We start from the raw sequence: 72,089 nt of genomic DNA, 5'->3' as shown, positions 1-72,089 counted from the left end.
TTTGTGCCAGAGCCGCGGTGAACCCTGACGGCCAGCCCCCCTCTCCCAATACTGGTGCCTGTCCGCTGGTGGGCCGAGCGAGCCCCCCTGTGGTGGAGGCAGCTCTAAGCTTTTTAATTTAAATTGTCTCTCTAATTTGAATGAATACACTTTAAATCCATTTACAAGGATCTATTGGAGGGCAAGTCACATGCCAGCAGCCGCGTAATTCCAGCTCCAGTAGCGTCCACTAAAGCTGCTGCAGTTAAAAAGCTTTTATAAGGATCGAGCTCGGTTGTCCACCGCAAGGCATCCTACTGCCAGTCCCAGCCCCTATGCCTTGGGGTGCCTCCTGATGCTCTTCACTGAGTATCCCGTGGTCCCGAAGCATTTCCTTTGAAAAAATTAAGTGTCCAAACTACAGGTGGTGTAGCTTGCTTAACAGCCGGGATAATCCGCTGACTAGCAGACACTGCTACTAGGCACAAAGTATTTCCTCGGCTAGATGCAGTTAAAAATTTGTAATTAGATACTCTCGTTGGATGCTGAGAAAGCATTCCATAGAGTCTCCTGGCACGCCATATATGATTCTCTTAAAAAGCTTGGCGTAGGGGTCTAGGGGACCCTTTTATAGCCAAGATCACTGCCCTGTATCACAATACGTCACCTAGGCTGAAGATAAATGGAACTGTAGCACCCTGAGGGCTCGGTTGCTACAGAGGTATTGCACCTCACCCAGAGGTGTGATATCTCACTCTCAGGTAAGGATGGAGTGTGGATCAGGACCCGACACCTACATGCATTACACCACATTGCCGTGGGGCAGGGCGACCAATATGCCTCTGAGATGGGCACGACAGTCCCTGTCCCTGGCTGGAGTGGGGGGAGGGAACACTGAGGAAGGGGAACCCTGTAGTGCAGGAGCAGGGAGGAAGCAGTTCCTGGGTGCATTGAGAAGGGAGTATAAAAGGTGGGCACCATCTTAGTTCAGTGCAGAGAAGTCTGAGCAGAAGTGGCAGGGAGCAGGGGCTCTGCATGAGTTCTGCTCCGGAGGCGGGCCTAGTAACAGAGGCCCAGGCCTGGAAGAGGGAGAAGGAAGGAAGAGGAGCGGAGAAGGCTCCAGGAACGAGGAATGAAGGGATCCCAGGGGTGCGGACGGGCGAGTCGCCACCGCACGCCCGAATCCACCTGCGTGGAGGGGTCAGGCCAAAGGGGGAGACCGGTCCCCGAAACTAGTGGAGGCAGGAAACGACCCTCAGCTAGAAACCGGAGGCTCTGACATTTTATGTGGCGCAGCCCCTCGCTACACCCGCTAGGAAGGCACCATATAGGGTCAGGGAAACTGGCGCCAAGTTTACCAAGAGGAGGCCCGAGGCAGCCAGACAGAAGGGTTGGTAAGAAAGGCCAGACAAAGGACACACAAAGGGGGTCCTGTGAAGCGCTCCAAAGTTATCTGGGAGTTGTCTGAGCCCCTCACCTGGTGAGCACAGTACGACGTGGGCAGCCATTACCTGCAGACATGGTCTGGATAATAAGAACTGTGAGTAAAGGCCCTGGACTGCATCACTGACTCCGTGTCATTACTGCTGCTGCCCTGCACCATCACCCCCATCCTCAGCATACACTGCCCTGAGGCTATACTCCTCCCGTGGGGAGTTATGCTACGCTCTGCTGCACCCACAACACCAGCCTCAGCGGTCTGCCCTGCAGCGGCGGTTCACTCTGACCGCAATCCACGGGTGGCGTAGTCGGACATTTAAACATCAAAACCACATAAATAGTTCCGCCACTGGTTTGACCACCCTGAGCCACGGAACCGGGTCGCCGCCACGAAGACTACAACCACCAGCATCCACCAAAAAGGGTCCGGCTCCGGGTGTCCCAAGGCCCAGGGGGTGCATCAGAACATTTTCATCACCTTTCACAATCACCAATGGGACAAGGCAGGGATGTCCTCTGTCCCCTCTCTTATACATCCTAGTGACGGAGCACCTGCTCTCATCAATTCGCCATAACCCCAATATTAGGTGGATTGAGGTGGGAGGCACCGAGTACAAGTGCTCTCTATTTGCTGATGATGTCCTAGTATATATCACTCAATCACATATATCCATCCATGCTGTTATGGCTGAAATAGATCACTTTGTTACATGGTCAAATTTTAAAATCAATGCAGCGAAGTCTGAGGCCCTCGATGTCTCCCTCCCCAAATCCATACAGGATTCCATCCAGTCCAACTTTCCCTTTGCCTGGCCCTCACAGGGTATCAAATACTTAGGAATTCCTATTCATAGAGACCTCTCCCATCTATGTTATCTTAATTTTGGGCCCTTTATTGAACAACTCCATACAGACCACGGTTGGCAAGTTAGAACTGTGAGATTCACTACGTGAACCACTGGTGTTTTGTGGAAAAGCACATGTACACTGTGTTCCAAATTATTATGCAAAAAGTGTTTAGGAGTGATAAGGGAAGAATTTGTTTGTTTGTCAGTTAAACTCATTGATGGTGATGTGTGTCAGGGCTCTTTATATCACTGTAAGCAATTGCAGACACCTGTGCTAATTAGTTTGGCAGGTGTGTCCAATGAAAGGCAAGACTACTTAAGAAGGCTGTCTCACATTATTAAGCAGCCTACATTTTCTGCCAAAATGGGAAAGAAAAAGGATGTGTCGGCTGCTGAGAAGCAACAAATTGTGGAGTGTTTAGGTCAAGGCATGACTACAATCAACATTGTGCGATGATCAGGATGAAGTGTCTTGGCAATCAAGAAGTATGTAGCTGATTCACAGTACACACGTGTGCGTCCTGATAAGGGCAAATTGAGGACTCTTTCCTACAGGCAATTACGTCAGGTTAAAAGAGCAGCGGCAAAAAAGCCTTGTCATAGCAGCAGACAAGTTTTTGAAGCTGCTGGTGCCTCCAACGTCCCCTGAACAACAAGATGCAGGGTCCTTCAGAGGTTTGCAGCTGTGCATACGCCATCCTGTCGACCTCCTCTATCCACTTCACACAAGCAGAAACGGCTCCAGTGGGCTAAATATTACATGAAGACTGATTTCAAAACTGTTTTGTTCAGGGATGAGTGCCGTGCAGCGCTCGATGGTCCAGATGGATGGAGTGGAGGATGGCTGGTTGATGGACACCCCACGCAAACACGGCTACAGCGCCAACAAGGAGGAGGTGGAGTAATGTTTTGGGCTGGAATCATGGGGAGAGAGATTGTCGGCCCCTTTAGGATCCCTGAAGGCGCTAAAGATGAACTCCATAATGTATGTGGATTTTCTCAAACAGCACTTCCTGCCATGGTTCAAGAAGAAGAACCGTGTATTTCACAGCAAGATCATTTTTTTGCATGATAATGCACCATCTCATGCTGCACATAAAACATCTGCATCTCTGGCTGATATGGGCGTAAAAGGGGACAAACTTATGGTGTGACCCCCATCCTCCCCTGACCTCTACCCCATTCAGAACCTCTGGAGCATCATCAAAAGGAGTGTCTATGATGGCGGGAGGCAGTTCACATCTAAGCAACACCTCTGGGAGGGTATTCTGTCCTCATGCAAAACAATTGAAGCAGAAACCATCCAAAACCTGACAAATTCAATGGACGAGAGAGTTCAGAAGCTCCTTTCGAACAAGGGGTCCTATGTGAAAATGTAACATCACCTAGAATAAAGTTTTGAGTTGAAAACTGTTTGATTTCAGTTTCTAATAACCTGCTAATGCTTATAATTTCAAAAATGACCATTTTTTTGGTCTTTATTAAAATGAAAAGGTTGATCGAAAAGTTTGGGGGATCTAAGAGTGTGGCAACCCAGTAGTCATGATTACTTCGAATTCTGACAATATGAGGGTCATGTTGCAGGTAGTGCAGCAAGAAGGCACTTATGTGTCTTGCGCATCTCGGAGCCCCAAAATTATTTTCCGGGCTAGATGCAGCTAAAAATTATTATTAATTTTAAATCTGGTGGAGCTTAGTATAGATGGCCTAATAGGATCAGTGCTGCACACTGCTACAAAGCCCAAATTATTTTCCAGCCAAGATACAGATAAACATGATTAGTAATTTTAAATCTGGTGGAGATTATTATAGATGGCCTAATAGAATCAGTGCTACACACTTCTACAAAGCCCAAATTATTTTCCAGCCAAGATACAGATAAACATGATTAGTAATTTGAAAGCTTAAAATGGTTGGTAGGGTGATTTTAACCAATCATCAAGCTTTCACTCTCACCAGGATGACACAGGGGTAGAAAGGTCGTTTCGGATCCATGATTTGTTCATCTTTATGAACGTGAGTCTGTCTACATTATCAGTGGAGAGCCGCGTGCGCTTATCTGTCAGCACACCACCAGCAGCGCTGAACACACGTTCAGACAGAACGCTGGCTCTGGGGCATGACAAGATCTCCAAGGCGTAAGTGGCTAGCTCCGGCCATTTATCCAGATTGGAAGCCCAAAAAGAGCAAGGGTCCAGTGACACAGTCATGGCTTCAATGTTTACTTGGAGATACTCCTGTACCATCGTCTCTAGGCGTTGACTATGTGTCAGACTTCTTGTCTCCTGTGGCCTTGCAAAGGATGGGCTAAAAAAGTGGTGAAATGATTCCGCAAAATTGATGTTACCAGCAGATACTGTGGTTCTGTTACGGTTTGAGTGCTGAACACTTGACAGTCCCACGGTTGGCAAGTTGGAACTGTGAGATTCACTACGTGCACCACTGGTGTTTTGTGGAAAAGCACATGTAAGATTCTGCAACAGTCTCTGCTGATACTCCTGCATGCGTGCATCCCTTTCTATGGCAGGAATAATTTCGGCAAATTTACTTTTGTACCGGGGATCTAACAGTGTGGCAACCCAGTAGTCAGGATTATTTCTAATTCTCACAATTCGAGGGTCATGTTGCAGGTAGTGCAGCAAGAAGGCACTCATGTGTGTTGCGCATCCAGGAGCACCAAGTCCCTGTTGTGTTGGTGGCGAGGTAACAATCATGCTTCCTTCCTCTGTCCTCTCCCCCCAACCTCGCACAACAGAAATGTGATCAAGGTCTCCCTCATCTGATGAGTCTTCCATCAGTTCGTCCTCCAATTCTTCCTGGGCTCCTGCACCTTCCTCACTAGTTTGGCTGCTACCATGCGCCCTTGTAAAACCATCTCCCCCACCCTCACATGCCTGCCGCCTTGGTGCTGCCGACCGTCTGGACCTTGCAGATGTTAGCCCTTCCGCATACAACTCCTCCTCCTCTACTTCCTCCACCTCCTCTTGTGCCACCACCTGACTCCGAATTCTGTTTAACATGTGCTCCAGCATGTAAATCACCGGAATAGTCATGCTGATAATGGCATCGTCAGCACTAAACATCTTCGTCGCCATTTCAAAACTGCAGAAGGGTGCATAGGTCCCTGATCTGAGACCACTCCTCCAGCGTGATTTGCCCCACCTCTGGATCTCGTTGGCCCAGGCTATACGTCAGAACGTATTGCACCAGGGCTTGTCAGTGTTGCCACAGTCGCTGCAACATGTGCAGAGTTGAATTCCACCGGGTAGGCACATCGCATTTTAGCCGGTGAAGTGGCAGGCCCAACGACTTCTGTAGAGATGTAAGTCACTGAGCTGCGGGATGCGAACGGCGGAAGTGAGCACACAGCGACCGTGCCCTCTGCAGAAGGCCATCTAGTCTGGGATAGTGGGCTAAAAATTGCTGGACAACCAGGTTCAACATGTGAGCCATACAAGGCACGTGTGTGACATTGCCCCGGCGAAGGGCCGCACCCAGGTTTGCAGCATTGTCGCACACGGCCTTCCCTGGTTTCAGGTCCAGTGGAGACAACCATTCATGAAATTGGTTCTCCAGAGCTGACCACAACTCCTCAGCTGTGTGACTCACATTTCCCCAACATTTCAAAGTAAAAACCGCCTGATGACGTTGAGCCCTACTGCCAGCATAGTAAGGAGGTGTGCAGGATCCCTTCTGCGCAGTTAGAAAGCTTGTGGCATGACCAGACAGGCTTTTGGTGCAGGTGGAAGACCGAGAGGAGGTTGAGGAGGCAGAAGCAGTGGAGGAACGTTGACATAAAGAGGATTGACGCACAACTCGTGGGGACGGCAAGACTTGGACAGCAGCCCCTTGTCCTGCTGTCACCATAGTTACCCAGTGCCCAGTCAGCGACATGTAACGCCCCTGTCCATGCCTACTCTTCCAAGTGTCTGTGGTGAAATGCACCCTGTCACACACAGAGTTTCTCAAAGAAGCGGTGATGTTGTGTGCGACATGCTGGTGGAGCGCAGGCACACCTTTCTTTGAGAAGTAGTGCCGACTGGGCATCTGGTACTGGGGCACTGCGACGGACATAAGGTCTCGAAAATCCTCTGTGTCCACCAGGCGGAAAGGCAGCATTTCTGTAGCCAAGAGCTACAGATGGTGAAATTCAACCTCTTAGCTTTCTCATGGCTAGGAGGAAATGGTCTTTTACTTGTCCACATCTGAGGGACCGAGGGCTGGCTATTGTGCTTAGACGGGGTTGATAAGGGTGTCCCCGGCAAACTGCCGGTCTGTGAGGAAGATGCAGGCGGACATGTTAGGGTGCCTTGATCCAAAGGTGGTGCTATCGATGTCGGACAGCGCTCAACACCAGCTGGTGTTACCACCTCCAAAGAAAATGATGACCTGCCAATCACGCTGGCTGTTGCGGGTAAAGAGGTGGCAGGTCTGCGCCCCAAAACAGGTGTGACTGCTGTCCCCCCAGTCACAGAGGATGAAGAGGCCGCGGATGCACAAGATATGGCAGACGGCGGTTGGCCCGGCCGGCTAGGCCGCATTGTAGCACACTGAGCTTCCCACTGCAACTTATGCTTCATGTCCATGTGCCGGTTCATGCATGAAGTACTCCAACTATGTATTTTTTGGCCTCTACTTAGCTTTTGCTGACAAATGTTACAGATAACACGAGTTGGGTCATCTTTATCGATCTGAAAAAATGCCCAGGCTATGCAAGGCTTAGCACCCATGCGACCTGAAGAGCCACCACGACTTGTGGTGAGAGGCAGAGTTGTGTTTGAGGATGCAGTTGTTGACGTGCTTCCAGTACTATGTCTCTGTCCAGGAAGGCGCAACCTGACCTCGTCATCACTAGCATCTTCCTCCACCTCCTCTGCTGACCTCATCTCTTGGCTGACTGTGGGTTGACAGTAAGTGGGATCTCCAACCTCATCATCATCACGCTGTGCGTTATCACACCTGTCGTCCTCAGAGCCAACCTGTTCCTGCCCTGACAAAAAACTAAAGTTGTCGCTCCAATCAGGTATTTGAGTCTCATCATCGTCTTCCTCATTGTCTCCACCAACAGGAGTTACAGTTTGGGAATGAGGGTCTACATTATGGTCAGAACCTTCTGCGTCTGGTCCTGGATCCGACTCATAAAGATTCTGGGCATCAGTGCAGATCATTTCCTCGTCTGGATTCACAGAAGCGCTGGAGTCGACCTCTGATTCCCAGGCTATAGTATGAGTAAACAGCTCTGCAGACTCAACCATCTGTTCTACCTCATACTCAGACAGGCAGCTGGAGATTTGGGAGCTGTGAGGAAGCAAGTGCGATTGGGGTGACACCTTTGAGGACTGGAGTATTTGTGATGTTGAAGTTGATGTGGAGGAGAGCCCACTTAAAGGAGCACTTGATATCCGTTGAAGCACCTGCTGTTTTTGTGCCTCATCTGGAATTTGTAGCGATTGGCGTGGCCGTAAGAAAGGGATCTTATCACATTGTCCGCTAAAAGAAGTAGACATTTTAGTTTGGCTGGAAGATGGTCTTTCTTCTGCAGATGTTACTGTTGCTTTAACATCTACCCCACGGACACAACCTTTTTTCCCCTTCCCAACACGCCTATTCCCCTTTCCACCAGCAGCAGGCCTTTTTCCACTCATTTTGGTGGTTAACTAATTCACAACTCTGGAGTTGTTTGCACAAAAAAACAATGGATGGGAACCGAGCAGAGCTGAGTGGCCAAACTGTGGTATTAGGCCAAAACTATTGGCTGGGTTAGATGGAGAAAACAATTATATTCGATTTGCAACCTGATGGAGGTCAGTATAGATGGACTAATAGAACAAGTCCCACACACAGCTAGAAGCCCAAATATTTTTTCAGAGGTAGATGCAGAAAAAAAATATATTCAGCTTGCAACCTGATGGAGGTCAGTATAGATGGACTAATAGAGAAAGTCCCACACACTGCTAGAAGGCCAAATATTTTTTCAGAGCTAGATGCAGACAAAAAATTATTTTGAATTTGCAACCTGATGGAGGTCAGTATAGGTGGACTAATAGAACAAGACCCACACACTGCTAGAAGGCCAAATATTTTTTCAGAGCTAGATGCAGAAAAAAATTATATTCAGTTTGCAACCTGATGGAGGTCAGTATAGATGGACTAATAGAACAAGTCCCACACACAGCTAGAAGCCCAAATATTTTTTCAGAGTTAGAAGAAGAAAAAAATTATATTCAGTTTGCAACCTGATGGAGGTCTGTATAGATGGATTAATAGAACAAGTCCCACACACAGCTAGAAGCCCAATATTTTTTCAGAGGTAGATGCAGATAAAAATTATTTTTAATTTGCAACCTGATGGAGGTCAGTATAGATGGACTAATAGAGAAAGTCCCACACACTGCTAGAAGGCCAAATATTTTTTCAGAGCTAGATGCAGATAAAAATTATTTTTAATTTGCAACCTGATGGAGGTCAGTATAGATGGACTAATAGAGAAAGTCCCACACATTGCTAGAAGGCCAAATATTTTTTCAGAGCTAGATGCAGAAAAAAATTATATTCAGTTTGCAACCTGATGGAGGTCAGTATAGATGGACTAATAGAACAAGTCCCACACACAGCTAGAAGCCCAAATATTTTTTCAGAGCTAGATGCAGATAAAAATTATTTTTAATTTGCAACCTGATGGAGGTCAGTATAGATGGACTAATAGAGAAAGTCCCACACACTGCTAGAAGGCCAAATATTTTTTCAGAGCTAGATGCAGATAAAAATTATTTTTAATTTGCAACCTGATGGAGGTCAGTATAGATGGACTAATAGAGAAAGTCCCACACACTGCTAGAAGGCCAAATATTTTTTCTGAGCTAGATGCAGAAAAAAATTATATTCAGTTTGCAACCTGATGGAGGTCAGTATAGATGGACTAATAGAACAAGTCCCACACACAGCTAGAAGCCCAAATATTTTTTCAGAGGTAGATGCAGATAAAAATTATTTTTAATTTGCAACCTGATGGAGGTCAGTATAGATGGACTAATAGAGAAAGTCCCATACACTGCTAGAAGGCCAAATATTTTTTCAGAGCTAGATGCAGATAAAAATTATTTTTAATTTGCAACCTGATGGAGGTCAGTATAGATGGACTAATAGAACAAGTCCCACACACTACTAGAAGGCCAAATATTTTTTCAGAGCTAGATGCAGAAAAAAATTATATTCAGTTTGCAACCTGATGGAGGTCAGTATAGATTGACTAATAGAGAAAGTCCCACACACTGCTAGAAGGCCAAATATTTTTTCAGAGCTAGATGCAGATAAAAATTATTTTTAATTTGCAACCTGATGGAGGTCAGTATAGATGGACTAATAGAGAAAGTCCCACACACTGCTAGAAGGCCAACTATTTTTTCAGAGCTAGATGCAGAAAAAAATTATATTCAGTTTGCAACCTGATGGAGGTCTGTATAGATGGATTAATAGAACAAGTCCCACACACAGCTAGAAGCCCAATATTTTTTCACAGGTAGATGCAGAAAAAAATTATATTCAGTTTGCAACCTGATGGAGGTCAGTATAGATGGACTAATAGAACAAGCCCCACACACAGCTAGAAGCCCAAATATTTTTTCAGAGCTAGATGCAGATAAAAATTATTTTTAATTTGCAACCTGATGGAGGTCAGTATAGATGGACTAATAGAGAAAGTCCCACACACTGCTAGAAGGCCAAATATTTTTTCAGAGCTAGATGCAGATAAAAATTATTTTTAATTTGCAACCTGATGGAGGTCAGTATAGATGGACTAATAGAGAAAGTCCCACACACTGCTAGAAGGCCAAATATTTTTTCAGAGCTAGATGCAGAAAAAAATTATATTCAGTTTGCAACCTGATGGAGGTCAGTATAGATGGACTAATAGAACAAGTCCCACACACAGCTAGAAGCCCAAATATTTTTTCAGAGGTAGATGCAGATAAAAATTATTTTTAATTTGCAACCTGATGGAGGTCAGTATAGATGGACTAATAGAGAAAGTCCCACACACTGCTAGAAGGCCAAATATTTTTTCAGATCTAGATGCAGATAAAAAGTATTTTTAATTTGCAACCTGATGGAGGTCAGTATAGATGGACTAATAGAGAAAGTCCCACACACTGCTAGAAGGCCAAATATTTTTTCAGAGCTAGATACAGAAAAAAATTATATTCAGTTTGCAACCTGATGGAGGTCAGTATAGATGGAGTAATAGAACAAGTCCCACACACAGCTAGAAGCCCAAATATTTTTTCAGAGGTAGATGCAGATAAAAATTATTTTTAATTTGCAACCTGATTTAAGGGTGTGGCATCCCCTTTGTTGAGCTGACTGGTATATATGTAGCTTACCACGGGCCTGGGTGGTCTGGAGTTGGGACCCGGTCCTATTTGTCTACCCTTTTATATGCATTACTTCAACTTTGATATACAGTAAGGTTTTTAAAATAGGCAGTATAGGTACCGTCCCAATTTAGGGTCACCTTGCCGCTGGTGGGACGGCTTGTATACTTTTTTTGATCAAAAATAGTTCACTAAGTACCCTATATTTATTATGCAACTTTGCTTTACATTTATATATAATGATGGTAGGGTATGAGATATATTTTTGTCTTTTGTCTTTTGTAGGTTTTGCTTCTTTTTGCTAGTGTGAACATGCTCCTATTTCTTGCATGTCTACCATCTTAGACCTCAGTTCACATTGCTTGGTTTTTTGTCTTGTTTGCATTCTGTGCAATTTAAGGGTGTGGCATCCCCTTTGTTGAGCTGACTGGTATATATGTAGCTTACCACGGGCCTGGGTGGTCTGGAGTTGGGACCCGGTCCTATTTGTCTACCCTTTTATATGCATTACTTCAACTTTGATATACAGTAAGGTTTTTAATATAGGCAGTATAGGTACCGTCCCAATTTAGGGTCACCTTGCCGCTGGTGGGACGGCTTGTATACTTTTTTTGATCAAAAATAGTTCACTAAGTACCCTATATTTATTATGCAACTTTGCTTTACATTTATATATAATGATGGTAGGGTATGAGATATATTTTTGTCTTTTGTCTTTTGTAGGTTACACTATATAGGAGTAGATAGAGAATTTTTTTCCGTCTTGCAGCGCTAGTGCACAGTGCTCTGCATCTGCACTGTTCACCGCTGTCTGCAAGGTCTGGTGTGTGAGTGCAGCTCACCCTGTAGTGTGTGCTTCAACCACGTCTGGTTGTAGTGCACTCAGTGTGTGTCACTGCCTCATACATTGTCCTTTTTTGCCAATTCATAATTTTTCCTGATATCTCCTATTAGTGTGGTGGTTCCATCCGTATTCAGCTAAATTGGTTCCAAAGACACTATATAGGAGTAGATAGAGAATTTTTTTTGGTCTTGCAGCGCTAGTGCACAGTGCTCTGCATCAGTACTGTTCACCGCTGTCTGCAAGGTCTGGTGTGTGAGTGCAGCTCACCCTGTAGTGTGTGCTTCAACCACATCTGGTTGTAGTGCACTCAGTGTGTGTCACTGCCTCATACATTGTCCTTTTTTGCCAATTCATAATTTTTCCTGATTTCTTCTATTAGTGTGGTGGTTCCATCCGTATTCAGCTAAATTGGTTCCAAACACACTATATAGGAGTAGTTAGAGGAGCCTTTCTGCAGCATTGGGCCCTGCAGCGCCAGCCAGATTAGTATTAGCCTATTTTTTGTAGCCTCATCTATTGCATTGTAGGTTACCTTCCTACATTGTAATAGCTACAAAAAGTTTGTGATACTATCGTTATTACATCTTTAGGCACATCCAGTGTCTTTTTGTGACAAAAAAAGCCTAAATAAAGTTCACCAAACACTCCACTTTACAGTTGTGTAGGCCACATTAGCTCATATTAAAGTCTAGTCCACACTTTATAAAATTAGTGTTTCTTATACCTGTTAGCAGCTGTTCAGGAATAAGCACACTAAGCCCTTAGTACTTTTCTGCCTATCTTTATCAGTCTACCAAGATGAAGAAGGCAGGGAGTAAGGCATGTGGTCGTGGGCGTGGGCGTGGGCGTGGAGTTTCTGCAGGGAGAGGATGTGAGGATTCTGTGCCTGCAGGGAGAGGACGTGGGGATTCTGTGCCTGCTGCGGGCACCAGTGACTCAGCATCCCCCAGTTTTACCAGGGAACAGTCCTTTATGCGCAGCTTTGTAGGAGCTAGCCGAACCCCACTGCTGCTGTCGGATGGATGGCAGCTAACGCATCGACTTCAATTAGTTCCAGATCCTCTCAGGTCCTGAGCACTGAAGAGCACCCATCTGTCTCTTCACCACCTGCCAAATTGCCCAGGCAGTCAGAGAGCCCTGGACAGGAGCCATCTCTACTTCTGTTCTCTGAATCGCTTGGCTTGGAAAGAGGGGGCCAGCCAAGCAGAATTCGAGAATTTGAAGAAGAGGTAGTATGCAGTGATGCGCAACCGTTTTGTCTCTCTGAATCTGAAGAGGCGGGTGGGCCAGTGCCTATGGTCAGCAGCACACCTCAGTGCGCATCTGATGATGAGACTCAGGTGCCACTTTCTGGTGCGTACTGTGCTGTCGAGACTACCCAGGAGAAGCAGTTGTTTGAAGAGGGTGGTGTAGATGATGAGGTCCTTGACCCATCATGGCGTGAGGGACAGGAAGGTGGTGAGAGCAGCTCTGAGGAAGAGATTCCCCGAACAGCCCAAAAAGGAGGGAGAGGGAGGGGGCAGACTTGGTTGCCTGTAGCCTCCACTTCGGCACCCATTAGGAGCATGGCTCTTCCAAAATCCAAAGCGGGCGCTCCCAAGACTTGCAGTGCCTGGTCCTTTTTTGACACAGTTGCAGATGACATTTGCTTTGTCAAATGCAAGCTGTGTAATCAGAAGGTGAAAAGAGGGAAAAGTGTCAGCAACCTCAATACCACAAATATGTGGAAACATGTGCGGACCAAGCACGTGGTGGAGTTACAAAAACACACTGAAGACCTAGGCCAACCTACAGCGCCACCTACCACCTCTTCAGCTCGTGTTGTAGCCTCTTCCTCCAGCTCACACACAGCTGGTTCGGCTTCCTCACAGGATAGCCATGGAAGAATCTCTGGCACTGTTGTACAGAGACACAGTGTAATTCCACCCACAGCACCACTTTTCCAGTCATCCTCACACTCCCAGGCCAGTCTACAGCCATCGTTAGCACAGGCATGGGAGAAAAGGCGCCCATACTCGGCAAACCACCCCCGAGCACAGGCCCTGAATGCTGGCATTGCTAAACTACTGGCCCTTGAAATGCTATCATTCAGGCTGGTGGAGACTGACACATTCCGTAACTTTATGGCATTGGCAGTCCCACAATACAACGTGCCCAGCCGCTTTTATTTCAGCAGGCAAGCCGTCCTTGCCCTGCAACATCATGTGGAGGGAAAAATTAAACATGCGCTACAAAACGCAGTCAGTAGCAAGGTCCACCTGACCACCGATGCGTGGACCAGTAAGCATGGACAGGGACAATACCTTTCCCTCACTGCCCATTGGGTAAATGTTGTGGAGCCGGGTACAAATCTTGAGAGTGGCGCTGTACGTGTTCTGCCAACTCCAAGGATTGCAGGAATCCAGTCTGTACACATTGACTCCTCCTCATACTCCAGTTCCTCTGAATCAGCGCTGCAGGAGCAGTCACGGTCTACCTCCACATCGACCCGTGAACGGTTACCTGTTATGGTGACCAATATGAGCACAGCCGTGGCCAAACGTCAACAGGCCGTATTAAAATTAATTTCTTTGGGGAATCGAAGCCACACAGCGCAGGAGCTCTGGAATGCCATCAAGCAGCAGAGCGACGTATGGTTTGTGCCAGCGAATCTCCAGCCAGGCATGGTAGTGTGTAACAATGGCCGAAATCTGGTGGCAGCTCTGGGCCTAGGGAACCTCACTCACATCCCATGTCTGGCACATGTGCTCAACTTGGTCGTGCAGAGTTTTTTGAGGGACTATCCGGATCTTGATGCACTGCTTCACAAGGTCCGCATAGAGTGCGCTCACTTGCGGCGTTCCAGCAATGCAAGATCACGCATTGCAGCTCTGCAGCGCCGATTACGTCTTCCGGAACATCGCATCATATGTGACCTACTCACCAGGTGGAATTCAACGTTACATATGTTGGAGAGGTTGTGTGAGCAGCAGGCAGCAGTAATGGAGTACCAGCTGCAGCAGGCGCAAACAAGTCGCAGTGCGCGCCGTTCACACTTCACCACCACTGAGTGGGCCTCTATGAAGGACATTTGCCACGTTTTGCGTGCCTTCAATTATTCCACGCGGATGGCGAGTGCAGATTATGCACTAGTCAGCATGACTATCCCCCTTATCTGCCTGCTTGAAAAAACACTGCAAGCACTAAGGGACGAGGTTTTGGAAGAGGTGGAGGATGAGGAGTCACAAATGCCATCTGCTTCTCTACAGTCTGCGCAACGTGGTTCCTCACAAAGGCCTAGGCAGGGGACACTTTGTGAGGAGGATGAGGAGGAGTCAATGGATGAGGAAGACATCTGTCCAGAGTAGGGAGGTACACAATGCTCTAGTAGTCAGTATCTAGAGCGAGGGTGGAGTGATGCAGAGCAGGCAGAGATCAGACCTCAAGCAGGGGACAGCGTTTCTTGGCCAGTTGGCAGTCTGCAGCACATGGTTGATTTCATGCTGCAGTGCCTGAGAAACGACCGCCGCATCGCCCACATTCTCAACACGGCTGATTATTGGGTGTCCACCCTCCTAGATCCTCGCTATCGGGACAACTTACAAAGCCTCATAACACCGTTGAACCAGAAGCGTAAAAAGCGGGAGTACCAAGACGCACTGGTGCATTCCATCATGTTCTCTATTCCAACCGAGAGCAGTGCTGCTAGTGCTTTACAAAGCAGCTCAGTGCGTCGAGGCAGTGGAGGAAGCTCTGCACAAAGAGGGAGCAGAAGCAGCGCCTCAGCACAAGGCAAGACCAGTATGGCCGAAATGTGGCAAAGTTTTGTGTCACCGCCCCCACAAATGTCTACACCATCACAGACGGCTCCAGTCAGCAGGAGGCAACGTTTCCGTCAGATGGTGACAGACTACATGTCTTGCCCTCTTAGTGTACTCCCAGACGGCTCTTCTCCCTTCAAGTTTTGGGTCTGTAAGCTGGATATATGGCCAGAGCTTAGTCAGTATGCATTGGAGGTGCTAGCTTGCCCTGCTGCTAGTGTATTATCGGAACGCGTCTTTAGTGCCGCAGGTGGTGTACTAACAGACAGTCGCTTGCGACTATCCTCCGATAACGTTGACCGGCTTACTTTTCTCAAAATGAACAAGGCCTGGATCTCTCATGAATTTGCCAGTCCTCTTCCAGAATAAATAATTGGTTGGCAACAGTATCCAGGTCTCCTGTTCTGTTCATGTTTCTACCACCTGAACTGTAATCCCTGAGCTCCAACACCGCCAGTTGGCGCTCGGAAGTGCCATCTGCACAGTCAACACTTGCTGCCGTGTTATTGGGGTTCAATAACGTCAGCTGTTCCCCGGCTGTGCGGACGGCAATTTCTCCTGCTCTGTCCACATTCTCACTACTACAGATTTTAAAGTTGCTCCAATTACACCTCTGGCTCCTCTGTTTTCAGCATTATCCCTGAGCTCCAACACCGCCAGTTGGTGCTCGGAAGTGCCGTCTGCACAGTCAACACTTGCTGCCGTGTTATTGGGGTTCAGTAACGTCAGCTGTTTCCCTGCTGTGCGGACGGCAATTTCTCCTGCTCTGTCCACATCCACTGTACTACTGATTTAAAACCTCCTCCAAATACACCTCTGGCTCCACTGTTTTCAGTATTATCCCTGAGCTCCAACACTGCCAGTTGGCGCTCGGAAGTGCCGTCTGCACAGTCAACACTTGCTGCCATGTTATTGGGGTTCGGTAACGTCAGCTGTTTCCCTGCTGTGCGGACGGCTATTTCTCCTGCTCTGTCCACATTCTCACTACTACAGATTTTAAAGTTGCTCCAATTACACCTCTTGCTCCTCTGTTTTCAGTATTATCCCTGAGCTCCAACACCGCCAGTTGGTGCTAGGAAGTGCCGTCTGCACAGTCAACACTTGCTGCCATGTTATTGGGGTTCAGTAACGTCAGCTGTTCCCCTGCTGTGCGGACGGCAATTTCTCCTGCTCTGTCCACATTCTCACTACTACAGATTTTAAAGTTTCTCCAATTACACCTCTGGCTCCTCTGTTTTCAGTATTATCCCTGAGCTCCAACACCGCCAGTTGGCGCTTGGAAGTGCCGTCTGCACAGTCAACACTTGCTGCCGTGTTATTGGGGTTCAGTAACGTCAGCTGTTCCCCTGCTGTGCGGACGGCAATTTCTCCTGCTCTGTCCACATCCACTGTACTACTGATTTAAAACCTCCTCCAAATACACCTCTGGCTCCTCTGTTTTCAGTATTATCCCTGAGCTCCAACACCGCCAGTTGGTGCTCGGAAGTGCCGTCTGCACAGTCAACACTTGCTGCCATGTTATTGGGGTTCGGTAACGTCAGCTGTTCCCCTGCTGTGCGGACGGCTATTTCTCCTGCTCTGTCCACATTCTCACTACTACAGATTTTAAAGTTGCTCCAATTACACCTCTGGCTCCTCTGTTTTCAGTATTATCCCTGAGCTCCAACACCGCCAGTTGGCGCTCGGAAGTGCCGTCTGCACAGTCAACACTTGCTGCCGTGTTATTGGGGTTCAGTAACGTCAGCTGTTCCCCTGCTGTGCGGACGGCAATTTCTCCTGCTCTGTCCACATCCACTGTACTACTGATTTAAAACCTCCTCCAAATACACCTCTGGCTCCTCTGTTTTCAGTATTATCCCTGAGCTCCAACACCGCCAGTTGGCGCTCGGAAGTGCCGTCTGCACAGTCAACACTTGCTGCCATGTTATTGGGGTTCGGTAACGTCAGCTGTTCCCCTGCTGTGCGGACGGCTATTTCTCCTGCTCTGTCCACATTCTCACTACTACAGATTTTAAAGTTGCTCCAATTACACCTCTGGCTCCTCTGTTTTCAGTATAATCCCTGAGCTCCAACACCGCCAGTTGGCGCTCGGAAGTGCCGTTGTAGCATCGGCGTCTCTGCCCCGTTCTAGGCAGAGACGCCGTCCCTCTCACCTCCCCGCTCCTGGCGCGGCGTCCTCCAGCGCTGCTCTCCCCGCTGCTTCCGGCGCGCGCTCCTTCCCTGGCAGTGTGCTTAGGGCGCGCGCGCTCCCCCTCTCTTAAAGGGACCGCGCGCGCCGTCCTAAGGAGTCCCCGGCCAATTGCCGGAGGACCTCCCATATAAAGGGCACCTCCTCCAAAATGGAGGTGCCCGAGCAATGTTGTTTGCACCTGTGTCTCACCTGTGCTTCAGCCCTCAGGTCCCGTTGCCAGTTACCTGCCAGATTCCTGCCAGCTTGCTGCCTTTGTCCTGCCTGATATCCAGTCACCTGCCTGCTAGCCTGAGGTCCGACGGTCTGCCTTCCAACTCCTGTCAATCTGTCTATGGACCAGCTTGCCCGCTCACCTGGGAGCGCACACCTGTTACCTGCCTGCTAGCCTACCTGGAGGCTCCGCCGTCACGTGCTGTGACCATCTGCCTTTCCAGAGACTCCTGCCCGCTCACCTGGGAGCGCACACCTGTTACCTGCCTGCTAGCCTACCCGGAGGCTCTGCCATCACAGGTCGTACCTACCCTTTACCCAGAGACTGCCCCGGTCACTTGCCGTAACTCCCTGCCCGTTCATCCAGAGACTGTCCCGGTCACCTGCTGTGACTGCCTGCCCATCATCCCTGATTGCCACCCGCTCCCTTACAAGGACCGCTCCCTTGTATAGTAGCTCAGAGGTTCCGCCTCCCAGACCTGTTACAGTTTGCTCGGGCCATGGAACCCGGTGGCACCCAAGCTCCCTCGCTCTCGGACCTGTGTCATGAACTGTCCCGCCAGAGGTCCCAACAGGAGTCCATCCTGGGTCACCTGCGGAATGTCAATTCTCGCCTGGACACTGACTGCTCCGCCAGCAACCTCCGCCAGCGCCATGATTCGCAATCCGACAGCTCCGCTGTCCACCAACACTATGGTATCCTACCCCGGACCCCGGCTTTCTGCACCTCCTCGCTTCGGAGGCGACTCCGCTCAGGCTCGGGGCTTCATAAATCAGTGCACCCTGCACTTTGAACTCCTGTCCCACCAGTTTAACTCCGACCGGGCCAAAATTGCCTTCATCATGTCCCATCTCACCGGAGAGGCTCTGGCCTGGCTAAATCCTCTATGGGAGAGAGGAGACCCCCTGGTGTCCAACTTGCCTGCCTTTCTCACGGCCTTCCGGAAAGTCTTCGACGAACCCGGACGGAAGACCTCATCCTCATCGTCACTGCTACGCCTCCGTCAGGGAAGCCTCACCGTGGGCCAATATGCCATACGGTTCCGTACCCTTGCCTCGGAGCTGGCCTGGGATAATGACACTCTGGTTTCAGTCTTCTGGGAGGGTCTGTCCGGCCGTATTAAAGATGAACTTGCCGGTCGGGACATTCCTACCACCCTCGATGACCTGATAGCTCTTGCCACCCGGATTGACCTGCGGTTCCAGGAGCGTGCCAAAGAGGTCACCCGTGAGAGGAGGTTTCCACGCCTAGCTCCTACTTTTCAGCAACCCGTCACTCCCTCCGTCTCTCCTGAGCCTATGCAGGTCGACCAGACCAAGATGGTCGGTTCTCGCCAAGAATCTCGCCGAGCCGAGGGAAGCTGTTTCTATTGTGGCAGTAAGAAGCACTTCATCCGTTCCTGCCCGGAAAAGCCGGGAAACGCCAGTGTCTAGGACCACTCGGAGAGGTCGTCCTAGACAAAAGTAAGTCCTCTCCGTCTCTGACCTTACCGGTCTCTATTGCTTGGGGAGAAAACCGTCTCTTCGAACTCGCCCATCTGGATTCTGGAGCTGCTGGAAACCTCATAGCCCAGTCTCTGGTAGAGAGATACCATATTCCCACCAAGTCCCTGGCGGAGCCATTGTCAGTTGCTTCCGTGGATGGAAGACTTCTCTCGGAGACCATCCTGCTCGTCACCGAACCTATAACCCTACAGGTGGGAATGCTGCACTCTGACGAGATCTCATTCCATGTGCTGTCCGGACTTTCTCACTCCTTGTTGCTAGGTCTACCTTGGCTCCAGACTCATGAACCCGTATTGAACTGGCGGTCCGGTGAAGTACTCCGATGGGGTCCTGACTGCCATAGGACCTGCCTGGTTCCGGTCCGTCCACTTCGCCCTCAGCCTACTCCAGCTAACTTACCTGGTCTCCCGGCTCCCTACTGGCCCTATGCGGACGTCTTCGGTAAGAAGGAAGCTGAGACGTTGCCACCCCATAGGCCATACGATTGCCCGATCGACCTGGTACCTGGCACCACTCCTCCCCGTGGGCGTATCTACCCGTTATCTGCAGCCGAGACCCGAGCCATGTCTGAGTACATTGAAGAGAATCTGGCTAGGGGATTTATCCGAAAATCTACCTCCCCGGCTGGAGCCGGATTCTTCTTTGTCAAAAAGAAAGACGGCTCGCTACGTCCCTGTATTGACTACAGAGGACTCAATCTCATTACGGTAAAAAACAAATATCCCCTGCCACTCATCTCCGAATTGTTTGACCGGCTCAAGGGCGCCAGGATCTTCTCCAAGCTGGATCTTCGAGGAGCGTATAATCTGGTCCGTATCCGTCAAGGAGACGAGTGGAAGACGGCATTCAATACCCGGGACGGTCACTACGAGTACCTTGTGATGCCCTTCAGTCTCTGTAATGCTCCCGCGGTCTTTCAGGAACTAGTCAATGACATCTTCCGTGACCTCCTGTACTCCTGCGTAGTGGTATACCTGGACGATATCTTGGTCTTCTCTCCGGATCTCCCCACACACAGGAGGGATGTTCGTCAGGTCCTGCTTAGGCTTCGGCAGAACCACCTTTACGCCAAATACGAGAAGTGCCTCTTCGATCAGACCTCCCTTCCGTTCTTGGGCTATGTCATCTCCCAAACAGGTCTGCAAATGGATCCCGAGAAGCTCTCTTCCGTTCTAAAATGGCCTCGTCCTGAAGGTTTGAAGGCGATACAGCGATTCCTGGGCTTTGCTAATTATTATCGTCTTTTCATCCCACACTTCTCGTCTCGGACTGCTCCCATATCTGCACTTACCCGTAAGGGGGCTAACCCCAGGATATGGTCGCCTGAAGCCGAGGAGGCCTTCCTTTCCCTAAAGAAAGCCTTCGCCTCTGCTCCCGTCCTGCACCGTCCGGACTGTAATAAACAATTCTACCTGGAGGTTGATGCTTCCTCCTCCGGTGCTCACCCAGAAGTCTTCTACCGGGAGAATGGTAACGTGCGGCTTCTTCTCCAAAATCTTCTCCTCGTCGGAGCGCAACTACTCCATTGGAGACCGGGAATTGCTAGCCATCAAATTGGCACTAAGAGAGTGGCGCTATCTGCTTGAAGGGGCTCTCTACCCGGTAATTATCTACACGGATCACAAAAACCTGGCATATCTCCAAAATGCCCAGAGGCTCAATCCTCGCCAGGCCCGGTGGTCGTTGTTTTTTGCCCGCTTCGACTTCACTCTTCATTTCCGTCCGGCGGACAAGAACGTCAAAGCTGATGCCTTGTCTCGGTCTTTCCTGTCCTCCGATCAAGAGGAGGAACCTACGCACATCATCGACTCCTCCAAGGTGATGAATGTGGCTCCCTTGGATCTAACTCGTCTTCCACCCGGTAAGACGTTCATAGCTGTGCCAGATCGGGAGAGGGTTCTTCGCTGGGGACATTCTTCTAAACTAGCTGGCCATGCTGGCCAAAAAAAGACCTTTCAACTTATTGCCCGGCATTACTGGTGGCCTACCCTACGTAAGGACGTGGTAGACTTCGTCGCAGCCTGTTCATCCTGTGCTCGTAACAAAGTTCCCCGACATCTACCTGCCGGCCATCTCCTGCCCCTTCCCGTACCTGCTGCTCCTTGGCAACACATCGCTATGGACTTTATCACCGACCTTCCAGTTTCTGCCGGTTGTACCGTCATTTGGGTTGTCGCTGACCGTTTTTCTAAGATGGCCCACTTCATTCCCCTGCCTGGTCTTCCGTCTGCACCCGAGTTGGCTAAAGACTTTATCCGCCACATCTTCCGTCTCCATGGTCTGCCCCTCCACATCGTGTCGGATCGTGGGGTTCAGTTCACCTCTCGTTTCTGGAGAGCCACTTGTAAGCTGCTGGACATTACCCTGGATTTCTCCTCCGCTTACCACCCTCAGTCCAATGGTCAAGTGGAGCGGATCAATCAGATCTTGTCCAGCTACCTCCGGCACTTCGTGGATGCTCACCACTCGGATTGGGTGGATCTTCTACCGTGGGCCGAGTTCTCTTATAACAACCATGAGAGCGAGTCCTCTTCCAAATCCCCGTTCTTTATAGTTGGTGGCCAACATCCCCGGATTCCACTTCCTGTCTCCGTTTCTGTGGACAACCCTGCTGCGGAGTCTCTTGTCAGCGAATTTTCTACTATTTGGGAGAGCACCAGGTCCGCTCTTCTTCTCTCCTCTGAGCGGATGAAGAGATATGCTGATAAGAGACGTCTGGATCCGCCCCAATTCCGTCCGGGAGACAAGGTTTGGCTCTCATCCAAACATGTGCGGCTCAAAATACCCTCCTACAAGTTGGGTCCTCGATTCATCGATCCCTTCGAAGTCCTCAAGGAATATTAACCCTGTGGCCTACAAAATAAAACTCCCGGCCACCCTACGGATCCCCAACTCCTTCCACGTATCTCTCCTCAAACCCGTTGTCTTTAACTCTTTTTCCAAAAATCCAGGTGCCCCTCCTGCTCCGGTTTCCGCTGATGACATCTTTGAGGTAGAGAGTATTCTGGCCTCCAAGAGGGTAAGAGGAAAAACCTTTTTTCTGGTAGATTGGAAGGGGTTTGGTCCTGAGGAGAGAACTTGGGAACCCAGGGAGAACATCAACGCCCCGCTTCTCCTTGAAAAATTTCTTTCTGGCTTAAAAAAGAGGGGGCCTAAAGGGGGGGGTACTGTAGCATCGGCGTCTCTGCCCCGTTCTAGGCAGAGACGCCGTCCCTCTCACCTCCCCGCTCCTGGCGCGGCGTCCTCCAGCGCTGCTCTCCCCGCTGCTTCCGGCGCGCGCTCCTTCCCCCGGCTCTCTTAAAGGGACCGCGCGCGCCGTCCTAAGGAGTCCCCGGCCAATTGCCGGAGGACCTCCCATATAAAGGGCACCTCCTCCAAAATGGAGGTGCCCGAGCAATGTTGTTTGCACCTGTGTCTCACCTGTGCTTCAGCCCTCAGGTCCCGTTGCCAGTTACCTGCCAGTTACCTGCCAGATTCCTGCCAGCTTGCTGCCTTTGTCCTGCCTGATATCCAGTCACCTGCCTGCTAGCCTGAGGTCCGACGGTCTGCCTTCCAACTCCTGTCAGTCTGTCTATGGACCAGCTTGCCCGCTCACCTGGGAGCGCACACCTGTTACCTGCCTGCTAGCCTACCTGGAGGCTCCGCCGTCACGTGCTGTGACCATCTGCCTTTCCAGAGACTCCTGCCCGCTCACCTGGAAGCGCACACCTGTTACCTGCCTGCTAGCCTACCCGGAGGCTCTGCCATCACAGGTCGTACCTACCCTTTACCCAGAGACTGCCCCGGTCACTTGCCATAACTCCCTGCCCGTTCATCCAGAGACTGCCCCGGTCACTTGCCGTAACTCCCTGCCCGTCCACTCAGAGACTGTCCCGGTCACCTGCTGTGACTGCCTGCACGTCATCCCTGATTGCCACCCGCTCCCTTACAAGGACCGCCCCCTTGTATAGTAGCTCAGAGGTTCCGCCTCCCAGCCGTCTGCACAGTCAACACTTGCTGCTATGTTATTGGGGTTCAGTAACGTCAGCTGTTCCCCTGCTGTGCGGATGGCAATTTCTCCTGCTCTGTCCACATTCTCACTACTACAGATTTTAAAGTTGCTCCAATTACACCTCTGGCTCCTCTGTTTTCAGTATTATCCCTGAGCTCCAACACCGCCAGTTGGCGCTTGGAAGTGCCGTCTGCACAGTCAACACTTGCTGCCGTGTTATTGGGGTTCAGTAACGTCAGCTGTTCCCCTTCTGTGCAGACGGCAATTTCTCCTGCTCTGTCCACATCCACTGTACTACTGATTTAAAACCTCCTCCAAATACACCTCTGGCTCCTCTGTTTTAAGTATTATCCCTGAGCTCCAACACCGCCAGTTGGCGCTCGGAAGTGCCATCTGCACAGTCAACACTTGCTGCCATGTTATTGGGGTTCGGTAACGTCAGCTGTTCCCCTGCTGTGCGGACGGCTATTTCTCCTGCTCTGTCCACATTCTCACTACTACAGATTTTAAAGTTGCTCCAATTACACCTCTGGCTCCTCTGTTTTCAGTATTATCCCTGAGTTCCAACACCGCCAGTTGGCACTCGGAAGTGCCGTCTGCACAGTCAACACTTGCTGCCGTGTTATTGGGGTTCAGTAACATCAGCTGTTCCCCTGCTGTGCGGACGGCAATTTCTCCTGCTCTGTCCACATCCACTGTACTACTGATTTAAAACCTCCTCCAAATACACCTCTGGCTCCACTGTTTTCAGTATTATCCCTGAGCTCCAACACCGCCAGTTGGCGCTCGGAAGTGCCGTCTGCACAGTCAACACTTGCTGCCATGTTATTGGGGTTCAGTAACGTCAGCTGTTCCCCTGCTGTGCGGACGGCAATTTCTCCTGCTCTGTCCACATTCTCACTACTACAGATTTTAAAGTTGCTCCAATTACACCTCTGGCTCCTCTGTTTTTAGTATTTACCCTGGGCTCCAATACCGCTAGTTGCTGCTCAGAAGTGCCGTCTGCACATTCAACGCTTGCTCCAGTGTTATTGGGGTTCAGTAACGTCAGCTGTTCCCCTGCTGTGTGTCCGGCAAATTCTCCTGCTTTGTCCACATCCACTGTACTACTGATTTAAAACTTGCTCCAATTACACCTCTGGCTCCACTCTGTTTTTAGTATTTACCCTGGTTTCCAGCACCGCCAGCTTGTTCTCGGTAGTTCCATTTGCTCTTGTACCTTCTACTACCCATCCGGGTTCCAGTACCGTCAGCTGGTTCTCGGCAGTGCCTTTGGATTAGGTGCCTCCTTCTCGGTATCCAAGTTCCACCAATGTCTGCTGGTTCTTGGTAGTGCTTTCTGGCACAGGTACCTCCTGCTTAGTAACCGAGTTCCAGTACCATCAGCTGGTCTTCGGCAGTTCCATTGGCTCTTGTACCTTCTGCTACCCATCCGGGTTCCAGTACCGTCAGCTGATCCTCGGTAGTTCCATTTGCTCTTGTACCTTCTACTACCCATCCGGGTTCCAGTACCGTCAGCTGGTTCTCGGCAGTGACTTTGGCACGGGTACTCCCTCCTGCCCAGCCTGGTTCCAGCACGCCAGCTGTTTCCGGGTAGTGTCAACGTCACTTTGCCTCCAATGCGTTGTCCTGTCGTGTTGCGGTCGGGTTAGCCGACTCTATGGTGCCTGCAGTTTAGGTGACTCCTATGTGGGCTGCGGGATCTGGCAATGAAAGCTGGTTCCATAGTGCCAATAGGACAAGCACCCCCTGTAGGACTGTGGGTTTTGGTAACTGCGGCCGGCTCGTGGCCTTGAACTTTTTTTTACATGGGTACCTTCTGCTACCCATCCAGGTTCCAGTACCGTCAGCTGGTTCTCGGCAGTGCCTTTGGATTAGGTGCCTCCTTCTCGGTATCCAAGTTCCACCAACGTCTGCTGGTCCTTGGTAGTGCTTTCTGGCACAGGTACCTCCTGCTTAGTAACCGAGTTCCAGTACCGTCAGCTGGTCTTCGGAAGTTCCATTGGCTCTTGTACCTTCTACTACCCATCCGGGTTCCAGTACCGTCAGCTGGTTCTCGGCAGTGTCTTTGGCATGGGTACTCCCTCCTGCCCAGCCTGGTTCCAGCACGCCAGCTGTTTCCGGGTAGTGTCAACGTCACTTTGCCTCCAATGCGTTGTCCTGTCGTGTTGCGGTCGGGTTAGCCGACTCTATGGTGCCTGCAGTTTAGGTGACTCCTATGTGGGCTGCGGGATCTGGCAATGAAGGCTGGTTCCATAGTGCCAATAGGACAAGCACCCCCTGTAGGACTGTGGGTTTTGGTAACTGCGGCCGGCTCGCGGCCTTGAACTTTTTTTTACATGGGTACCTTCTGCTACCCATCCGGGTTCCAGTACCGTCAGCTGGTTCTCGGCAGTGCCTTTGGATTAGGTGCCTCCTTCTCGGTATCCAAGTTCCACCAACGTCTGCTGGTCCTTGGTAGTGCTTTCTGGCACAGGTACCTCCTGCTTAGTAATCGAGTTCCAGTACCGTCAGCTGGTCTTCGGCAGTTCCATTGGCTCTTGTACCTTCTGCTACCCATCCGGGTTCCAGTACCGTCAGCTGGTCCTCGGTAGTTCCTCAGCTTTCTTGTACCTTCTGCTACATTTCCAAGTTCAAGCTTTTTGAAATGGTTCTTGGTAATCACTCTGGATCTCCCTGACGAGGACCCTGAAGACGAGGACCCTGAAGACCAACCCTAAGAAGACGAGGACCCCGAAGACGACGACCCTGAAGACGAGGACCCTGAAGACCACCCCGAAGAAGACGAGGACCCTGAAGACCACCCTGAAGAAGACGAGGACCCTGAAGACCACCCCGAAGAAGACGAGGACCCCGAAGACGAGGACCCAGAAGACCAACCCGAAGAAGACGAGGACCCCGAAGACGAGGACCCCCGAAGACGACGACCCTGAAGACCACCCCGAAGAAGACCAAGAAGATAACCCTGAAGAAGTTGACCAAGAGGACAAAGAAGAGAAGACAAGCACCAAGATACAGAAGAACAAGAGACAGAAAACCAAGAAGCAGAAATACAAGAAGCTGCAGAACAAAAAGCGGAAGAACATTAAGCATAAGACTAAAAATCAGAGCAAAAGATAATATCTAAATTATAAGCAGAAGATGACTAAGCAGTGTATGGGGGTGAGTCCGTTCCTCCTCGTGGTGCCCCTGGAAAAGACCTGCTGCTGCAGGCCAAACTGAACGCGGACAAATCCTGTTGTAAATCTTTTGTGACGGGCAGAACGAAAGGTGTAATGTCCAACCTTTTATAGCTAACAACTACAGGAATGCCTGTCACAAATAAGAATATGATGAAGAAGAAGAATATGAAGAAGTAGAATATGAAGAATGAAAAAAAAAGAATAATACGAAGAAGGTGAAGAAGAAGTGGATGAAAAAGATGCTGAGGATGATGAAGGAGAAAGTGTGGGAGAAGTAAAAAAGAAGGTGAAGAGCATGGAAGTAGTGAAACATAAATATCTGACAAAATATAAAAATACTTAACATAGTCAATATTTCCGTAACTCAGAACGTCTTAAAAAAAAATATTAATTCCTGCTATTCCATTTGATTGGGCTAAACCTCTATGCCTTTATTGTCTCCCCCACCTCCCCCAATACATTCTACATTATTCTTAGTTGTTTTCCTTCATGTAGAATTAACCTACAAGGAAAGAAAGGGTTTATTTTCATTCCGATATTTCTGTCCCATTGACTTGCATTGGTTTAAGGTATCGGAATCGGCGATATCCGATACTTTTTCGGTATCGGTCCGATCCAATCCGATCCGATATTTCCCGATATCGGAAGGTATCGCTCAACACTACTCTTCACCTATCCTTGCACATTCTGAGGCATCATCATCAGACACTTCTAAAAACTTGTCGCATCACATCGTTCAGCTGTCCCTACCCCAGGCCTTGGAACGAAAAAGAAAGTTCTCAACCACCCATCCACAGGCCCAAATGCTAAACGGGCACATTTCCAGAATGCTTGCAGTGGAAATGGTGCCATTTAGGCTTGTAGACATGGAGGATTTCTGCCGAATCATTGCGGCAGCTGTCCCTTGGTACTCGGTCCCCAGCTGCCACTATCTCTCCCGTTGTGGCATCCCCGCCTTGCACCAACACGTGTCCAGGAACATCACCCGTGCCCTTACCAACGCTGTTACTGGGATTGTACACTTAATGACCGACACATGGACAAGCACTTGTTGCCAGGGATGCTACATTTTCCTGATGGCACACTGGGTGAACATTGAGGAGGCTGGGGCTGAGCCCCTCCCTGGCACGGCACATGTGTTACCGATGCCGAGGATTGCTGGCCCTGCTTCTATCAAGGTGTCCTCCACCTCGTACAGCAGTTCCTGCACCCTCTCCTGCTCCTCCTCATCCTTAATCTCAATTTGTTTTCTCAGAGCATATCGTCCACATCAGCCGGAAGTTGGAAGCTCCTCCGCATTGCCTCAGCAAAGCCGCAACAGGCTCTGCTGAGGATAATTTGTCTAGGATACAAACCACACTCAGCGGCAGAGTTATTGAAAGGTATAACAGACCAGACAGATCTGTGTTTCTCGCCGCTGAACCTCCAAACAGGCATGGTCGTGTGTGATAATGGGCGTAACCTGGTGGCGGCTATGAAGCTTGGCAAGCTCACAAACATACCATGCTTGGCCAATGTGCTAAACTTGGTGGCTCAGTGGTTTCTGAAAACCTACCCATATTTACCAGAGCTTCTGGTCAAGGTACGCTGCGTCAGCGCCTATTTCCACAAGTCGGCTACAGCTGCTACCACTCTGGCAGTGCTGCAGAAGCACATGCAAGTGCCAGCTCACCGTCCAGTGTTCGCCATCACCACATGCTAGAACTCCACACTAGAGATGAGCGTTGTTCGACTCGAACTGTTCGCCAATCTCAAATTCGAGCTGTTTTGGGCGGTGTTCGAGCCGTTCGGCGAACACGAACGATTTGAGAAAAATTCGGCTGTTCGAGGTTATGTTCGATAACTGTTCGTGCACCAGAATCATAACTGGATTTTTTCTCAGTAATGATGAAAATTAATGTTAATACGCAGTTTGAGTGTACAGCGGGGCGGTGGGAGGGGCAGGGGATGGATCTCTGCAGGAATAATGAAGAGCTCCATTTTTTTTTCTCTTTCCCGCATTTACAGTGGGGAGGTGCAATCTGTCAGCCTATCAGCAGCGCACACACGGAGCGAAGTGCTTTTTTTCACACAAGCAAGGGCATGTGTCATTGGCAATGTATGTCACATGTCCTTGCCCTATAAGACCAAGCCATTTTCCCCGTCGCCACCATTTTCTCACTGCTGCAGCTGCGTGTTAGACGGCACCGCTGTTGCTGTGTGCGCTATACCTTGTTAATTTCATGCCAAGTTTCGCACAAATCTACAGATAGCTTGGGAGTAGGGAATAGTTGTGATTGCAGTCCTTTTAAGGACTAGGTTACAGCATTTCCGACGACTTTTATCAGGCAGGTCTGTGCTCTTAAATAGATAGGTTGTGGGAGTAAAGACTAATTGTAATTGCAGTCCTTTTCAGGACTAGGTTACATCAGTTCCTATCAGTTTTTGCCAGGCAGGTCTATGCCAGTGCTGTGCAAGTTTTTTTCACGGCATTTGGCTGAATCTAGCCAAGCTAATCCTTTTTGGCCTATTGCAGAGTGTGTTAGTCAGTGGAGTAGCCTATCTGTGTTGCAAGATATACCACCTGTGTATAGAATACCAATTTTTTTACTGCACCTAGTGAAGTAAAATCTTTTGGGCATAGCATCATTCTATTAGTCCATCTATACTGACCTCCATCAGGTTGCAAATTGAATATAATTTTTTTCTGCATCTAGCTCTGAAAAAATATTTGGGCTTCTAGCAGTGTGTGGGACTTGTTCTATTAGTCCATCTATACTGACCTCCATCAGATTGCAAACTGAATATAATTTTTTTCTGCATCTAGCTCTGAAAAAATATTTGGCCTTCTAGCAGTGTGTGGGACTTGTTTTATTAGTCCATCTATACTGACCTCCATCACGTTGCAAATTCAAAATAATTTTTTGTCTGCATCTAGCTCTGAAAAAATATTTGGCCTTCTAGCAGTGTGTGGGACTTTCTCTATTAGTCCATCTATACTGACCTCCATCAGGTGGCAAATTAAAAATAATTTTTATCTGCATCTAGCTCTGAAAAAATATTTGGCCTTCTAGCAGTGTGTGGGACTTTCTCTATTAGTCCATCTATACTGACCTCCATCAGGTTGCAAATTAAAAATAATTTTTTTCTGCATCTAGCTCTGAAAAAATATTTGGCCTTCTAGAAGTGTGTGGGACTTTCTCTATTAGTCCATCTGTACTGACCTCCATCAGGTTGCAAATTAAAAATAATTTTTTGTCTGCATCTAGCTCTGAAAAAATATTTGGCCTTCTCGGAGTGTGTGGGACTTGTTCTATTAGTCCATTATATGGACCTCCATCAGGTTGCAAACTGAATATATTTTTTTTCTGCATCTACCTCTGAAAAAATATTTGGGCTTCTAGCTGTGTGTGGGACTTGTTCTATTAGTCCATCTATACTGACCTCCATCAGGTTGCAAACTGAATATAATTTTTTCTGCATCTAGCTCTGAAAAAATATTTGGCCTTCTAGCAGTGTGTGGGACTTGTTCTATTAGTCCATCTATACTGACCTCCATCAGGTTGCAAACTGAATATAATTTTTTTCAGCATCTAGCTCTGAAAAAATATTTGGGCTTCTAGCTGTGTGTGGGACTTGTTCTATTAGTCCTTCTATACTGACGTCCATCAGGTTGCGAACTGAATACAATTTTTTTCTGCATCTACCTCTGAAAAAATATTTGGGCTTCTAGCTGTGTGTGGGACTTGTTCTATTAGTCCATCTATACTGACCTCCATCAGGTTGCAAATTGAATATAATTTTTTTCTGCATCTAACCCAGCCAATAGTTTTGGCCTAATACCACAGTTTGGCCACTCAGCTCTGCTCGGTTCCCATCCATTGTTTTTTTGTGCAAACAACTCCAGAGTTGTGAATTAGTTAACCACCAAAATGAGTGGAAAAAGGCCTGCTGCTGGTGGAAAGGGGAATAGGCACGTTGGGAAGGGGAAAAAAGGTTGTGTCCGTGGGGTAGGTGTTAAAGCAACAGTAACATCTGCAGAAGAAAGACCATCTTCCAGCCAAACTAAAATGTCTACTTCTTTTAGCGGACAATGTGATAAGATCCCTTTCTTACGGCCACGCCAATCGCTACAAATTCCAGATGAGGCACAAAAACAGCAGGTGCTTCAACGGATATCAAGTGTTCCTTTAAGTGGGCTCTCCTCCACATCAACTTCAACATCACAAATACTCCAGTCCTCAAAGGTGTCACCCCAATCGCACTTGCTTCCTCACAGCTCCCAAATCTCCAGCTGCCCGTCTGAGTATGAGGTAGAACAGATGGTTGAGTCTGCAGAGCTGTTTACTCATACTATAGTCTGGGAATCAGAGGTCGACTCCAGCGCTTCTGTGAATCCAGACGAGGAAATGATCTGCACTGATGCCCAGAATCTTTATGAGTCGGATCCAGGACCAGACGCAGAAGGTTCAGACCATAATCTAGACCCTCATTCCCAAACTGTAACTCCTGTTGGTGGAGACAATGAGGAAGACGATGATGAGACTCAAATACCTGATTGGAGCGACAACTTTAGTTTTTTGTCAGGGCAGGAACAGGTTGGCTCTGAGGACGACGGGTGTGATAACGCACAGGGTGATGATGATGAGGTTGGAGATCCCACTTACTGTCAACCCACAGTCAGCCAAGAGATGAGGTCAGCAGAGGAGGTGGAGGAGGATGCTAGTGACGACGAGGTCAGGTTGCGCCTTCCTGGACAGAGACGTAGTACTGGAAGCACGTCAACAACTGCATCCTCAAACACAACTCTGCCTCTCACCACAAGTCATGGTGGCTCTTCAGGTCGCATGGGTGCTAAGCCTTGCATAGCCTGGGCATTTTTTCAGATCGATAAAGATGACCCAACTCGTGTTATCTGTAACATTTGTCAGCAAAAGCTAAGTAGAGGCCAAAAAATACATAGTTTGAGTACTTCATGCATGAACCGGCACATGGACATGAAGCATAAGTTGCAGTGGAAAGCTCACTGTGCTACAATGCGGCCTAGCCGGCCGGGCCAACCAACGTCTGTCATATCTTGTGCATCCGTGGCCTCTTCATCCTCTGTGACTGGGGGGACAGCAGTCACACCTGTTTTGGGGCGCAGACCTGCCACCTCTTTACCCGCAACAGCCAGCGTGATTGGCAGGTCATCATTTTCTTTGGAGGTGGTAACACCAGCTGGTGTTGAGCGCTGTCCGACATCGATAGCACCACCTTTGGATCAAGGCAACCTAACATGTCCGCCTGCATCTTCCTCACAGACCGGCAGTTTGCCGGTGGCACCCTTATCAACCCCGTCTAAGCACAATAGCCAGCCCTCGGTCCCTCAGATGTGGACAAGTAAAAGACGATTTCCTCCTAGCCATGAGAAAGCTAAGAGGTTGAATTTCACCATCTGCAAGCTCTTGGCTACAGAAATGCTGCCTTTCCGCCTGGTGGACACAGAGGATTTTCCAGACCTTATGTCCGTCGCAGTGCCCCAGTACCAGATGCCCAGTCAGCACTACTTCTCAAAAAAAGGTGTGCCTGCGCTCCACCAGCATGTCGCACACAACATCACCGCTTCTTTGAGAAACTCTGTGTGTGACAGGGTGCATTTCACCACAGACACTTGGACGAGTAGGCATGGACAGGGGCATTACATGTCGCTGACTGGGCACTGGGTAACTATGGTGACAGCAGGACAAGGGGCTGCTGTCCAAGTCTTGCCGTCCCCGCGAGTTGTGCGTCAATCCTCTTTATCTCAAAGTTCCTCCACTGCTTCTGCCTCCTCAACCTCCTCTCGGTCCTCCACCAGCACCCAAAGCCTGTCTGGTCATGCCACAAGCTTTCTAACTGCGCAGAAGGGATCCTGCACACCTCCTTACTATGCTGGCAGTAGGGCTCAACGTCATCAGGCGGTTTTTACTTTGAAATGTTGGGGAAATGTGAGTCACACAGCTGAGGAGTTGTGGTCAGCTCTGGAGAACCAATTTCATGAATGGTTGTCTCCTCTGGACCTGAAACCAGGGAAGATTGTGTGCGACAATGCTGCAAACCTGGGTGCGGCCCTTCGCCGGGGCAATGTTACACACGTGCCTTGTTTGGCTCACGTGTTGAACCTGGTTGTCCAGCAATTTTTAGCCCACTATCCCGGACTAGATGGCCTTCTGCAGAGGGCACGGTCGCTGTGTGCTCACTTCCGTTCGCATCCCGCAGCTCAGCGACTTACATCTCTACAGAAGTCGTTGGGCATGCCACTTCACCGGCTAAAATGCGATGTGCCTACCCGGTGGAATTCAACTCTGCACATGTTGCAGCGACTGTGGCAGCACCGACAAGCCCTGGTGGAATACGTTCTGACGTATAGCCTCGGCCAACGAGATCCAGAGGTGGGGCAAATCACGCTGGAGGAGTGGTCTCAGATCAGGGACCTATGCACCCTTCTGCACAGTTTTGAAATGGCGACGAAGATGTTTAGTGCTGACGATGCCTTTATCAGCATGACTATTCCGGTGATTTACATGCTGGAGCACATGTTAAGCAGAATTCGGAGTCAGTTGTTGGCACAAGAGGAGGTGGAGGAAGTAGAGGAGGAGGAGTTGTATGCGGAAGGGCTAACATCTGCAAGGTCCAGACGGTCGGCAGCACCAAGGCGGCAGGCATGTGAGGGTGGGGGAGATGGTTTTACCAGGGCGCATGGTAGCAGCCAAACTAGTGAGGAAGGTGCAGGAGCCCAGGAAGAAGTGGAGGACGAACTAATGGAAGTCTCATCAGATGAGGGAGACCTTGATCACATTTCTGTTGTGCGAGGTTGGGGGTAGAGGACAGAGGAAGGAAGCCTGATTGTTACCTCGCCACCAACACAACAGGGACTTGGTGCTCCTGGATGCGCAACACACATGAGTGCCTTCTTGCTGCACTACCTGCAACATAACCCTCGAATTGTGAGAATTAGAAATAATCCTGACTACTGGGTTGCCACACTGTTAGATCCCCGGTACAAAAGTAAATTTGCAGTAATTATTCCTGCCATAGAAAGGGATGCACGCATGCAGGAGTATCAGCAGAGACTGTTGTAGAATCTTACATGTGCTTTTCCACAAAACACCAGTGGTGCACGTAGTGAATCTCACAGTTCCAACTTGCCAACCGTGGGACCGTCGAGTGTTCAGCACTCAAACCGTAACAGAACCACAGTATCTGCTGGTAACATCAATTTTGCGGAATCATTTCACCACTTTTTTAGCCCATCCTTTGCAAGGCCACAGGAGACAAGAAGTCTGACACATAGTCAACGCCTAGAGACGATGGTACAGGAGTATCTCCAAGTAAACATTGAAGCCATGACTGTGTCACTGGACCCTTGCTCTTTTTGGGCTTCCAATCTGGATAAATGGTCGGAGCTAGCCACTTACGCCTTGGCGATCTTGTCATGCCCCGCAGCCAGCGTTCTGTCTGAACGTGTGTTCAGCGCTGCTGGTGGTGTGCTGAGAGATAAGCGCACGCGGCTCTCCACTGTTAATGTAGACAGACTCACGTTCATAAAGATGAACAAATCATGGATCCGAAACGACTTTTCTACCCCTGTGTCATCCTGTGGAGAGTAAAAGCTTGATGATTGGTTAAAATCACCTCACCAACCGTTTTAAGCTTTCAAATTACTAATCATGTTTATCTGTATCTTGGCTGGAAAATAATTTGGGCTTTGTAGCAGTGTGCAGTACTGATTCTATTAGGCCATCTATACTAAGCTCCACCAGATTTAAAATTACTAATCATGTTTATCTGTACCTTGGCTGGTAAATAATTTGGGATTTGTAGCAGTGTGCAGCACTGATTCTATTAGGCCATCTATACTAAGCTCCACCAGATTTAAAATTAATAATAATTTTTAGCTGCATCTAGCCCGGAAAATAATTTTGGGGCTCCGAGATGCGCAAGACACATAAGTGCCTTCTTGCTGCACTACCTGCAACATGACCCTCATATTGTCAGAATTCGAAGTAATCCTGACTACTCGGTTGCCACACTCTTAGATCCCCCAAACTTTTCGATCAAACTTTTCATTTTAATAAAGACCAAAAAAATGGTCATTTTTGAAATTATAAGCATTAGCAGGTTATTAGAAACTGAAATCAAACAGTTTTCAACTCAAAACTTTATTCTAGGTGATGTTACATTTTCACATAGGACCCCTTGTTCGAAAGGAGCTTCTGAACTCTCTCGTCCATTGAATTTGTCAGGTTTTGGATGGTTTCTGCTTCAATTGTTTTGCATGAGGACAGAATACCCTCCCAGAGCTGTTGCTTAGATTTGAACTGCCTCCCGCCATCATAGACACTCCTTTTGATGATGCTCCAGAGGTTCTGAATGGGGTAGAGGTCAGGGGAGCATGGGGGTCACACCATAAGTTTGTCCCCTTTTATGCCCATATCAGCCAGAGATGCAGATGTTTTATGTGCAGCATGAGATGGTGCATTATCATGCATAAAAATGATCTTGCTGTGGAATACATGGTTCTTCTTCTTGAACCACGGCAGGAAGTGCTGTTTGAGAAACTCCACATACATTATGGAGTTCATCTTTACCCCTTCAGGGATCCTAAAGGGGCCGACAATCTCTCTCCCCATGATTCCAGCCCAAAACATTACTCCAACTCCTCCTTGTTGGCGCTGTAGCCGTGTTTGCGTGGGGTGTCCATCAACCAGCCATCCTCCACTCCATCCATCTGGACCATCGAGCGTTGCACGGCACTCATCCGTGAACAAAACAGTTTGGAAATCAGTCTTCATGTAATGTTTGGCCCACTGGAGCCGTTTCTGCTTGTGTGAAGTGGATAGAGGAGGTCGACAGGATGGCGTATGCACAGCTGCAAACCTCTGAAGGACCCTGCATCTTGTTGTTCGGGGGACGTTGGAGGCACCAGCAGCTTCAAAAACTTGTCTGCTGCTATGACAAGGCTTTTTTGCTGCTGCTCTTTTAACCTGACGTAATTGCCTGTAGGAAAGAGTCCTCAATTTGCCCTTATCAGCACGCACACGTGTGTACTGTGAATCAGCTACATACTTCTTGATTGCCAAGACACTTCATCCTGATCATCGCACAATGTTGATTGTAGTCATGACTTGACCTGAACACTCCACAATTTGTTGCTTCTCAGCAGCCGACGCATCCTTTTTCTTTCCCATTTTGGCAGAAAATGTAGGCTGCTTAATAATGTGGGACAGCCTTCTTAAGTAGTCTTGCCTTTCATTGGACACACCTGCCAAACTAATTAGCACAGGTGTCTGCAATTGCTTACAGTGATATAAAGAGCCCTGACACACATCACCATCAATGAGTTTAACTGACAAACAAACAAATTCTTCCCTTATCACTCCTAAACACTTTTTGCATAATAATTTGGAACACAGTGTACATGTGCTTTTCCACAAAACACCAGTGGTTCACGTAGTGAATCTTACAGTTCTAACTTGCCAACCGTGGTCTGTATGGAGTTGTTCAATAAAGGACCCAAAATTAAGATAACATAGATGGGAGAGGTCTCTATGAATAGGAATTCCTAAGTATTTGATACCCTGTGAGGGCCAGGCAAAGGGAAAGTTGGACTGGATGGAATCCTGTATGGATTTGGGGAGGGAGACATCGAGGGCCTCAGACTTTGCTGCATTGATTTTAAAATTTGACCATGTAACAAAGTGATCTATTTCAGCCATAACAGCATGGATGGATATATGTGATTGAGTGATATATACTAGGACATCATCAGCAAATAGAGAGCACTTGTACTCGGTGCCTCCCACCTCAATCCACCTAATATTGGGGTTGTGGCGAATTGATGAGAGCAGGTGCTCCGTCACTAGGATGTATAAGAGAGGGGACAGAGGACATCCCTGCCTTGTCCCATTGGTGATTGTGAAAGGTGATGAAAATGTTCTGATGCACCCCCTGGGCCTTGGGACACCCGGAGCCGGACCCTTTTTGGTGGATGCTGGTGGTTGTAGTCTCCGTGGCGGCGACCCGGTTCCGTGGCTCAGGGCGGTCAAACCAGTGGCGGAACTATTTATATGGTTTTGATGTTTAAATGTCCGACTACGCCACCCGTGGATTGCGGTCAGAGTGAACCGCCCCTGCAGGGTAGACCGCTGAGGCTGGTGTTGTGGGTGCAGCAGAGCATAGCAAAACTCCCCACGGGAAGATTTTAGCCTCAGGGCAGTGTATGCGGAGGATGGGGGTGATGGTGCAGTGCAGCAGCAGTAACGACACGGAGTCAGTGATGCAGTCCAGGGCCTTTACTCACCGTCCTTATTATCCAGACCACGTCTGCAGGTAACGGCTGCCCACGTCGTACTGTGCTCACCAGGTGAGGGGCTCAGACAACTCCCAGATAACTTTGGAGCGCTTCACAGGACCCCCTTTGTGTGTCCTTTGTCTGGCCTTTCTTACCAACCCTTCTGTTCGGCTGCCTCGGGCCTCCTCTTGGTAAACTTGGCGCCAGTTTCCTTGACCCTATGTGGTGCCTTCCTAGCGGGTGTAGCGAGGGGCTGCGCCACATAAAATGTCACAGCCTCCGGTTTCTAGCTGAGGGTCGTTTCCTGCCTCCATTAGTTTCGGGTAACCGGTCTTCCCCTTTGGCCTGACCCCTCCACGCAGGTGGATTCGGGCGTGCGGTGGCGACTCGCCCGTCCGCACCCCTGGGATCCCTTCGTTCCTCATTCCTGGAGCCTTCTCCGCTCCTCTTCCTTCCTTCTCCCTCTTTCAGGCCTGGGCCTCTGTTACTAGGCCTGCCTCCGGAGCAGAGCTCATGCAGAGCCCCTGCTCCCTGTCACTTCTGCTCAGACTTCTCTGCACTGAACTAAGATGGTGCCCACCTTTTATACTCCCTTCTCAATGCACCCAGGAACTGCTTCCTCCCTGCTCCTGCACTACAGGGTCCCCCTTCCTCAGTGTTCCCTCCCCCCACTCCAGCCAGGGACAGGGACTGTCGTGCCCATCTCAGGGGCATATTGGTCGCCCTGCCCCACGGCAATGTGGTGTAATGCATGCAGGTGTCGGGTCCTGATCCACACTCCATCCTTACCTGAGAGTGAGATATCACACCTCTGGGTGAGGTGCAATACCTCTGTAGCAACCGAGCCCTCAGGGTGCTACAGTTCCATTTATCTTCAGCCTAGGTGACGTATTGCGATACAGGGCCGTGATTTTGGCTATAAAAGGGTCCCCTAGACCCCTACCCCAAGCTTTTTAAGAGAATCATATATGGCATGCCAGGAGACTCTATGGAATGCTTTCTCAGCATCCAACGAGAATATCTAATTACAAATTTTTCACTGTATCTAGCCCAGGAAATACTTTGTGCCTAGTAGCAGTGTCTGCTAGTCAGCGGATTATCCCGGCTGTTAAGCAAGCTACACCACCTGTAGTTTGGACACTTAATTTTTTCAAAGGAAATGCTTCGGGACCACGGGATACTCAGTGAAGAGCATCAGGAGGCACCCCAAGGCATAGGGGCTGGGACTGGCAGTAGGATGCCTTGCGGTGGACAGCCGAGCTCGATCCTTATAAAAGCTTTTTAACTGCAGCAGCTTTAGTGGACGCTACTGGAGCTGGAATTACGCGGCTGCTGGCATGAGACTTGCCCTCCAATAGATCCTTGTAAATGGATTTAAAGTGTATTCATTCAAATTAGAGAGACAATTTAAATTAAAAAGCTTAGAGCTGCCTCCACCACAGGGGGGCTCGCTCGACCCACCAGCGGACAGTCACCAGTATTGGGAGAGGGGGGCTGGCCGTCAGGGTTCACCGCGGCTCTGGCACAAACCCGGCGACATGGAGGTGGCACGGGCAGGAGCGGACTGGCCGTGTCGCCTTCTCACTTTTTGGATTTTAGAAGGGCATGACATGCCTATATCTGTGTCCCCCCCTCCTTTTACTCCTCCACCTCTTTTCTTTTCGCATTACTATATGTACTTGTCACTTTTCCATGTGTTAGTTGTGTCTTCTGAGCAGTTTTTCAGCTTTTGGACACCTTTGAAGGTGCTTTATATGTGTTTCTATGTGTTTTTGTTTGCCTGCCATTGGTTTTAACGGTGTTCGAAGGTGTTCGACGAACAGTTCGACGAACAGTTCGGCGAACACACAGGTGTTCGACGAACCGAACCGAACTCGAACACTACGGGGGTGGCTCAACACTACTCCACACTGCACATGCTGGCAAGGCTTTGTGAGCAGCAGAGGCCAGTTGTTGAATACCAGCTCCAACATGCCCATCAGTATTCTGGGCTGCCTCCACACATAACAACTGGAGAGTGGGCATGAATGTCTGATATTTGTGCAGTTCTCTAAGACTTTGAGGACTCCACAAAGATGGTGAGCTACGTTGATGCCATAATTAGCGCAACAATCCCGCTTCTGTGCCTACTTAAACAGTCGCTGCTCACAATTGAAGCTGAAGCTTTGCATGCGTACCAGGTGGAGATGGAGGAAGACATGAGACAGGGAGATACTTTCTCCCTGTCTCATGTCTCTAAGCGCGGATTTGGTAAAAATGAGGAGGTGGAGGCTGAGGAGGGGAAGGAGGAACAGGAGCTGGTTGCTAGTGACGCGCCCCTGGGCCTGTGTCGCGCTGCGGTGCGCACGCGGGAGCTTACCCGGAGCCGGATCCGTGGAGGGTTGTAATCTCGTGGCGGTGACCCGGTCCGTGCCCAGGGAGTCAAACTAGACGGCAGTCTATTAGTAGTAAATAGTGGATCACTACGCCACCCGTTGAGTGCAGCCAGGAAGCTGCTGCTGCAGGGCAGACCGCTGAGGCCGGTGGTAGGATTGTGCAGCGTGATAGTATAACCCCCAACGGGAGGGGTATGGCCTCAGGGCAGCCGACGTGGATGATGGGGGTAGCAGGAACCACTCAGAGACGGTACGGTGTAGTTCAGGGTCTTTACTGGTAACAACGACAGACCCTCCCGGAGTACTTGCTAGCAAACGGGGCCTGGTCAGTCTTTGAGCAGATGGGATCTCCCCTGGCCAGGCGGAGTTGTAGGCCTCCCAAACTGACTGTACTCTTCTGGCTACCTTGCTAGAAGCTGATGTAAGTAGCCCACGTCCCTGAGTGTACCGTGTGGTGCTCACCCGTATGGCCGGTGACTCGGGGCCTTCTAATGGCTTCCGCTCCACGATGGCGGTGCTGGTCCCACGCGTGTGACCGTGCCTTCGGGCTTCTGGGCCAGAGGACCTGAAATCCCCTGCCCGACGGATTCTGCTGCTGGGTAGGAGTTAGTCCCCACAGCCTCGGACTCCGGGTCCGGTAAAGAATCTTCTTAGTCAGGGCGAGCTCTGTAGCTGCCAGCCCCTGACTCCTTGTAACTCTGCTGTTTCCTATGCTGCTTCTCTTCTCCACTCTCCTTGTCTGACTCTCCCTGCCTCAGCCCCGGGTTTATACAGGGGAAGTTCTTCCCCTCCCAAGACTGGGCAGGAGGTGTGGCATGCACAGGATCCCTGACCAAAGGACCTCCCACCTGCTCTCAGACATAATATCTCTATCACTGTGGCAACCAGACCCCTGGGGTGTCACATTCCGCCCTAGTGAAATTTAGTACTCCGGGACTAAACACATTTAGAAAAACATAACAAAGTATAACAATAACAATACTATAAGAAAAACACATAAGATGGTCACGGCCTGTCCGCAACCGGATGCAGTCTTTGAAGAAAAGCAAAGGTGTCCATTTCACCAACACAGGGAGACGTAACCAGGTAGGGGTCTGTCCTACCCCGAGTCCTTAACAGTCTCTAGTCCATCCTGGGTTACGCTCCAACTATATACAAGGATTCCTGGTAAATCCACCAAGGTTTCCTAAAAATAACTAGAAACACAAAATTATACACAAGCAACAAGACACAGAAAAACATAAATAAAACAATTTATACACTTTAAATTCTCCAGCGTGCGGGTAACTGGCCTCTAGTGGCCCGAGTGGACCTACGGAGCTGACTGTCTGGCCCTGAACTACAGGGTGTAGGAGCTGTCAAGGGTAAACTGGGCAGCTGTCTACCGGCTCTTTGTCTCACTAGGGGTACGGCAGGCTCACTATAAGCAGAGGGTTGATTCTCCTGTTCTGCTTGTGTGGAGTCTTCTGCCTCCTGGACCGGCTGTTCTTCCAGCTCTACCCGTTGCTCCGTAGGTTCTTGGGATGATGGTTGGAGGAAGGTGAGTACGGGTACCACAACTGCACCATTGACTTGAGTCCAAGACTGAGGAAAGTCCCCGAGCACGGTACTAACCATATCTTCCCTTTCTTCCACGGGTCGATGGTCTTCTTGTTCCTCTTCAGGGTTCCTCAGTTGTTCGGGACACTTCTTCAGGTGGTCCCGGGATACAATGGCTGTGGTTTCCCCTCCGTCTTTACTGATGGTACAGACCTTCGGGTTCTCGTGGCTTGAGGGCAGTACGGTGTACGGGTCCTTCTCCCACTGGTCGTCCAACTTGTGGAGCCGTCTCTTCCTCTTCAAGACCTGCTCTCCGGGTACCAGGGGAACAGCGGGAGCATACTGGTTGTAAGTTTTCTCTTGTCTTTCCCTAGCCTGACAGAGACTTCGCTCCACGCTCTCCTGTACTCTCCGGTACTGCTGCTGCCTCTCTGTGTCCCAGTCTGTTTCTGGTGAAGTGTCCTCGGGGGTCAGGACTCCCATTTCCAGGTCAACAGGTAACTTACCAGGTCTTGCCCTCATTAGGTAAGCCGGGGTACAGTTGGTGGAACCTACCGGGATGTGGTTGTATAGGTCCACCAGATCGGGCAACTTTTCAGGCCACAGACTGCGTTCTTCCAGGGGCAACGTTTTTAGAAGATCCATTACCACCTGGTTCATTTTTTCACAAAGTCCATTAGTCTGCGGATGGTAGGGTGTCGTCCTTATCTTCCGGCAGCCATACAGATTGCAGAATTCCTGAAAGACCTCCGCTTCAAAGGCAGGTCCCTGGTCCGTCAGCACTTGGTCCGGGTACCCGTGTGGACGGCAGAAGTGCTGCTGGAAGGCTCTAGCTGCTGTTTGAGCCGTTAAGTCCTTGACGGGGACGACAACCAAGAACCGGGAGTAATGATCCACGATGGTTAACGCGTAGACGTAGCCACTTCTGCTTGGGGTCAGTTTTACATGATCCAAGGCTACCAGTTCCAACGGTTGCCGGGTGACGATGGACTGCAGGGGAGTCTTCTGGCTGGCTCGGTCCTTCCTTCTCAGGTTGCACGGGCCACAATCTCTGCACCACTTCTCGATGGTTCCCCTCATGCCTACCCAGTGGAACCGCTCGCGCAGCAGGAACTCCAGCTTTTTCCACCCAAAGTGTCCAGCTCCGTCGTGGTATGCCTCCATCACCATGGCTGCGTCTCTTCGTGGCACCACTACTTGCCAGAGTAATTCATGCGTCCGGGAGTTAACCATTCTGCGGCACAACTTCCCTTTGTAAAGGAACAGTCGACTCTTCTCTGCCCATAGTTGTTTGGCTTCCTCCGGAGCGTCTGGTTCAAGGCGAGCCTCCGGCCGAGTCAGCATCTCCTTCACCAGTCGGACGGCAGGGTCGCTGTCTTGCGTTTCCGCCCAGTTGTAGTGGGGTAAGGGGTTCAACGTAGCAGCCTGCTTACTCCTTACCCGGTGGGAATACTGAATAGTCCCATGACGGTGGAACGCAGGGAGTTCAACTTCTTCCAGTCCCTCCGGATCTTCTCCTCCGTCCGGCAGGTTGGGCATCCTGGACAGGGCGTCCGCGTTGGTATTGGAGCGTCCTGCCCGGTATTTAATTGTGAACTCGTAGTTGGACAGACGGGCCATCCACCTCTGCTCCAGGGCACCGAGTCTTGCCGTGTCCAGGTGTGTCAGCGGGTTGTTATCCGTGTACACGGTGAACCGGGAAGAAGCGAGGTAATGCTTAAAGCGCTCAGTGATTGCCCATACTACGGCCAGGAACTCTAACTTAAATGAGCTGTAATTCTCGGGGTTCCTTTCGGTGGGTCGCAGTTTTCGGCTGGCGTAGGCGATTACTCGTTCCTTCCCCTGCTGGATCTGGGACAGTACGGCTCCTAGCCCGATGTTACTGGCGTCGGTGTAGAGGATAAAGGGCTGGCTATAATCCGGGTACGCCAGGATTTCGTCCCCCGTGAGGGCCATCTTCAGCTGGCGGAAGGACTCTTCTTCCAGCTCTTCCCATTTGAAGGGCGGCTTCTGGTTCTTGGCCTTCCGGGACTGGCCTATCAGGAGGTCCTGCATAGGTGCTGCCTTTTTGGTGAAACCGGGAATAAACCTTCGGTAGTAGCCTACCAACCCGAGGAACTGCCGCACTTCTTTTACGCTGGAGGGGCTTGGCCATCCCTTAATTGCGGTGATCTTATCGGGGTCGGGAGCCACTCCGTCAGCGCTCACCACGTGTCCCAGGTACTGCACCTTTGGTTTCAGGAGGTGACACTTGGAGGGTTTCACCTTTAGGCCGTAACTCGCCAGAGCCTCGAACACTTCCGCCAGGTGTTTCAGGTGGTCCTCATACGTCTTGGAATATACGATGACATCGTCCAGGTACAACAGGACCGTCTCGAAGTTTCTGTGGCCCAGACAACACTCCATTAGGCGTTGGAAGGTTCCTGGTGCGTTGCAGAGTCCGAACGGCATGCAGGTGAACTCGCTAAGTCCCATCGGGGTGGTGAATGCGGTCTTCTCCCGGTCCGCCTCTGCTACAGGAACCTGCCAGTACCCGCTAGTGAGATCCAAGGTAGAGAAGAAGTTAGCAGATCTTAAAGCAGCCAATGACTCCTCTATCCTTGGTAAGGGGTACGCATCCTTGTGTGTGATACGGTTGATTTTCCGGTAATCTACACACATCCTCATGGTGTTGTCTTTCTTTTTGACTAAAACTAATGGGGCTGCCCAGGGGCTACAACTATCCCGGATTACCCCAGCCTCCTTCATATCTCTAAGCATCCCCTTGGCGTGTTGGTAATGTGCAGGGGGTACGGGTCGATACCTCTCTTTTATGGGAGGATGATCTCCCGTGGGGATGCGATGTTCTACCCCCTTGACTCGCCCGAAGTCTAACGGGTGTTTACTAAACACTCTCTCATACTCTTGAACCACCCGATAGACTCCTTGTTTCTGATGTGAGGGAGTGGAGTCAGTACCCAAATGTAGTTGCTGACACCAGTCCTCCATGTCTTTCTTAGAGCCGTTACCTTCCTCCGGGTGAGATGGAGGCAAGGGTTCCACAGATTGTATAGAACTTTGATTAGTGGTATATAATTTGGCTAGCGTGGCATACCGGGGCAGGTACACTTCCCTCTCCCCGATATTTATTATGCGAATGGGCACCCTCCCATGGCGTACATTGACCACCCCCCGTGCTGTCAAAATGGTGGGCCTACTGTCTGAGTAAACTGGTTCTACCATTGCCTGGTAATCTCTACCTCTCAGACCAATAGCTGCCCGGCACCAAATCATCATTTCACTTTTTGGGGGCATGGCAATAGGAAAAGGGTCACACATTCTTACGCTACCAATCTCACCGCCGGAGAGTTCCACTTGTTGCCGTTGCATCAGTGCCCGGATCTCTTTCTGGAGCACCCGCTGCTCGCCGGAGCTGGCATTCTTGGCAACCTGCTGTAAAAGGAAAATCACCTCTGCAAGACAATTTTCAATTACATTAGTTCCTAGAGTTATTTTTGGGTGACTCTCATGTTTATCGATATCTACAATGATCAGTCCCTGTGCGGCCAGTTCGACTCTACCAATTTTGATGGTCACCTCTTTAAATCCGATCTGTGGCACGGGCTGACCATTGCTGGCGATGATACTCAAGTTGTCGTCGGGGTAGCGGGTAATATCCGAGTCATTCCAGTACTGCTTGAAGAGCACGTACGGGATGGTGGTGACCTGTGACCCGGTGTCCAGTAGGGCACTCATGGGAATGCCATCCAGTACCACAGGCAAGACTGGACGTCCTCCCACATATCTGTCGCGCCAGTTCGATGGGCCTGGTGATCTTTTTCCTGGGGGTTGGCCCTCTACCCCAGGTTGTGCCCGTTTAAAGAACAGTACCTTGCCATATGTCCGGGTTGATTGCAGCGGCGGCAGATGGGTCGTCCGTCCTCACTGTATCGGTCACTGGGTCTTCCTCTGGCCGGTGGGGTCCTCCTTGGTCGACGCCACGGGATGTCCTCCGGTCCGGATGCCAGCTGGATCTTCCCTGGGGTGGAAACCTGTAAAGACTGCACAGTTCGGGTTAGCGCAGCAACGCTCTTAGCTAGCTCTTGGACCTGATGGTGTAGGTCTGGAGCCGGGTCATTGTCCAAAGCCTGCACATCAGCTCCCACAGGCCCTGCTGACAAGGGCGCCGCCTCCTGGTAGTAAGTGGTAGTGGGGCGTCTGTGGGTCACAACGCCACCTGGTGCCGGTTCTCGGAGCACCCGGATGGCTCTGTCCTTGAACTGTGCAAAGTCCAGATGGGGATCCTGTAAGGCCATTGCCCGCAACTGGGTTCGGTGGGCATTGCAATATAAACCCTCTATAAATTGTTCAGTCAACAGCCTGTCCTCGTTTCCCACCCCATCAGGGTCGGTCTGCTTTATGGCCCTCAGGGCCTCTTGTAGGTTTAGTGCATAGTCCCTTATACTCTCATGCGCTCGCTGCTTGCACCCGTAGAATCTAAGCTTAATCTCGGCTGAGGTGCGGGTATCAAAGGTGTCCTTCAGCCGGGTTAGTATCCCTGCGACAGTCTTCCTCCCAGGTGGCCAGGATTTTACTTCCCTTTTGGCTGCCCCGGTTAGTTGGGCCACCAGGATGCTCACTTTTTGCTCTTCTGTGAGGGGGTACAACTGGAAGAGGCTATCCAGCTTTTCTCTAAAGTCATGCAGGGTATGTGACTCCCCTGAGTACTGGGGTAGCCAAGCTGCTCCCGGGATATAGGGCATGGTGAAGGGCATAACTGCAGCAGCGGTAGCGCTGGCGGGGGTTGAGGCAGTGAAGCTCTCCTCCGTATCCGACATCTTCCTCCCCCCTAATGGACCGTGGCCTACCTTGCGATGATCCTCTTCCGTAGGCCGCGGCTCCGCAGTGGATCGTCAGGGTTGAGGACCTTCCGTCGCGCTCCTGTGACGTCGGCGTCTGCTGGGCTCCTTCCAGGACCTTACGCAACGTCCGGACGTGAGGCGGGGCTTCAGTTCTCGCGCGCTTTCGGAGTCCACGCCCCTCTTCTTCCCGCGCGGCGTCCTCAAGATGGCGTCCAATGGCGGGAAAACTCCACGGATGGCGGGAAGAAGGTCGAAGATGGCGCCGGATGGCGGGAAAACTTCGCGGATGGCGGGAAGAAGGTAGAAGATGGCGCCGGATGGCGGGAAACCTTCACCACTGGTAAGTTTGAACAGTCTTTGCTTTTCAGGCACGCAGTACCCGGTGGTTGCGGGCACGAAATCCTGCCGACTACGCCAAAGTTGACGCGCCCCTGGGCCTGTGTCGCGCTGCGGTGCGCACGCGGGAGCTTACCCGGAGCCGGATCCGTGGAGGGTTGTAATCTCGTGGCGGTGACCCGGTCCGTGCCCAGGGAGTCAAACTAGACGGCAGTCTATTAGTAGTAAATAGTGGATGACTACGCCACCCGTTGAGTGCAGCCAGGAAGCTGCTGCTGCAGGGCAGACCGCTGAGGCCGGTGGTAGGATTGTGCAGCGTGATAGTATAACCCCCAACGGGAGGGGTATGGCCTCAGGGCAGCCGACGTGGATGATGGGGGTAGCAGGAACCACTCAGAGACGGTACGGTGTAGTTCAGGGTCTTTACTGGTAACAACGACAGACCCTCCCGGAGTACTTGCTAGCAAACGGGGCCTGGTCAGTCTTTGAGCAGATGGGATCTCCCCTGGCCAGGCGGAGTTGTAGGCCTCCCAAACTGACTGTACTCTTCTGGCTACCTTGCTAGAAGCTGATGTAAGTAGCCCACGTCCCTGAGTGTACCGTGTGGTGCTCACCCGTATGGCCGGTGACTCGGGGCCTTCTAATGGCTTCCGCTCCACGATGGCGGTGCTGGTCCCACGCGTGTGACCGTGCCTTCGGGCTTCTGGGCCAGAGGACCTGAAATCCCCTGCCCGACGGATTCTGCTGCTGGGTAGGAGTTAGTCCCCACAGCCTCAGACTCCGGGTCCGGTAAAGAATCTTCTTAGTCAGGGCGAGCTCTGTAGCTGCCAGCCCCTGACTCCTTGTAACTCTGCTGTTTCCTATGCTGCTTCTCTTCTCCACTCTCCTTGTCTGACTCTCCCTGCCTCAGCCCCGGGTTTATACAGGGGAAGTTCTTCCCCTCCCAAGACTGGGCAGGAGGTGTGGCATGCACAGGATCCCTGACCAAAGGACCTCCCACCTGCTCTCAGACATAATATCTCTATCACTGTGGCAACCAGACCCCTGGGGTGTCACACTAGCACATCAAAGTCTAGTACCCACACAAGCTTCGTCTCATCTCTCCTACGTGGATGGGCTGAGGAGGGAAATGAAGAGGAAGAGATGGAGGAGGATATGAAAAGTAGTCATCATGATGGAGACAGGGAAGTGTTGGCTGTAGAGAGCTTGGCACATATGGCCGACTTTATGTATTGCTTCCTTTCCCGTGACCCTCGCATTATATTCATCTTGGCCAGAAAAGAGTACTGGTTGACCTACGCTACAAGGAGAACCTTGCATCTCTCCTTCCTGAGGCGGAAAGGTCTACTAAAATGGTGCTATACCAGAAGGTGATTGTGGAAAATTTGCTGAAAAAATTCCCATCAGACAACCCTAGCGGTAGGGGGCAAACTTCCTTGCCCAACCAAGGAGGAGAGGCGAGCGAGACACACACCAAGTATAGCAGAGGCAGGAGTACACTGTCAAGGCATGGACCAGTTTTATGACACCCTCCCAGCATCCAGGCCCTGATGATCGGGTATTTTTGACAAGGAGGGAAAAAGTTTTAAAAGATGGTCAAGCAATACCTGGCCGACAAAACCAGAATACTGCCTAATTCCTCTGTGACCTTCAACTATTGGGTCTCAAAGCTGGACACCTGGCATGAACTGTACCTCTATGCCTTGGAGGTTTTGGGCTGCCCTGCCACTTACGTCTTGTCTGAGCGGGTTTTTAGTGACGCCGGGGGAGGGAAAATGCTGGCAGGCTCACTCTGATAAAAATGAACAAAGTCTGGATTAGACCCAACTTTTCCACACCACCAGATGACAGCAGCGCTGGAAGTGTTTTTAATCTTCAATATTTGAATGAGGCCTGCCAGTTGTTGCCTTCAAGGGTCTATGGATGGCTGAATGACTCTCCTTATAATTTTTTCCTGGCTTTGCACTTTGTGCAAAGACTTTGAGTGTAAAAGTACAGTGATGAGCAAAAGGATAACAATTAATGTTGAGCGAGCCTGCTCGTTTAACCCTTTAATTGAGCACGCTCGGGTGCTGCAGAGTATTTTTGGTGTGCTCGGCATCTATGTTTGAGCCGCTGCGGCTGCATGTGTCACAGCTGTCTAACAGCCATGACACATGCAGCCGCGGCGGCTCAAACATAGATGGCGAGCATGCCGAAAATACTCGGCGAGCCCTCGAGCGTGCTTGATTAAAGGGTTAAATGAGCACGCTCGCTCAACACTAGTAACAATGTTTTAAACTTTTGACTTTCAGGCTCCATATCTCACCATCCGCTACTGCTTTTAATGTGAGACTACCATCATTTTATACACCTTCACTTTGGCTATCTCACACATTAATTTGACTTACAACTATTTGGCATATAATTAGTTATGCAGATTCCTGTCATGTCACTGCATTGTTACTGTTTTGCTCCTGGTGGTGGAAAAATATTTTCCTGAATACTACAAAATACTACCTGTTCTTACATTCTCTAATAGCTCAGAATAGCTCAGTGTGTTATTAGGTAGATTCCCAAGGGAAAGGTCATTTGAATTGAGGAGCAGCCATGAAGAAGATTTCCCAAGAAAAGAGAAACAGAATCATCCAGCTCATCAATACCTGTCTCTTGGCCAAGAAAATTGCCAAACAGCATCATATGAGTAGAGATGAGCGTTGTTCGACTCAAACTGTTCGCCAATCTCAAATTCGAGCTGTTTTGGGCGGTGTTCGAGCCGTTCGGCGAACACGAACAATTTGAGAAAAATTCGGCTGTTCGAGGTTATGTTCGATAACTGTTCGTGCACCAAAATCATAACTGGATTTTTTCTCAGTAATGATGAAAATTAATGTTAATACGCAGTTTGAGTGTACAGCGGGGTGGGGGGAGGGGCAGGGGATGGATCTCTGCAGGAATAATGAAGATCTCCATTTTTTTTTCTCTTTTCCGCATTTACAGTGGGGAGGTGCAATCTGTCAGCCTATCAGCAGCGCACACACGGAGCGAAGTGCTTTTTTTCACACAAGCAAGGGCATGTGTCATTGGCAGTGTATGTCACATGTCCTTGCTCTATAAGACCAAGCCATTTTCCCCGTCGCCACCATTTTCTCACTGCTGCAGCTGCGTGTTAGACGGCACCGCTGTTGCTGTGTGCGCTATACCTTGTTAATTTCAAGCCAATTTTCGCACAAATCTACAGATAGCTTGGGAGTAGGGAATAGTTGTAATTGCAGTCCTTTTCAGGACTAGGTTACATCAGTTCCTATCAGTTTTTGCCAGGCAGGTCTGTGCCAGTGCTGTGCAAGTTTTTTGCACAGCATTTGGCTGAATCTAGCAAAGCTAATCCTTTTTGGCCTATTGCAGAGTGTGTTAGTCAGTGGAGTAGCCTATCTGTGTTGCAAGATATACCACCTGTGTATAGAATACCAATTTTTTTACTGCACCTAGTGAAGTAAAATCTTTTGGGCATAGCATCATTCTATTAGTCCATCTATACTGACCTCCATCAGGTTGCAAATTGAATGTAATTTTTTTCTGCATCTAGCTCTGAAAAAATATTTGGGCTTCTAGCAGTGTGTGGGACTTGTTCTATTAGTCCATCTATACTGACCTCCATCAGGTTGCAAACTGAATATAATTTTTTTCTGCATCTACCTCTGAAAAAATATTTGGCCTTCTAGCAGTGTGTGGGACTTGTTCTATTAGTCCATCTATACTGACCTCCATCACGCTGCAAATTCAAAATAATTTTTTGTCTGCATCTAGCTCTGAAAAAATATTTGGCCTTCTAGCAGTGTGTGAGACTTTCTCTATTAGTCCATCTATACTGACCTCCATCAGGTTGCAAATTCAAAATAATTTTTTGTCTGCATCTAGCTCTGAAAAAATATTTGGCCTTCTAGCAGTGTGTGGGACTTTCTCTATTAGTCCATCTATACTGACCTCCATCAGGCTGCAAATTAAAAATAATTTTTATCTGCATCTACCTCTGAAAAAATATTTGGCCTTCTAGCTGTGTGTGGGACTTGTTCTATTAGTCCATCTATACTGACCTCCATCACGCTGCAAATTCAAAATAATTTTTTGTCTGCATCTAGCTCTGAAAAAATATTTGGCCTTCTAGCAGTGTGTGGGACTTTCTCTATTAGTCCATCTATACTGACCTCCATCAGGTTGCAAATTAAAAATAATTTATATCTGCATCTAGCTCTGAAAAAATATTTGGCCTTCTAGCAGTGTGTGGGACTTTGTCTATTAGTCCATCTATACTGACCTCCATCAGGTTGCAAATTAAAAATAATTTTTTGTCTGCATCTAGCTCTGAAAAAATATTTGGCCTTCTAGCAGTGTGTGGGACGTTCTCTATTAGTCCATCTATACTGACCTCCAACAGGTTGCAAACTGAATATATTTTTTTTCTGCATCTAACTCTGAAAAAATATTGGGCTTCTAGCTGTGTGTGGGACTTGCTCTATTAGTCCATCTATACTGACCTCCATCAGGTTACAAATTAAAAATAATTTTTTGTCTGCATCTAGCTCTGAAAAAATATTTGGCCTTCTAGCAGTGTGTGGGACTTTCTCTATTAGTCCATCTATACTGACCTCCATCAGGTTGCAAACTGAATATAATTTTTTTCTGCATCTACCTCTGAAAAAATATTTGGGCTTCTAGCTGTGTGTGGGACTTGTTCTATTAATCCATCTGTACAGACCTCCATCAGGTTGCAAACTGAATATAATTTTTTTCTGCATCTACCTCTGAAAAAATATTTGGGCTTCTAGCTGTGTGTGGGACTTGTTCTATTAGTCCATCTATACTGACCTCCATCAGGTTGCAAACTGAATATAATTTTTTTCTGCATCTAGCTCTGAAAAAATATTTGGCCTTCTAGCAGTGTGTGGGACTTTCTCTATTAGTCCATCTATACTGACCTCCATCAGGTTGCAAATTAAAAATAATTTTTTGCCTGCATCTAGCTCTGAAAAAATATTTGGCCTTCTAGCAGTGTGTGGGACTTTCTCTATTAGTCCATCTATACTGACCTCCATCAGGCTGCAAATTAAAAAATAATTTTTATCTGCATCTACCTCTGAAAAAATATTTGGCCTTCTAGCTGTGTGTGGGACTTGTTCTATTAGTCCATCTATACTGACCTCCATCAGGTTGCAAACTGAATATAATTTTTTTCTGCATCTAGCTCTGAAAAAATATTTGGCCTTATAGCAGTGTGTGGGACTTTCTCTATTAGTCCATCTATACTGACCTCCATCAGGTTGCAAATTAAAAATAATTTATATCTGCATCTAGCTCTGAAAAAATATTTGGCCTTCTAGCAGTGTGTGGGACTTTCTCTATTAGTCCATCTATACTGACCTCCATCAGGTTGCAAATTAAAAATAATTTTTTGTCTGCATCTAGCTCTGAAAAAATATTTGGCCTTCTAGCAGTGTGTGGGACTTTCTCTATTAGTCCATCTATACTGACCTCCATCAGGTTGCAAACTGAATGTATTTTTTTTCTGCATTTTCCTCTGAAAAAATATTTGGGCTTCTAGCTGTGTGTAGGACTTGTTCTATTAGTCCATCTATACTGACCTCCATCAGGTTGCAAACTGAATACAATTTTTTTCTGCATCTACCTCTGAAAAAATATTTGGGCTTCTAGCTGTGTGTGGGACTTGTTCTATTAGTCCATCTATACTGACCTCCATCAGGTTGCAAATTGAATATAATTTTTTTCTGCATCTAACCCAGCCAATAGTTTTGGCCTAATACCACAGTTTGGCCACTCAGCTCTGCTCGGTTCCCATCCATTGTTTTTTGTGCAAACAACCCCAGAGTTGTGAATTAGTTAACCACCAAAATGAGTGGAAAAAGGCCTGCTGCTGGTGGAAAGGGGAATAGGCGTGTTGGGAAGGGGAAAAAGGGTTGTGTCCATGGGGTAGGTGTTAAAGCAACAGTAACATCTGCAGAAGAAAGACCATCTTCCAGCCAAACTAAAATGTTTACTTCTTTTAGCGGACAATGTGATAAGATCCCTTTCTTACGGCCACGCCAATCGCTACAAATTCCAGATGAGGCACAAAAACAGCAGGTGCTTCAACGGATATCAAGTGCTCCTTTAAGTGGGCTCTCCTCCACATCAACTTCAACATCACAAATACTCCAGTCCTCAAAGGTGTCACCCCAATCGCACTTGCTTCCTCACAGCTCTCAAATCTCCAGCTGCCCATCTGAGTATGAGGTAGAACAGATGGTTGAGTCTGCAGAGCTGTTTACTCATACTATAGCCTGGGAATCAGAGGTCGACTCCAGCGCTTCTGTGAATCCAGACGAGGAAATGATCTGCACTGATGCCCAGAATCTTTATGAGTCGGATCCAGGACCAGACGCAGAAGGTTCTGACCATAATGTAGACCCTCATTCCCAAACTGTAACTCCTGTTGGTGGAGACAATGAGGAAGACGATGATGAGACTCAAATACCTGATTGGAGGGACAACTTTAGTTTTTTGTCAGGGCAGGAACAGGTTGGCTCTGAGGACGACGGGTGTGATAACGCACAGGGTGATGATGATGAGGTTGGAGATCCCACTTACTGTCAACCCATAGTCAGCCAAGAGATGAGGTCAGCAGAGGAGGTGGAGGAAGATGCTAGTGACGACGAGGTCAGGTTGCGCCTTCCTGGACAGAGACGTAGTACTGGAAGCACGTCAACAACTGCATCCTCAAACACAACTCTGCCTCTCACCACAAGTCGTGGTGGCTCTTCAGGTCGCATGGGTGCTAAGCCTTGCATAGCCTGGGCATTTTTTCAGATCGATAAAGATGACCCAACTCGTGCTATCTGTAACATTTGTCAGCAAAAGCTAAGTAGAGGCCAAAAAATACATAGTTTGAGCACTTCATGCATGAACCGGCACATGGACATGAAGCATAAGTTGCAGTGGGAAGCTCAGTGTGCTTCAATGCGGCCTAGCCGGCCGGGCCAACCACCGTCTGCCATATCTTGTGCATCCGCGGCCTCTTCATCCTCTGTGACTGGGGGGACAGCAGTCACACCTGTTTTGGGGCGCAGACCTGCCACCTCTTTACCCGCAACAGCCAGCGTGATTGGCAGGTCATCATTTTCTTTGGAGGTGGTAACACCAGCTGGTGTTTAGCGCTGTCCGACATCGATAGCACCACCTTTGGATCAAGGCAACCTAACATGTCCGCCTGCATCTTCCTCACAGACCGGCAGTTTGCCGGGGACATCCTTATCAACCCCGTCTAAGCACAATAGCCAGCCCTCGGTCCCTCAGATGTGGACAAGTAAAAGACCATTTCCTCCTAGCCATGAGAAAGCTAAGAGGTTGAATTTCACCATCTGCAAGCTCTTGGCTACAGAAATGCTGCCTTTCCGCCTGGTGGACACAGAGGATTTTCGAGACCTTATGTCCATCGCAGTGCCCCAGTACCAGATGCCCAGTCGGCACTACTTCTCAAAGAAAGGTGTGCCTGCGCTCCACCAGCATATCGCACACAACATCACCGCTTCTTTGAGAAACTCTGTGTGTGACAGGGTGCATTTCACCACAGACACTTGGACGAGTAGGCATGGACAGGGGCGTTACATGTCGCTGACTGGGCACTGGGTAACTATGGTGACAGCAGGACAAGGGGCTGCTGTCCAAGTCTTGCCGTCCCCACGAGTTGTGCGTCAATCCTCTTTATGTCAAAGTTCCTCCACTGCTTCTGCCTCCTCAACCTCCTCTCGGTCTTCCACCTGCACCCAAAGCCTGTCTGGTCATGCCACAAGCTTTCTAACTGCGCAGAAGGGATCCTGCACACCTCCTTACTATGCTGGCAGTAGGGCTCAACGTCATCAGGCGGTTTTTACTTTGAAATGTCTGGGAAATGTGAGTCACACAGCTGAGGAGTTGTGGTCAGCTCTGGAGAACCAATTTCATGAATGGTTGTCTCCACTGGACCTGAAACCAGGGAAGGCCGTGTGTGACAATGCTGCAAACCTGGGTGCGGCCCTTCGCCGGGGCAATGTCACACACGTGCCTAGTATGGCTCACGTGTTGAACCTGGCTGTCCAGCAATTTTTAGCCCACTATCCCAGACTAGATGGCCTTCTGCAGACGGCACGGTCGCTGTGTGCTCACTTCCGCCGTTCGCATCCCGCAGCTCAGCGACTTACATCTCTACAGAAGTCGTTGGGCTGCCACTTCACCGGCTAAAATGCGATGTGCCTACCCGGTGGAATTCAACACTGCACATGTTGCAGCAACTGTGGCAGCACCGACAAGCCCTGGTGCAATACGTTCTGACGTATAGCCTGGCAACGAGATCCAGAGGTGGGGCAAATCACGCTGGAGGAGTGGTCTCAGATCAGGGACCTATGCACCCTTCTGCACAGTTTTGAAATGGCGACGAAGATGTTTAGTGCTGACGATGCCATTATCAGCATGACTATTCTGGTGATTTACATGTTGGAGCACATGTTAAACAGAATTCGGAGTCAGGTGGTGGCACAAGAGGAGGTGGAGGAAGTAGAGGAGGAGGAGTTGTATGCGGAAGGGCTAACATCTGCAAGGTCCAGACGGTCGGCAGCACCAAGGCGGCAGGCATGTGAGGGTGGGGGAGATGGTAGCAGCCAAACTTGTGAGGAAAGTGCAGGAGCCCAGGAAGAAGTGGAGGACGAACTGATGGAAGACTCATCAGATGAGGGAGACCTTGATCACATTTCTGTTGTGCGAGGTTGGGGGGAGAGGACAGAGAAAGGAAGCATGATTGTTACCTCGCCACTAACACAACAGGGACTTGGTGCTCCTGGATGCGCAACACACATGAGTGCCTTCTTGCTGCACTACCTGCAACATGACCCTCGAATTGTGAGAATTAGAAATAATCCTGACTACTGGGTTGCCACACTGTTAGATCCCCGGTACAAAAGTAAATTTGCAGAAATTATTCCTGCCATAGAAAGGGATGCACGCATGCAGGAGTATCAGCAGAGACTGTTGCAGAATCTTATATGTGCTTTTCCACAAAACACCAGTGGTGCACGTAGTGAATCTCACAGTTCCAACTTGCCAACCGTGGGACCGTCAAGTGTTCAGCACTCAAACCGTAACAGAACCACAGTATCTGCTGGTAACATCAATTTTGCGGAATCATTTCACCACTTTTTTAGCCCATCCTTTGCAAGGCCACAGGAGACAAGAAGTCTGACACATAGTCAACGCCTAGAGACGATGGTACAGGAGTATCTCCAAGTAAACATTGAAGCCATGACTGTGTCACTGGACCCTTGCTCTTTTTGGGCTTCCAATCTGGATAAATGGCCGGAGCTAGCCACTTACGCCTTGGAGATCTTGTCATGCCCCGCAGCCAGCGTTCTGTCTGAACGTGTGTTCAGCGCTGCTGGTGGTGTGCTGACAGATAAGCGCACGCGGCTCTCCACTGATAATGTAGACAGACTCACGTTCATAAAGATGAACAAATCATGGATCCGAAATGACTTTTCTACCCCTGTGTCATCCTGGGGAGAGTAAAAGCTTGATGATTGGTTAAAATCACCCTACCAACCGTTTTAAGCTTTCAAATTACTAATCATGTTTATCTGTATCTTGGCTGGAAAATAATTTGGGCTTTGTAGCAGTGTGCAGCACTGATTCTATTAGGCCATCTATAATAAGCTCCACCAGATTTAAAATTACTAATCATGTTTATCTGTATCTTGACTGGAAAATAATTTGGGCTGTGTAGCAGTGTGCAGCACTGATCCTATTAGGCCATCTATACTAAGCTCCACCAGATTTAAAATTAATAATAATTTTTAGCTGCATCTAGCCCGGAAAATAATTTTGGGGCTCCGAGAAGCGCAAGACACATAAGTGCCTTCTTGCTGCACTACCTGCAACATGACCCTCATATTGTCAGAATTCGAAGTAATCATGACTACTGGGTTGCCACACTCTTAGATCCCCCAAGCTTTTCGATCAACCTTTTCATTTTAATAAAGACCAAAAAAATGGTCATTTTTAAAATTATAAGCATTAGCAGGTTATTAGAAACTGAAATCAAACAGTTTTCAACTCAAAACTTTATTCTAGGTGATGTTACATTTTCACATAGGACCCCTTGTTCGAAAGGAGCTTCTGAACTCTCTCATCCATTGAATTTGTCAGGTTTTGGATGGTTTCTGCTTCAATTGTTTTGCATGAGGACAGAATACCCTCCCAGAGCTGTTGCTTAGATGTGAACTGCCTCCCGCCATCAGAGACACTCCTTTTGATGATGCTCCAGAGGTTCTGAATGGGGTAGAGGTCAGGGGAGCATGGGGGTCACACCATAAGTTTGTCCCCTTTTATGCCCATATCAGCCAGAGATGCAGATGTTTTATGTGCAGCATGAGATGGTGCATTATCATGCAAAAAAATGATCTTGCTGTGAAATACACGGTTCTTCTTCTTGAACCATGGCAGGAAGTGCTGTTTGAGAAAATCGACATACATTATGGAGTTCATCTTTAGCGCCTTCAGGGATCCTAAAGGGGCCGACAATCTCTCTCCCCATGATTCCAGCCCAAAACATTACTCCACCTCCTCCTTGTTGGCGCTGTAGCCGTGTTTGCGTGGGGTGTCCATCAACCAGCCATCCTCCACTCCATCCATCTGGACCATCGAGCGATGCACGGCACTCATCCATGAACAAAACAGTTTGGAAATCAGTCTTCATGTAATGTTTGGCCCACTGGAGCCGTTTCTGCTTGTGTGAAGTGGATAGAGGAGGTCGACAGGATGGCGTATGCACAGCTGCAAACCTCTGAAGGACCCTGCATCTTGTTGTTCGGGGGACGTTGGAGGCACCAGCAGCTTCAAAAACTTGTCTGCTGCTATGACAAGGCTTTTTTGCCGCTGCTCTTTTAACCTGACGTAATTGCCTGTAGGAAAGAGTCCTCAATTTGCCCTTATCAGCACGCACACGTGTGTACTGTGAATCTGCTACATACTTCTTGATTGCCAAGACACTTCATCCTGATCATCGCATAATGTTGATTGTAGTCATGCCTTGACCTAAACACTCCACAATTTGTTGCTTCTCAGCAGCCGACACATCCTTTTTCTTTCCGATTTTGGCAGAAAATGTAGGCTGCTTAATAATGTGAGACAGCCTTCTTAAGTAGTCTTGCCTTTCATTGGACACACCTGTCAAACTAATTAGCACAGGTGTCTGCAATTGCTTACAGTGATATAAAGAGCCCTGACACACATCACCATCAATGAGTTTAACTGACAAACAAATTCTTCCCTTATCACTCCTAAACACTTTTTGCATAATAATTTGGAACACAGTGTACATGTGCTTTTCCACAAAACACCAGTGGTCCACGTAGTGAATCTTACAGTTCTAACTTGCCAACCGTGGTCTGTATGGAGTTGTTCAATAAAGGGCCCAAAATTAAGATAACATAGATGGGAGAGGTCTCTATGAATAGGAATTCCTAAGTATTTGATACCCTGTGAGGGCCAGGCAAAGGGAAAGTTGGACTGGATGGAATCCTATATGGATTTGGGGAGGGAGACATCGAGGGCCTCAGACTTCGCTGCATTGATTTTAAAATTTGACCATGTAACAAAGTGATCTATTTCAGCCATAACAGCATGGATGGATATATGTGATTGAGTGATATATACTAGGACATCATCAGCAAATAGAGAGCACTTGTACTCGGTGCCTCCCACCTCAATCCACCTAATATTGGGGTTATGGCGAATTGATGAGAGCAGGTGCTCCGTCACTAGGATGTATAAGAGAGGGGACAGAGGACATGCCTGCCTTGTCCCATTGGTGATTGTGAAAGATGATGAAAATGTTCTGATGCACCCCCTGGGCCTTGGGACACCCGGAGCCGGACCCTTTTTGGTGGATGCTGGTGGTTGTAGTCTTCGTGGCGGCGACCCGGTTCCGTGGCTCAGGGTGGTCAAACCAGTGGCGGAACTATTTATGTGGTTTTGATGTTTAAATGTCCGACTACGTCACCCGTGGATTGCGGTCAGAGTGAACCGCCGCTGCAGGGCAGACCGCTGAGGCTGGTGTTGTGGGTGCAGCAGAGCGTAGCATAACTCCCCACGGGAGGAGTATAGCCTCAGGGCAGTGTATGCGGAGGATGGGGGTGATGGTGCAGGGCAGCAGCAGTAACGACACAGAGTCAGTGATGCAGTCCAGGGCCTTTACTCACAGTTCTTATTATCCAGACCACGTCTGCAGGTAACGGCTGCCCACGTCGTACTGTGCTCACCAGGTGAGGGGCTCAGACAACTCCCAGATAACTTTGGAGCGCTTCACAGGACCCCCTTTGTGTGTCCTTTGTCTGGCCTTTCTTACCAACCCTTCTGTCCGGCTGCCTCGGGCCTCCTCTTGGTAAACTTGGCGCCAGTTTCCCTGACCCTATGTGGTGCCTTCCTAGCGGGTGTAGCGAGGGGCTGCGCCACATAAAATGTCACAGCCTCCGGTTTCTAGCTGAGGGTCGTTTCCTGCCTCCACTAGTTTCGGGGACCGGTCTCCCCCTTTGGCCTGACCCCTCCACGCAGGTGGATTCGGGCGTGCGGTGGCGACTCGCTCGTTCGCACCCCTGGGATCCCTTCATTGCTCGTTCCTGGAGCCTTCTCCGCTCCTCTTCCTTCCTTCTCCCTCTTCCATGCCTGGGCCTCTGTTACTAGGCCCGCCTCCGGAGCAGAGCTCATGCAGAGCCCCTGCTCCCTGTCACTTCTGCTCAGACTTCTCTGCACTGAACTAAGATGGTGCCCACCTTTTATACTCCCTTCTCAATGCACCCAGGAACTGCTTCCTCCCTGCTCCTGCACTACAGGGTTCCCCTTCCTCAGTGTTCCCTCCCCCCACTCCAGCCAGGGACAGGGACTGTCGTGCCCATCTCAGAGGCATATTGGTCGCCCTGCCCCACGGCAATGTGGTGTAATGCATGCAGGTGTCGGGTCCTGATCCACACTCCATCCTTACCTGAGAGTGAGATATCACACCTCTGGGTGAGGTGCAATACCTCTGTAGCAACCGAGCCCTCAGGGTGCTACAGTTCCATTTATCTTCAGCCTAGGTGACGTATTGTGATACAGGGCCGTGATTTTGGCTATAAAAGGGTCCCCTAGATCCCTACCCCAAGCTTTTTAAGAGAATCATATATGGCGTGCCAGGAGACTCTATGGAATGCTTTCTCAGCATCCAACGAGAGTATCTAATTACAAATTTTTAACTGCATCTAGCCCAGGAAATACTTTGTGCCTAGTAGCAGTGTCTGCTAGTCAGCGGATTATCCCGGCTGTTAAGCAAGCTACACCACCTGTAATTTGGACACTTAATTTTTTCAAAGGAAATGCTTCGGGACCACGGGATACTCAGTGAAGAGCATCAGGAGGCACCCCAAGGCATAGGGGCTGGGACTGGCAGTAGGATGCCTTGTGGTGGACAGCCGAGCTCGATCCTTATAAAAGCTTTTTAACTGCAGCAGCTTTAGTGGACGCTACTGGAGCTGGAATTACGCGGCTGCTGGCATGAGACTTGCCCTCCAATAGATCCTTGTAAATGGATTTAAAGTGTATTCATTCAAATTAGAGAGACAATTTAAATTAAAAAGCTTAGAGCTGCCTCCACCACACGGGGGCTCGCTCGACCCACCAGCGGATAGGCACCAGTATTGGGAGAGGGGGGCTGGCCGTCAGGGTTCACCGCGGCTCTGGCACAAACCCGGCGACACGGAGGTGGCACGGGCAGGAGCGGACTGAACGTGTCGGCTTCTCACTTTTTGGATTTTAGAAGGGCATGACATGCCTATATCTGTGTCTCCCCCTCCTTTTACTCCTCCACCTCTTTTCTTTTCGCATGACTAAATGTACTTGTCACTTTTCCATGTGTTAGTTGTGTCTTCTGAGCAGTTTGTCAGCTTTTGGACACCTTTGAAGGTGTTTTCTATGTGTTTCTATGTGTTTTTGTTTGCCTGCCATTGGTTTTAACGGTGTTCGAAGGTGTTCGACGAACAGTTCGACGAACAGTTCGGCGAACACGCGGGTGTTCGACGAACCGAACCGAACTCGAACACTACGGGGGTGGCTCAACACTACATATGAGTGCCATGACAGTTGAAAGAATACAAAATGAAGTCCGTTCATCCATTCAAAAGCCAAGAGGTGGACGTCCAGGCAAATATTGGAGTCAACAAGTTGGCTCATAACAAGGTCTATTAGTCCTGGTGCGACAAACACGGCAGTGGAGTTGACTCATATGCTTTGTAATAATGAGATCACAGACATCCATGCAAGCACCATGTAACGCATGTAACACAAGTCTTGAATAGTGGCTCAAAAAATGGGGAAGAAGCCTCAACTTCAATATCGTCATAAGAAGAGTCAGCTCGAGTGTTAAGGGGACGGTTGCAAACAACTTTATTAAATAATGGAAAGCAACCGAACCCGGGGTCCGCGATGGAGCCTGGTAGACTGTGGCCGAACACCTTTCGGGTGAGAAGGTAAAATAACCAACTTAAATAACAATCCCTTCCGTGTTACTGCACACCTGAACGGGAATAGGGATTCGCACTATCTCCGTTAACTACACGAGAGATGTGCGATAAATAATGTATCGGTAGTCCTGTTACAGCACAGGGACTACATAGTTGGCGCTAGGATGCGTGTGTGACTCACGCCGGCAAATACGTGCTCCCAGCCGGCGTGCTACCGGACTAAGGAGTATCTCTCCACGTGGCTTACAGGTGGTACCGGGAATAGGGTGTCTGCAGACTGCTCGGGGTGTATGGCGATTGGCGACCCCTTTGTCGGAGCCAGACTGTCAGATGAAGCTACCTGCCTATTTCATCTAAGCCTGTCTATTTCCAGTAAACCTGCCTGCCAGAAACTAAAGCACACGTGGAGCCCAAGAGACCAAGCGTCCACACAACACCATCACAGCTCAAAGATCAGAGCGCACCGCCATGTTTGTGGGCGAGCTTTTTAAAGATTAAGCCCTGCCCACCGTCGCACCATTGGTGACGTCACCCGCGACCAATCAGGCGGTGCCAGGTCACCGGATCAGCTGACTCCCAAACCACCACTCACGGTCCGCCATGTCACGGGCATGCTCAGTACAGAAAATCCTGGACTTAGGCTTTAGCAGCCCTGTCTCCCTCCGCAACCTATTCTTCATGTTGCTAGGAACAAAGACTCGAGAGACAACCTGTACATCTCGTGCACCAGCTAGGCATTGGGACTGATGATGATGCTGAGCAGAATCAGCCCTGGCTGGACCAGAATGGGAGACCACAGAATCCACTTATGGTTCTGAACCCATTTCAAATCCAGCAAATACCTAACATCAAGTTTGCAAAAAAGTATGACAAGTGAACAGTGGAACATTGGAAATGGGTGATTTGGAGCAATGAGACAAAAATCTATAGACTAGGCTTTGATTGGTGCAAATGTGTCTGGAAGAAACAAGGTAAAAATGGGCTAACAAAAGGGGAAATTGAAGGAACTGTCAAGTTCAGTGAAGGAAGCCTAATGGTATAGGGTTGTTTCACAGCCAAAGGCATTGGATACTTGATGAGGATTGATTGTGGTCTCAATGCTGAGCTATATGTGAGTATCTTACAAGGCAAATTACTTTGTACACTCAAGTACTATGGGTATGAAAAGGGCAACATAGTGTTCCAGAAGGACAATGACCCAAAGCATCTGTCGAGATTGTCGTAGAAATGGTTCAATGGCAATGAAGTAGATGTACTGATTTGGCCCCTACAGTTCCCAGACCTCAACTCAATTGAACACTTGAGGGTAGAGTTGGAGAAAAAACTGTTTACATACCCAAGTGTGTCAACCAGTATACACTAACTTTGGTAACATGTAAAAGAGACCTGGGATCAGATGTCGGTCGAGACATGTTGGAATCTGATAGAGAGCGTGTCTAGAAGGATTCAGGCAGTGTTGAAAGCCAAAAGTGGATTTATCAAAATAATAAAAAAATTAAATTTAGATTTTTAGAAGCAAAACAGTAACAATGGAGTGACTTGACAAGAATCTGCATAACTAATCATATGCTAAATAGTTGCAAGTCAAATTATGTATGAGATAGCCAAGATGATTGCCTATACCTTCCCCTCTGCCTTCAAACATGCAACAATCACGCCCATCCTCAAAAAGCCATCCCTCGACCCAACAGCCTTGTCCAGTTACTGCCCCATATCGCCGCTCCCATTTGCCTCCAAACTCCTTAAGCAACACGTTCACACTGAACTTTCCTCTTACTTCTCATCTAACTCTCTCTTCGACAACTGACAATCTGGCTTCTGTCCCCACCATTCCATCGAATCTGCTCTTACCAAAATTACTAATGACTTACTTACAGCCAAAGCTAACAGATAATTCTCTGTACTCCTTCTTCTTCACCCACCCTCTGCCTTCGATACAGTTGACCACTGTCTCCTACTACAGATCCTCTCTTCCTTTCGCGTCAAAAACCTTGCCCTATCCTAGATCTCTGCATACCTTTCTAACCGCACATTTAGCGTCTCCCACACTACCTCCTCATCCCACCCTCTCTCTGTTCGAGTCCCTCAAGGCTCTGTCCTAGGACCCCTACTGTTCTCAATCTATCTATACCCTTGGCCTGGGACAGCTCATAAAGTCCATGGCTTCCAGTACTATCTGTACGCTGATGACACCCAGATCTACCTCTCTGGCCCAGATGTCACCTCTCTGGTGTCCAGAATCCCAGCATGTCTATCAGCCATATCCTCCTTCTTCTCCTCTCGCTTCCTCAAGCTCAATGTGGACAAATCTTAACTCATCATTTTCCTCCATCTTTCGTATCTTCCGCACCTGATATTTCTATCACAATAAATTACATCATGCTTACCCCTGTACAGGCAATCTGCTGCCTCGGAGTAACCCTTGACTCTGCCCTCTCCTTCAAACCACACGTCCAAGCTCTCGCCACCTCCTGTCACCTCCAGCTCAAAAAGATTTCCAGAATCCATCCTTTCCTCAACCCTCAATCTACTAAACTGCTTGTGCATGCCCTCATCATCTACCACCTTTACTTCTGCAATATCCTCCTCTGTGGCCTACCTGCTAACACTCTCGCACCCTTCCAGTCCATCCTTAACTCTGCTGCGCGACTAGTTCATCTCTCGCCTCACTGCTCCTCTGCTACCCACTTTGCAAATCCCTTCACTGGCTCCCAATTGCCCAGCGTATCCAGTTCAAACTACTAACACTGACCTACAAAGCCATCCATAACCTTTCTTCTCCGTACATTTCCGGACTAATCTGCCGATATACTCCCTTACGTAATCTCCGGTCCTCCCAAGTCCTCCTTCTCTCCTCCACACTTTTTCGTTCCTCACCCAATCGCCTCCAAGATTTCTCCTGAATATCCCCCATCCTCTGGAATTCTGTGCCTCAACACGTCCGATTAGCCTCCATATTTGGATCCTTCAGACGGAACCTGAAAACCCATCTCTTCAAACAAGCTTACAGCCTGCCATGACCTTGCTTGCTGCCACCTCAACAACACCAGAGCTACTGCAACCACCCCAACCTACTGTCTCCTTCCCCATTCCTGTAGAGCAGGGTGTTCTTCCCTCTGTACCAGTCTATCATTGTTAGTTTGTTTACTGTAAGTGATATCTGTATTTGGTATGTAACCCCTTCTCATGTACAGCACCATGGAATGAATGTCGCTATATAAATAAATAATAACATAAAATGATGGTAGTCTCATGTTCAAAGCAGCAGTGGATGGTGAGATATGGAGCCTGAAAGTCAAAATTTGAAAACATTGTTACCCTTTTGCTCTTCACTGTACCACAACTACACTTTCGAAAAAAAATTTATGAGGTACTCCAGTTGGTGCCTTCAAGTTTGTATGGATGACCCTCCTTATAATTTTTTTCTGGCTTCCCACTGTGTGCAGAGCTTTTATGAGTGTAGGAGTACCACAACTGCACTTTCTTAATATTTGAATGAGGTACAACAGTTGGTACATTCAAGGGTAAATGGATGACCCTGCTTGTAAATGTTGGCAGGCCTTGCACTGTGTACAAAGTCTATATGAGTGTAGAGGTGCCACATCTACACATTCTTAATTTTCTTCATGAGACACTCCAGTTGCTGCCTTCAAGGGTGTATGGATCACCTTCCTTATAATTTTTTCCTGGCTTTGCACTGTGTGCATAGCCTATATGAGTGTAGAAGTGCCAAAATTATACTTTCTTAGTTTTTTATGAGGCACGCCAGTTGGTGCCTTCAAGAGTGTATGGATGACTCTGCTTGTAATTTTTGGAAGGTTTTGCACATAGTGCATAGCCTTTATGAGTCTGATAGTACCACTACTTGACAATTTGAACAGAATGTGTATGAGGCCCTCCTTTATGTCTAATACAGGGTGTATCTGAGTTCCACTTCCATCAAATCTTTGGCAGTTCTTGCTTCCTTCATAAATTACACTGACATTTTCAATGTTTTAATGAAAATTTCAATTTTGGTTTACTTAAATTATTATTTTTTAAAATCCTTTTTAAAATTTGCCTTATATACAAGTCATTATACAAGAAAGAATGTTCCTGTGAACTCCACTTTCTCTTAAATTTTTAATGTTTTATTGTCAGTGGATTAAAAGTATGAGACCATTGTTCTCAGCAGCGATCTGGGAGTCATAGATGCTTCCAGTGGTCTTCCCCATGCTGTTCTCCTTCCTTTCAGCACTTTTTCCATCAATTTCAGCATTTTTACTGCCCCCCAGACCTCCTCGTAGGGTCCGCCAAAAAAATGCTTGGATTTCCAATTGACTCCCATTATACTCGTTACTCGAAACGAACGAGCATCCGAGCATTAGGAATTGCTTGGTTCGAGTAACGAACATCCGGGCATTTTAGTGCTCGCTCATGCCTATTTCTTACCACAAATTGAGTAAACCTATTTCAGTTTAAATCTGCAGTGTCTGAGTCGCTGTCACTGCATCAACCTGTAAGGAGTTGTGATTGTTGTTGGTGGGGGGAATCGTGCACCTTGGAAGCTTTTATTGTGGGAGAACTTACTGATTATAAAAGGTACAACAATTTTTAATATTTAAAGGTTTATTGGATTTTAAGAGAACAAATCAACATAGCTTAGAATTTTTTTTCACTTATAACAAATAAATACAACAAGATCCCAATGAAGACATGAGGACACCAACAAGTTAAGACAGAGAGATATAGTCATGGCCAAAATTGTTTCAGAAAATGAAGTATTTCTCCCAGAAAATAATTGCAAGACAACTAAACTAGTAAGATACTGGGGTACATTAGCAAACGAGTGCAATACATTAGGTAATTGTTGGAGGCAATGGGTTGCCTACGCCTATTAAAGTATGGTAAATGGAGGGTGACTATACAGAGGACCAATGGAACTGATTAATTTGAAAGTTAGTTTCAAACAAAAAATATATATTTAGGTCCCAAAACTTGAAACGTTTAATTTCTCTTTAAACTTACATGACTAATTCTTGCATGTGTTTAATTACTTTTTAACACCATTTCATTTAATATTTGGAATTAAAAAATATGATATTAAAATTCTACAATGTTAAGAAGAGGAAAATTTAAAAAAAATAAATAGAATTACTTGCAACATACTTCCACTGACTAGACAATAGACGTTAGGTTGTGTTGAACAGATCCTGAATGATCAATGAACTGTGTTATAACAATCTATGAATTATAACAATCTATGAATTACAACAATGTTTAGAAAATATATTTGTATTAACTCTTATCAATAGTAGGAGAATTTTAGAGTAAATTTAAATTTTTTTTTCAAAAATTATTGTAGTTTTGATTACAACAATAGAAAATGGGCAATTTCCAAACTATGGAAAGATGCAGCTACAGTCTACAGTATGTTGACTCATGTATTTTTTTCACATCACAGGGTCTAGTGCACCAAATCAGAGGGAACTAGCACTGTCAAAGATGTGGGAATCTTAGCGTTTTACAGCCAAGTGATAGAAGGTCAGAGTGCAGAGCTCATCATTATAAATAAGAATAAAAAGTTGTATTGTCACTAAAAAAAATATTTTCGATACTTGATTTGATCTCTACAGTCACATCCAAATAATTTTAGACTTTTACTTTTGGATTTAGATTACCATAAATTACAAACTATGCACAAAACAACATATTATATTGTATATGCGGAAAATAAAACGACAAAATTAAAAATAAACAGAAATAATTTAGCAGAATTTTATCTTCTGTAAAAATATATTTTTGATACTTGATTTGACCTCTTTGTTTCGTAGGCTGTATATAAAAGGGTTTAAGAGTGGAGCAATAACAGTGTACATTAAAGAGACCATGCTGTTTTGTCCAATCCTATATTTTGACCTGGGTATAAAGTACATAAAGATCACTGAACCATAAAATATTGTAACAACTATTAAGTGAGAGGAGCAGGTTGAAAAAGTTTTTTTCTTGCTGGATGTGGAGCGAAGTTTTAGAATTTTTGATATAATCTCCAAATAGGAAATTATTGTTACTATGAATGAACCAATTACAAGACAACCGCCGACCACAAATATTACAAGTTGATTAACCCAAATGTCCTGACAGGAGAGTTCTAGGACGGGTGGGACATCGCAAAAGAAATGGTCTATCTCATTTGTCCCACAGAATAGTAATGAAAAAGTGAATGTTGTTTGTATTAGAGCATTCATAGCGCCAATGACATATGATCCCACTATATGCTGGATACAGACCACTTCACTCATAATCACAGTATACAACAGAGGGTGACATATGGCGTTATAGCGGTCATAAGCCATGACTCCCAGCATATAGCATTCTGTTCCACCAAACAGCAAGAAACAATACATTTGTATAGCGCAGCCAGAGAAGGAGATGGCGTTACATTCTGACCGTAGACTGGACAACATCTTAGGGACAGTACATGAAACATATAGTATTTCCAAGAGAGAAAAATTAGCAAGAAAAAAATACATTGGCGTTTGGAGGCTCGGAGTAAGCTTGTATGCAAGGATTATAGATAGGTTCCCACACACAGTGATGATATATGTACATAAAAAGATTGGTAAAAGGAAGACTTGATTCTCGATAACTCCAGAAAATCCCAGAAGAATAAATCCTCTTACCATTGTGTGATTGCTATTCATTTCATCTGATTTTCTAGAAAAGAAACAAAGATAATGAAATCAGAAATATGCAACAAAATCTACTCTGTATTTTAAACAAATAATAGAATTAAATATGACATTTTAACCTCTTTACCACCATTGGATCTTCCGTTTTTGCGTATTTGTTTTTTACTCCTCTTCTTCCCAAAGAAGTTTTTTATTTTTCATCAATATGGCCATATGATGGCTTGTTTTTTGCTGGGCGAGTTGTACTTTTGAATGACTCAATTGTACTATATACTGTACTGGAAAACGGGGAAAAAAAATCCAAGTGCGATAAAATTGCAAAAAAGGTGAAAATTCCACAATTGTTTTTTTTTATTTACCATGTTCACTAAATGCTAAAACTGACCTGGCATTATGATTATCCAGGTCATTATGAGTTCGTAGATACCAAACATGTATAGGTCCTTCTTTCCCTAAGTGGTGAAAAAATAGTCGCCATTTTCCGAGACCTGTAGCGTCTCCATTTGTCAGGATCTGGGGCTCGGTGAGGGCTTATTTTTTGCGTGCCAAGCTGACATTTTTATCTTTACCATTTTGGGATAGATACGATATTTTTATCTTCCATTATTGCATTTTATTACAATGCTGCGTCAACCAAAAAAACTTAATACTGGCATTTTGATTTTTATTCTCGTTATGCTGTTTACCAATCGGATTAATTATTTTTATATTTTCATAGATCTGGCGTTTCTGAACGCGGCGATACCAGCTATGTGTATTTTTTTTATTGCTTTATTTTGAATGGGGCAAAGGGGCGGTGATTTGAACTTTTAGATTTTTTTAATTTTTGAAATATTTTTAAAAACATTTTTTATTTTTACTTTTCACTTGCTTCAATAGTCTCCTTAGGAGACTTTAAGCTGCGATCACCCGATCGCTTTGTGCTACACATTGCTGCAGCCCTGCTATGTGTAGCAAAAATGATCATCTGCCATGAGCGCCGGCCATGGGGTGGCGCTCATAGCAGATCGGCAATGACAAGTATGGGGGTCTCCTGCAGACCACCGATTGACATGCCAACTAGTGATGAGCAAGCAGTAAAATGCTCAGGTGCTCGTTGCTCGGCTCAATCAAATTGGAATGCTCAAGTGCTCGATCCGAGCAACAAGCCCAATGTAAGTCAATGGGAAACTCAAGCATTTTTCTGGCGGCCCCCCTGGAGGTCTCCAGAGGACCTAAAAATTGCCCAAATCGATAGGAACAGTGCTCACATAACCTGAGAACAGCATGGGGAAGACCCCTGGAAGCATCTCTGACTCCCAGGTCACTGCTGTGAATAATGGTGTCAAAGTATTGCACCACTTTTATGGACTCACAATAAAACATACAAAAATGAAGCCAAAATGGATTTTCCTGGAAAAAATGTTGAGACATTATTTCCAGAGTAATGATTTGTACAGTGGGTAAAAATTCAAAGTATTCAGACCCCTTTAAATTTTTCACTCTTTATTTCATTGCAGCTATTTGGTAATTTCTAAAAAGTTCATTTTTTCTCATTAAAGTACACTCTGCACCCCATCTTGACTGAAAAAAACAGAAATGTAGAAATTCTTGCAAATTTATTAAAAAAGAAAAACTGAAATATCACATGGTCATAAGTATTCAGACCCTTTGGTCAGTATTGAGTAGAAGCACCCTTTTGAGCTAGTACAGCCATGAGTCTTCTTTGGAATGATGCACAGCAGAGCGGGAGAACTTGTCAACTTCCCAATGGGCTGTAGTGGTGGCTCTGCTCCTGATGAGCAACGCACAGAAGGCTTACTTTGACCTCAGTCGGGAGGATGCCCAGGACTATGGGAAGCTGAAAGGTGAGATCCTTGCCCGACTGGGGGTTAATACATATGTGAGAGCCCAACGGGTGTTTTCATGGACCTTCATGAAGGCCCGACCCGCCAGGTCTCAGGCATATGACTTGCTGCAGCTAGCTAAAATGTGGCTCCAGTCTGAGACCTTGACTCCGGCCCAGATGGTGGAGAGGGTGGTCGTCGACTGGCTAGTGAGAACTCTGCCAGCTTCTATACAGCTTTAGGTGGGGCAAGGGGACCCGGGAACTCCAGACTGGGTCGTTGTCCTGATTAAGCGGTACACGGCCACTCAGGACTTCATATGGAACTCTGCCCCAATGCGAGTGGCATACAGGCCTCAAAAAGCCCAGGAGCCTGGGAAATAGTCAGGCCCCTCTGCTGGGGACAGTCAGAACTGAGCCCATACTGAGGGGGTACCCCAGAGAGAGGGTGGCAGAAAACCAGTTTCCCTTAAATCGGTCTTCAGGACTAGTGGTGCCACCGCTATTAGATGCTGGCGATGCAAGGGCCAGGACATATGGCTGCCAATTACTCCCTGACTGTTGAACCCATGGACTGTGGGTTTAACCGCAGGTTGTCTATGTATGCTCAGACCGTCTAAACCGAGGACCCTGTTGGTCCAACAGGGGAACTCCATCTGTGCCAAGTGTGCATCAATGGCCATTGAGCGAAGGCTCTCTTGGACTCAGGGAGCCTAGTGACCCTCGTCCATGGGTCATTCATCCCTGGGTTGGAACCTACTGGGGGGGAGGTCAGGGTCATATGCATTAATGGCGAACTCCGCGAGTATGCAGTGTGCAGAGACAGTTTTTCCGCACATGGCGGTCAACCAAGATTTACGCTATAGGGTTAACAAGATACGAGACGAGGTGGTGGAACAGCTAGTAGTGCCTCAGTTGTACTGTTGGGCGGTACTCTAGATGGCCCACAAACACCTGCTGGGTGGGCATCTAGTGGTTAAAAAGATGCAAGAGTGCATCTTGCAGCAGTTCTTTTGGCCTGGGATTTACGCTGAGGTACACAGGTATTGTGAATCTTGCCCAAAATTTCAGCTAACCACACCCACCACAAGCTTCCGTAGCCCATTGGTACCTCTGCCAGTTATAGAGGTAGCTTTTGAACTGATTGCGATGGATTTGGTGGGACCCATTGTAAAATAAGCTTGTGGCCACCAACATTTACTTGTGGTCGTCGATTATGTCACCCGTTACCCAGAGGCCATTCTGCTACGCCACACTTCGGCTAAACTTATTGCCCGAGAGTTGTTTTCCATGTTCTGTCTACTTGGGCTGCCTAAGGAGTAGAGATGAGCGGTGTTCGACTCGAACTGTTCGCCAATCTCAAATTCGAGCTGTTTTGGGCAGTGTTCGAGCCATTCGACGAACACGAACGATTTGAAAAAAATCCGGCTGTTCGAGGTTATGTTCGATAACTGTTCGTGCACCAAAATCATAACTGGATTTTTTCACAGTAATGCTGTTAATCAATTTTCATACACAGTTTGAGTGTACAGTGGGCGGGGGGAGGGGCAGGGGATGGATCTCTGCAGAAATAATGAAGATCTCCATTTTTTTTTTTCTTTCCCGCATTTAGAGTGGGGAGGTGCAGTCTGTCAGCCTATCAGCAGCGCACACACGCAGCGAAGTGCTTTTTTTCACACAAGCAAGGGCATGTGTCATTGGCTGTGTATGTCACATGTCCTTGCCCTATAAGACCCAGCCATTTTTCACGTCACCACCATTTTCTCACTGCTGCAGCTGAGTGTTAGACGGCACCGCTGCTGCTGTGGGCGTTATACTTTCTAACTGTGTGAATTGCAAGAGAATTTGCTCTTAAATAGAAAGATAGGTTGGGAGTAGGGACTAGTTGTAATTGCAGCCCTTTTGAGGGCTAGGTTACAGCATTTCCTAGGACTTTTTGCCAGGCAGGTCTGTTTTAGTGCTGTGCAAGTGTTTTTCACAGCATTTGGCTAAATCTAGCTAAGCAAATCCTTTTGGGCCTCTTGCAGTGTGTGTTAGTCAGTGGAGTAGCCTATCAGTGTTGCAAGCTACACCACCTGTGTATGTAATATGAATTTTTTACTGCACATAGCCAAGTAAAACCTTTTGGGCATAGTAGCAGTGTGTGGTACTCATTCTATTAGGCCATCTATACTAAGCTCCACCAGCTTTGAAATTAATAATAATTTTTAGCTGCATCTAGCCCGGAAAATAATTTTGGGCCTGTAGCAGTGTGTGGTACTCAATGTATTAGGCCATCTATACTAAGCTCCACCAGCTTTGAAATTAATAATAATTTTTAGCAGCATCTAGCCCGGAAAATAATTTTGGGCATAGTAGCAGTGGGTGGTACTCATTGTATTAGGCCATCTATACCAAGCTCCACCAGCTTTGAAATTAATAATAATTTTTAGCTGCATCTAGCCCGGAAAATAATTATGGGCATAGTAGCAGTGTGTGGTACTCATTGTATTAGGCCATCTATACCGATGCTCCACCAGCTTTGAAATTAATATAAATTTTTAGCTGCATCTAGCCCGGAAAATAATTTTGGGCATAGTAGCAGTGTGTGGTACTCATTGTATTAGGCCATCTATACCAAGCTCCACCAGCTTTGAAATTAATAATAATTTTTAGCTGCATCTAGCCCGGAAAATAATTTTGGGCATAGTAGCAGTGTGTGGTACTCACTGTATTAGGCCATCTATACCAAGCTCCACCTGTTAGAACCTTGCTGTTAGGTTTTTTTTTCCTTTGCTGGTCACATGACCTTGTTGGCCTATTTAATCCTGCTCCGCCCTTCTGGCTTTGCTGGACTTCATTGTATATCTACTTTCTAGCTAGCCTGTGCTCTGTATCTAACTCTGTTAGTTTGCTTGGTCTACTGACCTCTATGTTCTATATATTTTGTTTGTTCGTCTGTCTGCTACTATTTCTGTTAGGAGGTGTCCCATATTCCTCCCAGTCCTTAGTACTTGTAGGGATTCCCTCCCCACATCTATAGGTCTCCGTACAGACTAGCTTAGGACTTTAGCAGGTCTGATCGCAGGATCAGGTCCCCTGTTACATCGTAGGGATTAAGCTGAGTTCTATCGTAGGGACAGATCTCCTCTCTTTCCTTAGCTTTGGTAGCAGAACATAACACCACCAGCTTTGAAATTAATAATAATTTTTAGCTGCATCTAGCCCGGAAAATAATTTTGGGCCTTTAGCAGTGTGTGGTACTCATTCTATTAAGCCATCTATACTTAGCTCCACCAGCTTTGAAATTAATAATA

At 48.0% G+C, this 72,089-nt stretch overlaps 1 protein-coding gene across 1 annotated transcript; it reads right to left on the bottom strand.

Moving 5' to 3' along the window:
- Positions 1–27,601: 27,601 nt before the first annotated feature.
- On the bottom strand, positions 27,602–66,980 carry LOC141171782 (olfactory receptor 1G1-like). The gene is made up of 3 exons (XM_073655422.1): positions 66,077–66,980; positions 60,920–61,009; positions 27,602–27,705 (listed from the first exon to the last, which is right to left on the bottom strand). Exons 1-3 carry the CDS (start codon positions 66,978–66,980, stop codon positions 27,602–27,604), a joined length of 1,098 nt encoding a protein of 365 aa, XP_073511523.1.
- Positions 66,981–72,089: the final 5,109 nt, after the last annotated feature.

This window comes from Phyllobates terribilis, unplaced genomic scaffold (assembly GCF_046119375.1).
Source record: "Phyllobates terribilis strain yellow unplaced genomic scaffold, ASM4611937v1 Scaffold_12__6_contigs__length_324123572, whole genome shotgun sequence".
NCBI classification, from domain to species: domain Eukaryota; kingdom Metazoa; phylum Chordata; class Amphibia; order Anura; family Dendrobatidae; genus Phyllobates; species Phyllobates terribilis.
Note: the sequence above shows the minus strand (reverse complement) of the source record. Positions and strands in the feature narration are given on the sequence as shown.

Excerpts from the sequence above, each read along its gene's own strand:
- LOC141171782 (XM_073655422.1), bottom strand. The coding sequence starts at position 66,980 with ATGAATAGCAATCACACAATGGTAAGAGGATTTATTCTTCTGGGATTT. Across the intron at positions 61,010-66,076 it reads GGTCAAATCAAGTATCAAAA|AGGTTGTCTCTCGAGTCTTT; the intron begins ATATATTTTTAC and ends CACGAGATGTAC. Across the intron at positions 27,706-60,919 it reads GCCTAAGTCCAGGATTTTCT|ACAAATTATCCTCAGCAGAG; the intron begins GTACTGAGCATG and ends TTTGTATCCTAG.